The 72,089-nt window shown below is 45.1% G+C and overlaps 1 protein-coding gene across 1 annotated transcript; it reads left to right on the top strand.

Moving 5' to 3' along the window:
- Positions 1-50,006: 50,006 nt before the first annotated feature.
- Positions 50,007-55,486, top strand: LOC125508637 (protein trichome birefringence-like 11). Its single transcript, XM_048673395.2, has 4 exons — positions 50,007-50,897; positions 53,160-53,555; positions 54,057-54,215; positions 54,656-55,486. Exons 1-4 carry the CDS (start codon positions 50,434-50,436, stop codon positions 55,032-55,034), a joined length of 1,398 nt encoding a protein of 465 aa, XP_048529352.2. The 5' UTR covers positions 50,007-50,433; the 3' UTR covers positions 55,035-55,486.
- The last annotated feature ends 16,603 nt before the right edge of the window (positions 55,487-72,089 follow it).

The following is a 72,089-nucleotide window of genomic DNA, read 5'->3' as shown; positions in this document are numbered from 1 at the left end:
ACCGTGTTGCATGTTGGGTTGATCTTTTATTTTGGCATCGTAGTCGGACCATGAGTGTTTGATTGATGTAATGCTATTTGTGTACTTTGATTGACGTGGCGAGTGTAAGCCAACTATGTATCTCCCCTTTTATTATCATTATATTACATGGGAAGTTGTGAAGATTGCCTAACTTGCACATTGCTTTCAATGCGGTTATGCCTCTAAGTCGTGCCTCGACACGTAGGAGATATAGCCGCATCGAGGGCGTTACATAAGATAACTTCAAAGGGAAACTCAATCCATTACAAGAGAGTAGAGGGGTAGAAACATCATAAGATCCAACTATAATAGCAAAGCTCGTGATGCATCAAGATCGTATCACCTCAAGAACATGAGAGAGAGAGAGATCAAACACATAGCTACTGGTACAAACCCTCAACCCCGAGGGAGAACTACTCCCTCCTCGTCATGGAGAGCACCGGGATGATGAAGATGGCCACCGGAGAGGGATTGCCCCCTCCGACAGGGTGCCAGAACGGGTCTAGATTGGTTTTCGGTGGCTACGGAGGCTTCTGGCGGCGGAACTCCCGATCTATTGTGCTCCCCGATCGTTTTAGGGTATATGGATATATATAGGCGGAAGAAATACGTCAGGGGAGCCACGAGGGGCCCACGAGGGTGGAGGGCGCGCCCTAGGGGGGTGGGCGCCCCCTACCTCGTGGCTCCCTCGTTTCTTTCCTGACGTACACTTCAAGTCTATCAGGTTGCTTGCCTTCCAAAAATATCTTCTCCAGAAGGTTTCATTCCGTTTCGACTCTGTTTGATATTCCTTTTCTTTGAAACACTGAAACAAGGTGAAAAAAAGGAACTGACACTGGGCTCTGGGTCAATAGGTTAGTCCCAAAAATAATATAAAAGTGTTTAATAAATCCCATAAACATCCAAAATAGATATATAATAGCATTGGAACAATCAAAAATTATAGATACGTTGGAGACGTATCAGCATCCCCAAGCTTAATTCATGCTCGTCCTCGAGTAGGTAAATGATAAAAATAGAATTTTTTATGTGTAATGCTACCTAACATATTTATCCATGTAATCTTGTTTATTGTAGCAAGAATATTCAGATCCATAAGATTCAAGACAAAAGTTTCATATTGACATAAAAACAATAATACTTCAAGCATACTAACTAAGCAATCATGTCTTCTCAAAATAACATGGCCAAAGAAAGTTCATCCCTACAAAATCATATAGTTTGGTCATGCTCCATTTTCGTCACACAAGAATGCTCTCATAATGCACAACCCCGATGACAAGCCAAGCAATTGTTTCACACTTTAGTAATCTCAAACATTTTTCAACTTTCACGCAATACATGAGCGTGATCCCTGGATATAGCACTATGGGTGGAATAGAATATAATGAGGGGGTTATGTGGAGAAGACAAAAAGGAGAAAGTCTCACATCGATGCAGCTAATCAATGGGCTAAGGAGATGCCCATCAATTGATGTCAATGCAAGGAGTAGGGATTGCCACGCAACGGATGCACTAGAGCTATAAATGTATGAAAGCTCAACAAAAGAACTAAGTGGGTGTGCATCCAACTTGCTTGCTCACGAAGACCTAGGGCACTTGAGGAGGCCCATTGTTGGAATATACAAGCCAAGTTCTATAATGAAAAATTCCCACTAGTATATGAAAGTGACAAAACAAGAGACTCTCTATCATAAAGATCATGGTGCTAATTTGAAGCACAAGTGTGGAAAAGGATAGTAGCATTGCCCCTTTTTATTTATTTTTATTATTTTTGGGGGGGGCTTCCTTTTTTTTATTTGGCCTTTCTCTTTTTTGGGCCTTCCCTTTTTTTATTTGGCCTTTCTCCTCTTTTTTTTGGGACAATGCTCTATTAATGATGATCATCACACTTCTATTTATTTACAACTCAAAGATTACAACTCGATACTAGAACAAGATATGACTCTATATGAATGCCTCCGGTGGTGTACCGACATTGCGATGAATCAAGAGTGACATGTATGAAAAATTATGAATGGAGGCTTTGCCACAAATACGATGTCAACTACATGATCATGCAAAGCAATATGACAATGATGATACGTATCATAATAAACGGAACAGTGGAAAGTTGCATGGCAATATATCTCGGAATGGCTATGGAAATGCCATAATAAGTAGGTATGGTGGCTGTTTTGAGGAAGATATAAGGAGGTTTATGTGTGACAGAGCGTATCGTATCACGGGGTTTGGATGCACCGGCGAAGTTTGCACCAACTCTCAATGTGAGAAAGGGCAATACACGGTACCGAAGAGGCTAGCAATGATGGAAGGGTAAGAGTGCATATAATCCATGGACTCAACATTAGTCATAAAGAACTCACATACTTATTGCAAAAATCTACAAGTCATCAAAAACCAAGTACTACGCGCATGCTCCTAGGGGGGATAGATTGGCAGGAAAAGACCATCGCTCGTCCCCGACCGCCACTCATAAGGAAGACAATCAAATAACACCTCATGTTTCAAATTTGTTACACAACATTTACCATAGGTGCATGCTACGGGACTTGCAAACTTCAACACAAGTATTCCTCAAATTCACAACTACTCAACTAGCACAACTTTGATATCACTATCTCCATATCTCAAAACAATAATCAAGTATCAAATTTCTCTTAGTATTCAATGCACTCTATATGAAAGTTTTTATTATATCCCTCTTGGATGCCCATCATATTAGGACTAGTTTCATAACCAAAGCAAACTACCATGCTGTTCTAAAGGACTCTCAAAATAATATAAGTGAAGCATGAGAGTTCATCTATTTCTATAAAATAAAACCACCAGCGTGCTCTAAAAGATATAAGTGAAGCACTAGAGCAAACAACAAACTACTCCAAAAGATATAAGTGAAGATCAATAAGTAGTCAAATAATTATGCAACCATGTGAAGACTCTCTAACATTTAATAATTTCAGATCTTGGTATTTTATTCAAGCAGCAAGCAAAACTAAATAAAATGACATCTAAGAATAGCAAACATCATGTGAAGAAGCAAAAACTTAGGATCAACCGATACTAACCAATAGTTGTCGAAGAAAAAAGGTGGGATGCCAACCGGGGCATCCCCAAGCTTAGACGCTTGAGGCTTTCTTGAAATATTATCTTGGGATGCCTTGAGCATCCCCAAGCTTGAGCTTTTGTGTCTCCTTAATTCCTCTCATATCACGGTCTCCCTAAATCTCAAAAGCTTCATCCACACAAAACTCAACAAGGACTCATGAGATAAGTTAGTATAAACCATTGCAAAAACCTTTTCATACTCTACTGTAGCAAATCACTAAAATTATTATTCAAAATTGCATACTAGATGCCTCTGCATATTTAATAGTCATATCCTCAAACAGAATCATTAAAGAAGCAAACATATGCAAACAATGCAAACATAACAGCAATCTGCCTAAACAGGACAGTCTGTAAAGAGTGCAGCAAGATCCATACTTCCCTAGCTCCAAAAATTATGAAAGAAAATTCCCACTATAGTAAATTTATCAGAGCTTAATATGCAAAAGGTTTCAATATTTTATCACATTCTGAATTTTCTAGGGAATTATTTCAACAGCGGTAAACTTTCTGTTTTCAAACAGCAACATGAAGACTTGTAAAATAGGCATAGTAAAGGCTATCAATGCCACTTTTATTGAAATAAAAGATGCAAAAAATTGTTCTAAATAACAGCAAGAAAATACTAACAAAATAAATTGATGCTCCAAGCAAAACACATATCATGTGGTGAATAAAAATATAGCTCCAAGTAAAGTTACCGATGAACGAACACGAAAGAGGGGATGCCTTCTGGGGCATCCCCAAGCTTAGGCTCTTGGTTTTCCTTGAATATTACCTTGGGGTGCCTTGGTCATCCCCAAGCTTAGGATCTTGCCACTCCTTATTCCATAGTCCATCGAATCTTTACCCAAACCTTGAAAACTTCACAACACAAAACTTAACAGAAAACTCGTAAGCTCCGTTAGTATAAGAAAGCAAATCACCATCATAAGGTACTGTAATGAACTCATTCTCAATTCATATTGGTGTAATATCTATTGTATTCCAACCTCTCTATGGTTCATACCCTCCGGTACTACTCATAGGTTCATCAAAATAAGCAAACAACACATAGAAAACAGAATCTGTCAAAAACAGAACAGTCTGTAGTAATCTGAATCAAACGTATACTTATGGAACTCATAAAATTCTCAAATAAATTGATGGACTTGAGGAATTTATCTATTAATAATCTTCAAAAAGAATTAACTAAATATCACTCTCCAATAAAAACTGGCAGCAATTCTCGTGAGTGCTAAAGTTTCTATTTTTTACAGCATGATCGCAAAGACTTTCCCCAAGTCTTCCCAAAGGTTCTACTTGGAACAAACACTAATTAAACACATAAAACCACATATAAACAGAGGATAGATGATTAATTTATTACGAAACAGGAACAAAAATAAAGTTGGGTTGCCTCCCAACAAGCGCTATCGTTTAACTCCCCTAGCTAGGCATGATGATTTCAATGATGCTCGTATAGAAGATAAGAATTGTAACATAAAGAGAGAATCATGAAGAATATGACTAGAAAATTTAAGTCTAACCCACTTCCTATGCATAGGGATTTTGTGAGCAAACAATTTATGGGAGCAATAATCAACTAGCATAGGGAGGCAAAACAAGCATAACTTCAAGATTTTCAACACATAGAGAGGAAACTTGATATTATTGCAAGTCCTACAAGCATATGTTCCTCCCTCATAATAATTTCAGTAGCATCATGAATGAATTCAACAATATAACCAGCACCCAAAACATTCTTTTCATGATCTACAAGCATAGAATTTTTATTACTCTCCACATAAGCAAATTTCTTCTCATGAATAATAGTGGGAGCAAACTCAACAAAATAACTATCATGTGATTGAAAATTAAGATCAAGATGAAAAGTTTCATGGTTATCGTTGTTCTTTAAAGCATACATGTCATCACAATAATCATCATAATAGGAGGCATGCTTTCATCATAATAAATTTGCTCATTAAAACTTGGGGGACAAAAAATATCATCTTCATCAAACATAGCTTCCCCAAGCTTGTGGCTTTGCATATCATTAGCATCATAGATATTCAAGGAATTCATACTAACAACATTGCAATCATGCTCATCATTCAAATATTTAGTGCCAAACATTCTAATGCATTCTTCTTCTAACACCTTGGCACAGTTTTCCTTTCCATCATACTCACGAAAGATATTAAAAAGATGAAGCGTATCAGACAAACTCAATTCCATTTTTTTGTAGTTTTCTTTTATAGACTAAACTAGTGATAAAACAAGAAACTAAAAGACTCGATTGCAAGATCTAAAGATATACCTTCAAGCGCTAACCTCCCCGGCAACAGCGCCAGAAAAGATCTTGATGTCTACTACACAACCTTCTTCTTGTAGATGTTGTTGGGCCTCCAAGTGCAGAGGTTTGTAGGACAGTAGCAAATTTCCCTCAAGTGGATGACCTAAGGTTTATCAATCCATAGGAGGCGTAGGATGAAGATGGTCTCTCTCAAGCAACCCTGCAACCAAATAACAAATAGTCTCTTGTGTCCCCAACACACCCAATACAATGGTAAATTGTATAGGCGCACTAGTTCGGCGAAGAGATAGTGATACAAGTGGTATATGGATGGTAGATAAAGGTTTTTGTAATCTGAAAATATAAAAACAGCAAGGTAACTAATGGTAAAAGTGAGCACAAACGGTATTGCAATGTGTTGAAACAAGGCCTAGGGTTGATACTTTCACTAGTGCAAGTTCTCTCAACAATAATAACATAATTGGATCACATAACTATCCCTCAACATGAAACAAAGAGTCACTCCAAAGCCACTAATAGCGGAGAACAAACGAAGAGATTATGGTAGGGTACGAAACCACCTCAAAGTTATCCTTTCTGATTGATCTATTCAAGAGTCCGTAGTAAAATAACATGAAGCTATTCTTTCCGTTCAATCTATCATAGAGTTCGTACTAGAATAACACCTTAAGACACAAATCAACCAAAACCCTAATGTCACCTAGATACTCCAATGTCACCTCAAGTATCCTGGGTATGATTATATGATATGCATCACACAATCTCAGATTCATCTATTCAAACCAACACAAAGTACTTCAAAGAGTGCCCCAAAGATTCTACCGGAGAGTCAAGATGAAAACGTGTGCCAACCCCTATGCATAGGTTCATGCGCGGAACCCGCAAGTTGATCACCAAAACATACATCAAGTGGATCAATAGAATACCCCATTGTCACCACGGGTATCCCACACAAGACATACATCAAGTGTTCTCAAATCCTTAAAGACTCAATCCGATAAGATAACTTCAAAGGGAAAACTCAATCCATTACAAGAGAGTAGAGGGGGAGAAACATCATAAGATCCAACTATAATAGCAAAGCTCGCGATACATCAAGATCGTATCACCTCAAGAACACGAGAGAGAGAGAGAGAGAGAGATCAAACACATAGCTACCGGTACATACCCTCAGCCCCGAGGGAGAACTACTCCCTCCTCGTCATGGCGAGTGTCGGTGTCAAAACCGGAGAATCTCGGGTAGGGGGTCCCGAACTGTGCGTCTAGGCGGATGGTAACAGGAGGCAGGGGATACGATGTTTACCCAGGTTCGGGCACTCTTGATGGAGGTAAAACCCTACGTCCTGCTTGATTGTTCTTGATGATATGAGTATTACAAGAGTTGATCTACCACGAGATCAGAGAGGCTAAACCCTAGAAGCTAGCCTATGGTATGATTGTATGTTGTCCTACGAACTAAAACCCTCCAGTTTATATAGCCACGGAAGGGGCTAGGGTTACACAGAGTCGGTTACAAGGAAGGAGATCTACATATCCGTATTGTCAAGCTTGCCTTCCACGCCAAGGAGAGTCCCATCCGGACACGGGACGAAGTCTTCAATCTTGTATCTTCATAGTCCAAAAGTCCGGCCAAAGGATATAGTCCGGCTATCCGGATACCCCCTAATCCAGGACTACCTTAGTAGCCCCTGAACCAGGCTTCAATGATGATGAGTCCGGCGCGCAGATTGTTTTCGACATTGCAAGGCGGGTTCCTCCTCCGAATACTTCATAGAAGATTTTGAACACGAGGATCGTGTCCGGCTCTGCAAAACAAGTTTCACATACCACCGTAGAGAGAATAATATTTCCACAAATCTAATCTGTTGACGTGCCCCGTAGCGTGAAATCACACCACAACCAGGTCTCTATTCGAATCGTTTTTCATAACCTATCTCAGCGTGTTTCGCAAGGCGGTTTCCTTGGCACGTCTTGTCGAAGCAGAGATCGTGTCCCCTTATTACGAGATTCCCATCAATACGGACGTGGGTAACCCAACCGCCACATCAATTACGGCGCTTGGGGGATAAGCGAGTTTTACTAGGCTGGTGGGGGCGCATAGTTTCGTCTGCCCTTATAAAGGGATAAGGTTTCACCTTTTTCTACCCACGCCTTCTTCCTCCTTGTTCATCCATTCTCACGCACTCGAGCTCCAGCACCCAAGTCCACATCCTTCTCCTCAACTCTCTCCAAACATGTCTGGAGCGGGAGGCAAGTGGATGGTTTCCTCCGTCACGGAGGGACACATCAAAAAACTACGTGGGGCCAGATACTTAGCCGCATATATCACGCACCGGCTGCCAGCCGCGGGGCAAATCGTCCCTACCCCGGAACCTCACGAAAGGGTGGTTTTCCTCCCCCACTTCGTCCGCGGACTGGGGTTTCCCCTCCATCCATTCGTCCGTGGCCTTATGTTCTATTACGGGCTGGACTTTCATGATCTGGCCCCGAATTTCATCCTCAACATCTCGGCGTTCATCGTCATGTGCGAGGCTTTCCTCCGCATCCCTCCCCACTTCGGCCTATGGCTGAAGACCTTCAATATCAAGCCGAAGGTAGTAAGCGGCCAACAAGTGGAATGCGGCGGAGCCATGGTGGGAAAAATGCCCAACGTTACATGGCTCGAGGGCTCCTTCATGGAGACCATAAAGGGGTGGCAATCGGGGTGGTTCTACATCACTGAGCCATGCGACACCAACTGGGTGGCGGCCCCCGAGTTTTGATCCGGAATCCCCACGCGGCTCACTTCCTGGAAGGAGAAGGGCCTATCCTGGGGTTCATCGGTGGAGCTAGACGGACTCTAGAAGTGTATCCGGAACATGATAAGCAAGAAACTTAAGCTTGTCAACATAGTCCAGGTCATGCTCTTCCGCCGGATCCTCTCGTGTCAACAACGGGCTTTCAACTTATAGGAGTTCGACCCGGCCTAGCAACAGACTCTATGCGAGCTCTTTGACACGATGCATAAGGACGTCTGGAAGGTGCTGTTCAAGGGAACCGAGGTCCCTCCTTCTCTTACCGAGGACCGCGGGCTAAGCGCGAAGCGCCCTGCGAATCCGGTAAGTTCTGTACATCTGGTAGGGTATTTATTCCCCATAGCTTAACCATGTGCGGGGTCTGAGCTCCCATGCCTTTGACAGGACTGGGTGGAGACATCGGAGTAGATTAACTGTCCGGCCCCTTTGCTCGAAGACCCTGCAGACGCTCTCCTGACGGAGATGCAGACTCCAGCTCCTTATGAGGTGTCGGAGAAGACCAAGAAGAAGGCCAATGGAACCCAAAAGAGTTCCCGGCGCCAGGTGGTATCGGACTCATCGTCCGATAACTCCGAGACGCACTCCTCCCATGAAAATGAGGAGGAGGAAGATGAAGACTCTCCCCCTCCAGCCGGGGGAGACAAGAAAAGGAAGGCCGCCCCAACCGGGGAGGCCGAAGGGTCCAAGAAGGGAAGGACTCTCCTTCCGGACTGTTTCACCACCGCCGCCGACGGCGAAGACGAGTGGTTACTCAGGGCCAAGCCCCTGGCAAAGTCGTAAGTATTCGGATACCAGAGTAACTCATAGCATACTTTTATTGCACTGCTTCTCCTAATGTCGAATATGATCATGCAGTCCGCCCCGAGCCCATATCGACGTATCCTCGTCGGACGATTCCTTGGACTCATCGGATATGGATAGTGATACACTTCCAACCGGCTCCTCTCCTTGCCCTACGGACAATGTCGAGGTATTGTCTCAAGGGGCACTGAGCCGGGGGGAGATAGTCCCGGAGGTGCCTCAAGGCGACCTTCCGGACTCCAGGCGCGAAGGGAACGAGACTCCCAAGGGCTCCAAGTTCGGCCCTCAGCCGAACACCGCGCCGGAACCTCCAGTGGTTCCGGACTCAGGCAGGTGGCCCCCTTCCAAGAGGGGCAAGCCGCCCGTGCCGGTGACCTATGTCCATCCAGAGGCACCGGACAACCTGCTGGGAGCGCTTCGCGGTGCTTCCATCGACGAAGAGCACCGCACTATTATGAGTGCGGTGATCAAGAAAGTTCAGTCCGCCAAGAGCGGACTGATTGAAGCTTGTGCCAGCCTGCTAACAAGCTTTGAGGTAAGTGTTTAAAATATAGGAAAATATTACCGCATAGACAGTAGCCCCTGATGCTTTGTTCCGTGTTCACAAAGAAAAGCCGAATAGAGGATCAAATAATATCTACAGGAGTCTAATGTAAAGTATGTCTGTATGCGTATGCAGGCTTCATTGCTGACCTCTGCCGCACTGACTGCGGAGGTCGCCGCACTGAGGCAGAACCTCGAGTGGTTCGAGAAAGAGCTTGGCCTTGCCAAGAGGCAGCTCGAGGAGAACAAAGGTAAGTAATGCCTTGTCTATATATATATAAAGATGCGGTTGCAAAATGATAGGATCATCATGGATGTGCCAGGGGCCACGACCAAAGTGGCGACGCTGAAGAAAGCGATGTCCGAGGCCGAAAACAAAGTGGCCAAGGAGCGCACCGAGCGGGAAAAACAAGAGGCACGGGTGGGCGAGGTGCAGCAAGAGCTCCAGGCTCTCATGAAGAAGCACGAGAATTTGGAGCTTGACTCGAAGATGCTAGAGTCCGAGCTTGCCACGGCCCTCGAAAGCACAAAGCATGCCAAGGCTGAAACCCAAGAGGCCCTCTAGGAAATTAAGGCGATGAGGAAGATAGCGGCGGGTAAGGCATTCAATATGCAAAGCAAGCATGTGAAAGTAAATTACTTGTTACTTACCCGAGTCCGGAGCTCTCCAGGAGCATTCGCAGATTTGCCCCGCAGCGTGTCGGATGCCGCGAAGTATTACCAGGCCGAGGAGGGAAGCTTGACGGAGAAATTGTTCTGGTCTCAGTATACTGGGACCGAACACCCGATGCCTGTGAGCGACCAGTTGAAGCAACTGGTCGAGCTGCACAAGGCGGCCGAACAGGCCATGAGGGGCCTTATAGTCCGGATATGGCCTGGTGACTCCCTTCCCAACAGCTACTTCGGCCTGGTGAGGCGGTTTGTGGATGCCTGCCCACGACTGGAAGTCATTAAGGGGTTCGTCTGCATCGAAGGTGCACGCCGGGCTTTTGCCCGTGCGAAGGTGCACCGGGCCAAGATGGACGCCGAGAAGCTGGTGAAGGAGGGGCCGCTATAGGGCAAGGAGCATCGCCTCTCCAAAATGTATTATGAGGGTGTTCTGAAGGGTGCCCGTCTTGTGGTGGATGAGTTTGCGAAGGATGTAATTTTTGAATGAACTTGCTCATGTGATCCTGTATTATGAAAACTTGTTCATATGCGCTATGCAACGCTTGTTTGAATTTAAAATATTACCTTCTGTGCGGCTGTTTATTAAATCTGAGAGATGGCCAGTCGTCGACTTCTGCCCCCATGCCACGAGTGCTAGGGTGTTCGGGACAAATCTGAGCACTCTTTTTCCCATTGTTGGGTCCTTCGAGGGAGGTGCTCAGCACAACGAACCAGGCAATCGGACTATAATGCTTTATCACTCTCACTTAGCCATAGAAGTCTACAATTTTAAATTTTGGCGAAGACCCTAGTATTCGGAAGGCCGAATTCGGGGCGCTATACATGCCTTAAGCCGGACAAAGCTGACTCCTCGCTCTAAGCGGCATAAGTCTTTAGGGACTCGAGACCTCTCGAACAGCGACCAGCTCTCGCCTTATCATGACAGTCAGTTTTAGCTTTCTCTACTGAGGTGCTTTCCCAGATGAACCGGGGCATAATCGTAGTAGTTCTCCCAGTGCTACCTTAGCCGATATAGCGGAACGTAAGGTACCAAAACATGGGAGTCGGGCAAACCCAACTATTGACCCAAGACATGATTCGGAGCTGATGCATATAATGCTATAAGTTCGGGGTGCCGCACTGTGGAAAGTGTTCGGACTTCTCACGCCGTATTATGGGGTACGCTTAAGCCCCTGGAGTATTGGCCGTACCAGAGTGTACGGGTGCTGAATGTCATGAATGAACATATATATATACATATATATATAAAGGAAGAATAGAGAATGCTATAATAGACTAGTGCTATGCATTGTTTATTCAAAAAGGTGCGTCAAAGCAGAATGATACAAGTAGTGCGATAAGCAAAAAGTAGGAATATTTGACATGTCCCCTCCAAGGGCAAGCTGAGGAATGGTATTTAAAGCAAGTATTTCACTCGTTATCAAAGACCACCTGGGAGTTCCATGGTGCGACGTAGCTTTCTGACTCCTTGCTTGTTGTATCGTGTGTCCGGCAATCGTACTGCCGGACGGGGTTTCCAGAGAGTAAAGTCCTGAAAGAGAGAAAAAATAATAAGGCTGGAAGCCCCTAGTGCGGTTGAGCCACGTTTTGGGGCATGTCATACTCGTGCCCCCCTCCCCCACCTATGCCCATGGTATTTTTAATGCGTAATTATGTACGCGTGGCACGGATTTCGCCATTTGGCTGGGACTGGGGTGGGGGCCGCATTGCTATGCGAGCTCGGAGCGTGCCAGGCAGTCTTGTTGCAGATTACTCCGGGCACGCTTGACGGTGTCCGGGCGTTTAATCACCGAACTGGTGGATTGCTTGAAGAGGTTGCTTTGTGCTTCTGCTGCGAGGGCCGCAGTGTGCTCCTCCGTGCGGAGAGAGAGCTCTGTGTTTCCATTGACTGTGATGACCCCCAAGGTCCTGGAATCTTGAGCTTGAGGTATGCATAATGCGGTACCGCATTGAATCTCGCAAATGCGGTTCGCCCGAGCAGTGCATGATAGCCATTGCAGAACGGGACTATATCGAAGATTAACTCCTCGCTTCGGAAGTTATCCAGGAATCCGAAGACCACTTCCAGTGTGACTGAGCTTGTGCAATGGGCCTCTACGGCTGGTATGCCGCTTTTGAAGGTCGTTTTTGTGGGTTTGATCCTTGAGGGGTCTATACCCATTTTGCACACTGTGTCCTGATAAAGCAGGTTCAGGCTGCTGCCGCCGTCCATAAGGACTCGAGTGAGGTGAAATCCGTCATTGATTGGGTCTAGGACCAGTGCGCCGAATCCGCCATGACGGATACTAGTGGGATGGTCCCTGCGATCGAAGGTGATCGGACAGGAGGACCATGGGTTGAACTTTGGGGCGACTGGTTCCAACGCATATACGTCCCTTAACGCACGCTTCCGCTCCCTCTTGGGGATGTGGGTTGCGTATATCATGTTCACCGTCCGCACTTGTGGGGGAACCTCTTCTGTCCTCCGGTGTTCGGCGGCCGGGGCTCCTCCTCGTCGTTGCTATGTGGCCCCTTATCTTTGTTTTCGGCATTTAACTTGCCGGCCTGCTTGAACACCCAACATTCCCTGTTGGTGTGGTTGGCTGGCTTGTCGGAGGTGCCGTGTATTTGACACGAGCGATCGAGTATACTGTCCAAACTAGACGGGCCCGGGGTGCTTCTTTTGAATGGCTTTTTCCGCTGACCGAGTTTAGAGCCTCTGAATCCGGCATTGACTGTCGTATCCTCGGTATTGTCGTTGTTGATGCGGCACTTGTGTTTGTTGCGACGTGACCTGCCATTGCTATCCTTGGTATCCAAAGTACCATGGTTCTTTGATATGTTATTGCTTCGAGCCAGCCATCTGTCCTCTCCCGTGCAACAGCGAGTCATGAGTGTCGTGAGGGCTGCCATAGATTTCGGCTTTTCCTGGCCAAGGTGCCGGGCGAGCCACTCGTCGTGGATGTTGTGCTTAAAAGCTGCTAGGGCCTCTGCATCCGGACAGTCGATGATTTGATTTTTCTTTGTCAGGAACCATGTCCAGAATTGCCTGGCCGATTCCTCTGGCTGCTGAATTATGTGGCTCAAGTCATCGGCATCTTGTGGTCGCACATAAGTGCCCTGGAAGTGGTCGAGGAATGCGTCTTCCAGATCCTCCCAACAGCCAATGGATTCTGCTGGCAGGCTGTTGAGCCAATGCCGAGCTGGTCCTTTAAGTTTGAGTGGAAGGTATTTGATGGCGTGTAGATCGTCACCGCGGGCCATGTGGATGTGCAGGAGGAAGTCCTCGATCCATACCGCAGGATCTGTTGTACCATCGTATGATTCGATATTTATGGGTTTGAATCCCTCTGGGATTTGGTGATCCATTACTTCGTCTGTGAAGCATAGGGGGTGTGTGGCGCCTCTGTACTGGGCTATGTCGCGACGCAGCTCAAATGAGTCTTGTCCGCTGTGTTCGGCCCTTTCGGATTTACTTTTACTGTGTCCGGCGTGACGGTTATCGTCTCGCGTAGTGGCGCGCCCTCGTGATCCATAGATCGATCTTGTGTGTTTTGCTTTGTCCTCCAGTATGTCTCGCAGGTCTAGCATGTTTCCCCATGCCTTGACATTTTTATTTGAGTGGCATCGGGGTGCGGGCTGAGCTTTTGGCTGAAATGCCTCTCTGTCGCGGCCACGAGGTGGCCGATCAGCCGCGTCATACACTGGAGATGTAGGTTTTAATGCTTCCTCCTCCAGTCGGGGTAGCAACCTGCGCTTTGGGTAACTCTTGGAGCGGCGTTCGAGTTCATATTCCTCGGCCGCAAGGACTTCAGTCCATCTGTCAGCTAGCAAATCTTGATCATCTTGAAGCTATTGTTGCTTTTTCTTAAGGCTATTTGCCATGGCAATAAGCCGACGCTTGAAGTGCTCTTGCTCGATGGGATCCTCAGGCACGACAAATTCGTCATCGTCGAGGCTTACCTCGTCTTCGGAGGAAGGCATGTAATTATCATCCTCCGCCTCTCCATCTGCCGCTCTCTCGGGAGGGCTGGCTTCTCCATCCTCCTGCTCTAAATCTTGCTGGAGGGGATTGTTGTGCTATTATCTCCTGTGCTGGTATCACCGCTTTTGCTTTGGCGAGACTTAGAGCGGCGCCGCTGACGTTGGCGCTTGGGTTGCTTCTTGGAGGGGTCATCCTCCGCTGTCCCATCGTCATTGCCTTCTTTGGGTGTGTCCACCATGTATATATCATATGATGAGGTGGCTGTCCAGTGCCCTGTGGGAAGTGGTTCCTGTTCGTCTCCCGCATCGTCGTCCATACCATCGATGTCTTCGGAGTCGAAGTCGAGCGTGTTGGTTAAATCGTCGACAGTGGCTACTAAGTGGGTGGTGGGTGGGTGGCGAATTTCTTCGTCATCCGCATCCCAATCTTGCCGGACATAGTTCGGCCAGGACTCTCCTGACAAGGAGAGAGACCTTAATGAGTTCAGTATGTCGCCGAAGGGCGAGTGCTGAAAGATATCCGCAGAGGTGAACTCCATGATCGGCGCCGAGTCGGATTCGATAGGCACAGGCGCAGGCGGTTCGGAGTCCGTGGCCGGGGAAGAATCCGGCAGTTCGGCGTCACGGCTCCCGTGAAGGGTAAGGTTGATACTCGGCTCGATCGCCGCTGAGGATACGGCCTCCGTGGCGGGGTCTATCCACCCGTCCATGGGTGGCGCAATTGGCTCCGAATTAAGGGTCGCAGCGGTTGCCGGTGCGCTCTCCTGAACACTGTCCGATGGTAGAGCTATATCATGCTCACCGTGACCGTGCGGGGCACTCGGCAGGGGCTCGAATCCGTCGAAGATCAAGTCTCCGTGGATGTCGTCCGTGTAGTTTAAGCTTCCAAACCTGACTTGGTGGCCAGGGGCGTAACTCTCGATCTGCTCCAGATGGCCAAGCAAGTTGGCCCGCAGTGTGAAGCCGCCGAATACAAAGATCTATCCGGGGAGAAAAGTCTCACCCTGGACTGCATCGCTATTGATGATTGAAGGAGCCATCAAGCCTAACGATGACTACACAGAGGAACTCTCAATGAAAGCACCAATGTCGGTGTCAAAACCGGCGGATCTCGGGTAGGGGGTCCCGAACTGTGCGTCTAGGCGGATGGTAACAGGAGGCAGGGGACACAATGTTTACCCAGGTTCGGGCCCTCTTGATGGAGGTAAAACCCTACGTCCTGCTTTATTGTTCTTGATGATATGAGTATTACAAGAGTTGATCTACCACGAGATCATAGAGGCTAAACCCTAGAAGCTAGCCTATGGTATGATTGTATGTTGTCCTACGGACTAAAACCCTCCGGTTTATATAGACACCGGAGGGGGCTAGGGTTACACAGAGTCGGTTACAAGGAAGGAGATCTACATATCCGTATTGCCAAGCTTGCCTTCCACGCCAAGGAGAGTCCCATCCGAACATAGGACGAAGTCTTCAATCTTGTATCTTCATAGTCCAATAGTCCGGCCAAAGGATATAGTCCGGCTATCCGGATACCCCCTAATCCAGGACTCCCTCAGAGAGCACCGGGATGATGAAGATGGCCACCGAAGAAGGATTGCCCCCTCCGGCAGGGTGCTGGAACGGGTCTAGATTGGTTTTCGGTGGCTACGGAGGCTTCTGGCGGCGGAACTCCCGATCTATTGTGCTCCCCGATCGTTTTAGGGTATATGGATATATATATAGGCAGAAGAAATACGCCAGGGGAGCCACGAGGGGCCCACGAGGGTGGAGGGCGCGCCCTAGGGGGGTGGGCGCTCCCCCTACCTCGTGGCTCCCTTGTTTCTTTCCTGACGTGCACTCCAAGTCTATCAGGTTGCTTTCCTTCCAAAAATAACTTCTCCAGAAGGTTTCATTCCATTTTGACTCCGTTTGATATTCCTTTTCTTCGAAACACTGAAACAAGGGAAAAACAGGAACTGGCACTGGGCTCTGGGTCAATAGGTTAGTCCCAAAAATAATATAGAAGTGTTTAATAAAGCCCATAAACATCCAAAACAGATAATATAATAGCATGGAACAATCAAAAAATATAGGTACGTTGGAGACATATCAATGTGTTGTCATTTGATGAACGGGATCACATCATTAGAGAATGATGTGATGAACTAGACCCATCCGTTAGCTTAGCACTATGATCGTTTAGTTTATTGCTAATGCTTTCTTCATGACTTATACATGTTCCTATGACTATGAGATTATGCAACTCCCGAATACCGTAGGAACACCTTGTGTGCTATCAAACATCACAACGTAACTGGGTGATTATAAAGATACTCTATAGGTGTCTCCGATGGTGTTTGTTGAGTTGGCATAGATCGAGATTAGGATTTGTCACTCCGTGTATCGAGAGGTATCTCTGGGCCCTCTCGGTAATGCACAACACTATGAGCCTTGCAAGCAATGTGACTAATGAGTTAGTCACAGGATGATGCATTATGGAACGAGTAAAGAGACTTGCCGGTGACGAGATTGAACTAAGTATAATGATACCGACGATCGAATCTCGGGCAAGTAACATACCGATGACAAAGAGAACAAAGTATGTTGTTATGCAGTGTGACCGATAAAGATCTTCATAGAATATGTAGGAACAAATATGAGCATCTAGGTTCTGCTATTAGTTATTGACCGAATATGAGTCTCGGTCATGTCTACATAGTTCTCGAACCCGTAGGGTCCGCACGCTTAACGTTCGATGACGATATGTATTATGAGTTATGTGATTTGATGTACCGAAGATTGTTCGGAGTCCCGGATGATATCACGGACATGACGAGGAGTCTCGAAATGGTCGACACATAAAGATTGATATATTGGAAGGTTATGTTTGGACACCGGAAAGGTTTCGGATAAGTTTGGGCATTTTTCGGAGTACCGGGGGGTTACCGGAACCCCCGGGGGGTTAATGGTCTTCGTGGGACCTAGTGGAAGAGAGGAGGCGGCGACCAGGTGGAGGCGCGCCCCCCTTTCCTTCTCTCCCTCTTCCTCTTCCTTCTTCTCCTACTTGGACTAGGAAAGGGGGAAACCTACTCCTACTAGGAGTAAGAATCCCCCCCTTGGGCGCGCACCTTGTGGCCGGCCCTCCTCCCCCCCCCCCTCCTTTATATACGTGGGTGGGGGCACCCCATAGACACACAAGTTGATCTTTAGCCGTCTGCGGTGCCCCCTCCACAGTTTTCCACCTCGGTCATATTGTCGTAGTGCTTACGCGAAGCCCTACATCGGTAACTTCATCATCACCGTCAACAAGCCATCGTGCTGACGGAACTCGCCCTCGGCCTCAGCTGGATCAAGAGTACGAGGGACATCGCTGAGCTGAACATGTGCAGATCGTGGAGGTGTCGTGCATTCAGTACTTGATCAGTTGGATCGCGAAGACGTTCGACTACATCAACCGCGTTACTTAATGCTTTCGCTTTCGGTATGCGAGGGTACGTAGATACATTCTCCCCTCTCGTTGATATGCATCTCCTAGATAGATCTTGCACGATCGTAGGAAAGTTTTTGAAATACTGCGTTCCCCAACAAAAACACTTGCTAAAATTGCAACAGAACAACAAAATGCTATTGAAAGTGTAACTATCCCTAGGTGGTTTTGGTAATTCATAACAACATATAGCTCATTGAGCTAATGCTATTCCAAGATGATTATTTCAAGAAAGCTCAATGATTGGCATGGCATGGATGTGAAAGTGGAACCCTCAAAATGCTAAGGAAAAAGGATTGGCTCAAGCTCAAAAGCTCAAGACTCTTCATTTTATATTTTAGTGATCCAAGATCACATTGAGTCTTTAGGAAAAGTCAATACTATCAAGGAGGGATGAGGTGTTGCTTAATGAGCCTCTTGCTTCATGTGCTTAGTGATATGCTCCAAAACCCTCAACTACTTTCCCATATCCACATATGACCTAAACCCTAAGCCAAACTCGGTCCTACCGATTCTTCCTATCCAGCGCCACCGAGTTTCACTTGTCATTAGCCACTGCCAAACCCTAGCAATTCGGTTCTACCGATAGGGATCTCGGTCTCACCGAGATGGGATTGCAAACTCTCTGTTTCCCTTTCGTAACTTTTCGGTCTCACCGAAAGAGCGAATCGGTCCCACCGAGATTGCAATGTAAATTCAGTGTTTCCCCTTTGTAACTTTTCGGTCTCACCGAAAGAGCAAATCAGTCCCACCGAGTTTGCCTGACCAACTCTCTGGTTAGCTAATTACCAAATTCGGTCTCACCGAGTTTGTGTAATCGGTCTCACCGAGATTACGTTATGCCCAAACCCTAGCCATATCGGTCCTACCGAGTTGCATGTCCGTCCCACCGAAAATCTCTAATGGTCACTAGGTTTACATTTTCGGTCCGACCGAGTTTGTTGATTCGGTCCCACCGAGATTGGAAAACTGTGTAACGGTTGGATTTTGTGTGGAGGCTATATATACCCCTCCACCTCCTCTTCATTCGAGGAGAGAGCCATCAGAACACATACACCACTCCAACTCGTATGTTCTAAGAGAGAACCACCTACTCATGTGTTGAGACCAAGATACTCCATTCCTACCATATGAATCTTGATCTCTAGCCTTTCCCAAGTTGCTTTCCACTCAAATATTCTTTCCACCAAATCCAAATCCTATGAGAGAGAGTTGAGTGTTGGGGAGACTATCATTTGAAGCACAAGAGCAAGGAGTTCATTACCTACACACCATTTGTTACTTCTTGGAGAGTGGTGTCTCCTAGATTGGCTAGGTGTCACTTGGGAGCCTCCGACAAGATTGTGGAGTTGAACCAAGGAGTTTCTAAGGGCAAGGAGATCGCCTACTTCGTGAAGATCTACCGCTAGTGAGGAAAGTCCTGTGTGGGCGATGGCCATGGTGGGATAGACAAGGTTGCTTCTTCGTGGACCCTTTGTGGGTGGTTGCATCTTCGTGGACCCTTCGTGGGTGGAGCCCTGTGTGGACTCGCGCAACCGTGACCCTTCGTGGGTGGAGCCCTGTGTGGACTCTCGCAACTGTTACCCTTCGTGGGTTGAAGTCTCCATCAACGTGGATGTAGGATAGCACCACCTATCCGAACCACGGGAAAAACATCCGTGTCTCCAATTGCGTTTGAATTCTCCAAACCCTTCCCTTTACATTCATGCAAGTTGCATGCTTTACTTTCCGCTGCCAATATACTCTTTGCATGCTTGCTTGAATTATGTGATGATTGCTTAACTTGTCCTAAATTAGCTAAAATCTGCCAAGAACTAAAATTGGGAAAAGGTTAAGTTTTTATTTGGTCAAGTAGTCTAATCACCCCCCCTCTAGACATACTTCGATCCTACAAGTGGTACTAGAGCCAGGTTTCCATTTGCTTTGATCTCCATAGCTTTGGTGGTCATAGCCTTGGTTTCACAACCTAGGAGAGTATGGCGTCTAGCGAGGGAAATTATCACCGTAGAGGTCCCTACTTTGATGGTACTAATTTTGCTAGTTGGAAGCATAAAATGAAAATGCATATTCTTGGACATAACCCCGCCGTTTGGGCTATTGTGTGTGTTGGTTTGCAAGGTGACTTCTTTGATGGGAGAGAACCAAACCGTGAAGCTACCGCGGATGAGTTGAAGATGTTGCAATACAATGCTCAAGCTTGTGACATTCTCTTCAACGGATTGTGCCCCGAAGAATTCAACAAAATCAGCCGTCTTGAGAATGCGAAGGAAATTTGGGACACTTTGATTGATATGCACGAAGGTACCAACTCCGTCAAGGAATCCAAGTTGGATGTGCTTCAAAGCCAACTTGACAAGTTCAAGATGAAGGATGGTGAAGGTGTCGCTGAAATGTACTCTAGGCTTGCTCTCATCACAAATGAGATTGCCGGCTTAGGAAGTGAAGAGATGACCGATAGATTCATCATCAAGAAGATTCTAAGAGCCTTGGATGGAAAATATGATACCGTGTGCACATTGATCCAAATGATGCCCAATTACAAAGATCTCAAGCCAACGGAGGTGATTGGAAGAATTGTTGCTCATGAGATGTCACTCAAGGATAAAGAGGAACTTCACAACAAATCAAGTGGTGCCTATAAAGCCTCATGTGAAGCCCCTACATCATCAAGTGAGAAACAAGACTTCAATGAAGAATTGAGATTAATGGTGAAGAACTTCAACAAGTTCTACAAGAGTAGAAGCAAAGATAGAAGCTTCAAGTCAAGGTCCTACAATGAAAAAAGATCTTCTAGTCGAGAGCGAAACTACTACAATTGTGGAAGACCCGGACACTATTCCAATGAGTGTACGGCTCCCTACAAGAGAAGAGAAGATTCCCCAAAAAGAAGAAGCAAAGAATCACCACCAAGAGAGAGAAGGAGTAGAGATGATCGTTATGAACGAAGATACTCACGGAGAAGCAAGGATTCGGAAAGGAAGGAAAAATCATCAAGGAGCTACACAAGACGAAGACATCAAGCTCATGTTGGTGAATGGGTATCCGGCTCCGACTCCGACAGCCACTCCGAGAGAAGTTATCACTCCGACTCCGAAGATACTCAAGATGAAGGTGTTGCCGGTCTAGCACTTGTGTCAACCAACTCCTACGACATATTTGACTCACCAAATGAAGGAATTGGAAGATGCTTCATGGCCAAAGGTCCTAAGGTAACACACCCCGAGTATGTTGATTTCAATAGTGATGAAGATGACTTGTTAGGTGATGATTTGCTTGTTGACAACTCTAGTGATTAATACTATGATGAAAAGTCAATTAATCATGCTAATCAAGATAAAACGAATGACAATGATAAGGAGAAGATTGAGGCTCTAACTAAAGAACTAAACATTCTTAAGTTAGCTCATGAAACTATCTTCGAAGATCATCGAGAACTTTTAAGAGCTCATGAGAAACTACGCTTTGAAAAGCTCAATCTTGAGCAAGAGCATGAGTTCTTAAAGGCAATCAATGATGATCTCCGCAAGAAAAGTTCTTCTTACATTGCCAAGCATTTACTCTTATCCACTTACATGCCTCAAGTCAAGTCTAGTAACAAGAACAAGAAAGATTCTTTCTCTAGCAGTAACAATGATCATGCTAAATCTAATATTGTTGCTTCTAGTAGTTCTCTTGATTCCACTAATGATTCTCTTAGCCAAGTTACACTTGAGCAAGAAAATAGCTTATTGAAGGGAATTATAGAGAAAGGAGTGTACAAAAGCCTTGCCGGGAGCAAGCAATTCGAGGAAATTGTGCGCAAGCAAGGAATGCACCGGAAGAATCAAGGTGTTGGTTTTAAACGAAAGTTCAATGCCAATGGAGTTGAGTGGGAAGAAAATCAATACCCCAAGACAAAGTTTGTTCCTCAACAAGAGAAGTATGATACTTCTTTCAAGGGGACAAAAGCTCAAGATGATCTTCCACCACAAGACTACAAGCAAAAAGGCAAGGACAAGCTTCAAGAGGAAATTGACGCATTTGAAGAAGCTCCTAAGACCTTAGTCAAGTGGATCCCCAAGACTACTCCAAGTTCCACTTCATCAAGTACGACTACAACCCCAAGGATTCCCATCAAGATGATGTGGATCCAAAAGAAGAAGAACTAGAGAGTTCTTGAGGGTGACTCCGCCAACATACTTCACTCTTATCATTTTGGCAAGAACAAGTGCAATCAACTTCCACATCTTGCACTAGTTCAAGGAGTCACAAACCCTCTTGTTGGTAAGACAAGGGACAAGGTAACCTAAAAGTTTTCATGGACATCATCTTTTGTGTGCATCACTCTATGTCTATGGATATCCTTGTTTGTTCGTTGTGGGACTAACCCATGTAGGTATTGAAAGTGCAAATTCACTCAAATAGATAGCTCCAAGTGATCTACATCAACATTGAGCATCCACATCTTCAACATCTACATGAAGTCATCATCGACAAAACCTAAGGTTAGTTCATCCCTCTTAGGGGAGATATCATATCTAGGGGGAGCTTTACTCTAAGACTTGAGCTAAAGCAACTCTAAAGATGTGAACACAACAATGCTTTATGTAAAAGTGGTAACCCCACTTGAGCTTAAACGATGAGTATGACCTATGATCAAGTGTTCTCACTTGACTCCTAAGTCAATATACTCATATATAGATGACCTAGTCATCGCAAATTGCTTGATAGATGCTAGAATTGGTTGTGCATGCCTTGTCACATATTTCATTTGCCATCTTATTGTGTGAGCATGCTGGTTGCATCTTTTACTCATTCGAGGACATCCACTTGTTATTTTGATTGTTTGGTTTTATCTTCTTCTCCCAAGTGGATGGACAAGAATGCCTAAGAACCTCCTCTAGCTATCTATGCTTTTCTCGTCTCAAACTCTATTCATGCTGCATCACAAAATTTGATCAAGTCAGATTCTAACCACTCTGTGTGAGGAGCGCTCGGAGTCCCCGATTAGTCATAGACTTAAACTTCCAAAACCTCTTTATGATTCTCGGTCTGACCGATACCCCACTTTCGGTCCTACCGAGATCATTAAGTTGATCTAGGTTTTCGATCTCGGTGCAACCGATTTGAACCTTTCGGTCACACCGAGTTTCAGTAACTGCCTGCAGTTATGAATCTCAGTGCCACCGAGTTGTTCCACTCGGTCACACCGACAGGGTCGGGCTATATATATCACGGGCAAAATTTTGGAAATTTCTCCGAACCCCTTCGCCCGCGCGATAGCCTGCTCTGCCCTCGTGGTCTCCGGATCGTCTTCTCGCCGCCAGCCGCCTCCAGTCGCTGGTCTCCGTCGCCGTCAACGAGAATTCTGCCCCGCCGTTGCCGCCGTAGCGAGTCTCCGCCGAACTAGGGTATGGACTCGATCTTTGTGCTATTCCCCAATCTGATTCCTAGCACATTGTGATCATATTGATTCTAGCCACGTTTGATAAACTTCTATCCAGTCAATGAGCTCATAGATAGGTTTGATTCAAAAATTCTAGGTTTAGGTTTCCGCCGAAACCATCTCGGACCCACCGAGTTGAAAAACTCGGTCCCACCGATTTGGCTTATGCCATTGCACAAGTGAGACTCGGTCTGACCGAGAATTACTTATCGGTGTGACCGATTTTGTAACTCTGTGAAACCCTAGCAGTCTCGGTGCCACCGAACTGTGACTCGGTCTGACCGAGTTCACCAGTTCAGGTGCCAAAACTGCTTCGGTATCACCGAGTTTAAAAATCGGTAGATCCGAGATGATTTCAGTGGGAAACTAAAACTAAGTTTTTTGGATCATTCTTTTGCAAAAATCTCTGCATTTTGTGATGCTCATCCACTCTATCTCATCTATAACCTATTCACAGGGTCAGCAGTCAGAGTTTGCAGCATGTCTGATCAAAGTGATAGCCAGAACATGTCAGAGCAGCAGGTGCACATGAGTGAGGGCACTAGTCCCTCAAGTTCTTCAGATGAGGGCAGCAGGAGCACCCCTAGCAACTTGCCAAAGGCTGCCACGAGACAGAGGAAGAAGAGAACTTCAGACTCCGAAGATGAAGACTATGTGGCAGAGGAAGAGGCCACTTCCAAGAGACTTGAGCCAGCTCAAGGCACAAAGCCAGGGCTGAAAATCAAAAGGCCAGCAAGCAGGCAGCCCATGTCAAAGGCAAGAGCCTCAACCGAGAAGCCCACTCCCAAGGAGCCAGTTGCTGCAGAGAGCAAAAAGGGAAGGAAAGGGTTAAGAAGACCGTAGCCAGAGTGCTAGGAAAGGCTTCCATCATGGAAGAGGAAGAGGAAGAAGAGGTAGCTGCACCAGCACCCAAGGCACCCAAGATGATGGGTGATGCCATAAGATCAGGGGCTACTGCATCTAAGCCCAAATCTGCCTCCAAGCCCAAGTCTGCACCCAAGAGGAATACAAGGAGCATTCCTGCAGCTGAGAAGAACAAGGCCCCAGTGCCTGAGACTGTTGCTGAAGAAGAGGAAGAGAATGTTCTGAGAAAGCTCAAGCCCAAGATCTCAGACCACAACGATGCTCATCCTGTGGCTGAGGACATGAAGCTCAGGAGAGATTCAGGGCTGAGGAAGTGGAGAGAAGCAGATCCGTATGCTTCAAGGAGAAGGACTGTCGTGGACTACAGATTTCACACCAAGGAACAGCAGGACTTCTATGAGACAGTGCTGCTAGATAAGAAGCCCATTGTCTATGACATGAGATGGGTCGACTGGACCTACATGAGGGAGAAGGAGGAACACTACCCGGGAGTATATGACAGCTTTAGTGCTTGTGGAGTTGCTAACTTTGTTGGGCAGAAGCTCACAAAGTGGAACGAGGAACTGATCATGCAATTCTACTCCACGGCACACTTTTACCCAGATGGAAAGATCACATGGATGTCTGAGGGTACAAGGTACCAATCTACAGTGGCTGAGTGGGCACAGATCATTAATGCCCCAAAGGAGCATGATGATGACTTGGACATATATGCCAAGAAGAAAATGGACCACAATTCCATGTCCAATATGTATAAGGAAATTCCAAATGAGGCACTTGACACTTTCAAATTTGGCTCAGTGCACTATCTTCTGTCAGGACTGCCAACCATCAATTGGATCTTGAGGCACACCTTGTTGCCCAAGCCAGGTGATCACAAGATGATCAGAGGCCATGCGATCAACTTGCTACATGTATTTGATGTGCCTCAGAAGTTCAAGGTGATGAGCCTCATAGTGGAAACTATTAAAAGGACTGCAGCAGATCAGAAGAGGAGTTGCGGATATGCCCCTCAGATCCAGGAGCTCATCAACTCTAAGATGGGCACAGGCATATACTTATTGGATAAGGAACACCTGCCCATCCGTCCAGATTTTGAGGATAACCAAGTGGTCATGACTGAGAATGATCCATCATCAGTTCAAGCACAAGCAAAGAAGGAGAAGGCAAGAAAGGAGAAAGCTGCCAAGATGCCAACTCAAGAGGAGGCATCTGAGTATTTCTTGAAGACTAAACAAGAGCAGCTTGGTTACTTGATTGCATCCACGCTGAGGATTGAGCAAAGTCTGGCCACCCTCACTCAGAATCAGCAGAGCCTAGAGAGAATCATGGAACAGAAGTTCTATGACTTGGATGTCAAAGTAACGGAAGTTCAGTCTGCAGTGGAGCAGCTCCAGGAGGACATGCAGGAGAGGAGAGGCAGGACTACCACTCATGCCTTTGCCAGAGTGCCACGAGGCCCGAGGTCATCTGCCATGCCAGTTGCTGACACCAGAGCCACCACTTCAGCACCAGCTACAGCCTCAGTTCCACCAGCTCCAGCATCTACTTCAGCTCCAACTCCAGCGTCTACTTCAGCATCTACCGAAGCCTTCGTCCTTGGAGTGATCCGGACTCCACCACCACCAGAAGATCAAGCCTGAGTGTCGATCTAGTACTATGCATTTTCTAGGAACTTTTTGGTAACTTGTTGCCAAAGGGGGAGAAGATGTATAGATCATAGGCTCTGAGAGAGAGTGTTGCTTTTCTCTCTTGCTTTATTTGGTGTTTTTTTCAAACTTAATGCTTTTGAGTGCTTGAGATACTACGTCATTATTTGTGAGACATTGATGATCATGTGTTTGATCATAAGCTACACTTAATGCTTGCTTAATGTTATTATCTTATCTATCTTATGTGATCTTTCACTATTCTTGGTGATGAGTGCATGTATTTCATTCTAGCGCTCCACCAAGATGTATGTGACATGGAAGAGTAACCAATGACTCTAACTCCTTGTGCATTTGCAGTCCAAAGCAAATTTTAAATATGCACAAATTTAGGGGGAGCTCTTACTTATCACATACTTCTCAAAGCGACGATATATTTCATGCTTATTATCATTTGTCGAAGCTTTGATCTATATGTTGTCATCAATTACCAAAAAGGGGGAGATTGAAAGTGCAACTATCCCTAGGTGGTTTTGGTAATTCATAACAACATATAGCTCATTGAGCTAATGCTATTCCAAGATGATTATTTCAGGAAAGCTCAATGATTGGCATGGCATGGATGTGAAAGTGGAACCCTCAAAATGCTAAGGAAAAAGGATTGGCTCAAGCTCAAAAGCTCAAGACTCTTCATTTTATATTTTAGTGATCCAAGATCGCATTGAGTCTTTAGGAAAAGCCAATACTATCAAGGAGGGATGAGGTGTTGCTTAATGAGCCTCTTGCTTCATGTGCTTAGTGATATGCTCCAAAACCCTCAACTACTTTCCCATATCCACATATGACCTAAACCCTAAGCCAAACTCGGTCCTACCGATTCTTCCTATCCGGCGCCACCGAGTTTCACTTGTCATTAGCCACTGCCAAACCCTAGCAATTCGGTTCTACCGATAGGGATCTCGATCTCACCGAGATGGGATTGCAAACTCTCTGTTTCCCTTTTGTAACTTTTCGGTCTCACCGAAAGAGCGAATCGGTCCCACCGAGATTGCAATGTAAATTCAGTGTTTCCCCTTTGTAACTTTTCGGTCTCACCGAAAGAGAAAATCGGTCCCACCGAGTTTGCCTGACCAACTCTCTGGTTAGCTAATTACCAAATTCGGTCTCACCGAGTTTGTGTAATCGGTCTCACCGAGATTACGTTATGCCCAAACCCTAACCATATCGGTCCTACCGAGTTGCATGTCCGTCCCACCGAAAATCTCTAACGGTCACTAGGTTTACATTTTCGGTCCGATCGAGTTTGTTGATTCGGTCCCACCAAGATTGGAAAACTGTGTAACGGTTGGATTTTGTGTGGAGGCTATATATACCCCTCCACCTCCTCTTCATTCGAGGAGAGAGCCATCAGAACACATACACCACTCCAACTCGTATGTTCTGAGAGAGAACCACCTACTCATGTGTTGAGACCAAGATACTCCATTCCTACCATATGAAGCTTGATCTCTAGCCTTTCCCAAGTTGCTTTCCACTCAAATCTTCTTTCCACCAAATCCAAATCCTATGAGAGAGAGTTGAGTGTTGGGGAGACTATCATTTGAAGCACAAGAGCAAGGATTTCATTACCTACACACCATTTGTTACTTCTTGGAGAGTGGTGTCTCCTAGATTGGCTAGGTGTCACTTGGGAGCCTCCGACAAGATTGTGGAGTTGAACCAAGGAGTTTGTAAGGGCAAGGAGATCGCCTACTTCGTGAAGATCTACCGCTAGTGAGGCAAGTCCTGTGTGGGCGATGGCCATGGTGGGATAGACAAGGTTGCTTCTTCGTGGACCCTTTGTGGGTGGTTGCTTCTTCGTGGACCCTTCGTGGGTGGAGCCCTGTGTGGACTCGCGCAACCGTGACCCTTCGTGGGTGGAGCCCTATGTGGACTCTCGCAACTGTTACCCTTCGTGGGTTGAAGTCTCCATCAACGTGGATGTAGGATAGCACCACCTATCCGAACCACGGGAAAAACATCCGTGTCTCCAATTGCGTTTGAATTCTCCAAACCCTTCCCTTTACATTCTTGCAAGTTGCATGCTTTACTTTCCGCTGCCAATATACTCTTTGCATGCTTGCTTGAATTATGTGATGATTGCTTGACTTGTCCTAAATTAGCTAAAATCTGCCAAGAACTAAAATTGGGAAAAGGTTAAGTTTTTATTTGGTCAAGTAGTCTAATCACCCCCCCTCTAGACATACTTCGATCCTACAGCTATGGAACACATTTAAAAGTTTCTATACAAAAGCGATGACCTGTTGGACACAGAAATGACTCGAACTTAGTCCTTAATTGAAGACATTAAAAATCTTCATGTTAAGTACGAAGAACTTGAAAGTCATCATGAAACACTCTCAGCTACTCATGAGAAGCTTTCCTATGATTATCTTCAGAGGAAGCAAGAACTTGAGAACCTGAGAGCGTCTCATCAAGATCTTCAAAAGGAGAATGAGTCACTTCGCACTCAATAGATCATTACCGCTATGGAAGACTTTGAGCCACCATGTTTAAAATGTCTTGAGCGTGATAATGCTATCTCTATTGCTGAATGTTCTACTGCTGCTACTGTTGCTATGTCTTCAACTGTTGATGTGGAAACTAACCCCTCTTCTGAGGATACCACTACTATTGCTGATGAGAATGCTAGGTTGAAGACATTTCTTGAAACAGGGATGTACAAAAGCCTCAAAGGGCATCAGACTCTTTGTGATGTCCTAAGAAACAGATTCTGAATCGAAACCCTAGGAAAGAGGGTGTTGGGTTCGAGAGGAAAATGAACGTTGATGGTTCATACTGAAAGCCTGGGCAGTACCCCAAAACCACATGGGTTGTTGCAAAGGGTCTTTCAGTGGATCCGTCTACCTTATATGGCTTCACTTGTGCTAACCCGATTATCATTGATGAATCCTTTGATGCAAACTATAAACTGTTTCAGAATCAGAATGGTGAAGTGTTTGCCAGGTATATTAGTACTAACTGCAGGAATGGGCCACCTCTGAAGAAGATCTAGGTGCCCAAAAGTTGTCTTGAGAAGCTTCCTGTGAATGTCATCATGACCCCACCTGGGAAGAAGACAAACCCTAGACCAAAGGTTTCATATGGTCCAAAGGCTTCATACAGAAAGTGGACTCATCAGAGTCACCCTAACGCCAATGTTTCGCAGGGAAACCATACTCAGACGTATGAATATGAGTGTGTTTCATCAAACCGCTATGTTCACAAGACCAAGAACTATTTTGCTTATTCTTATGAGTATTATTCACCTCCTGCAAGGCTATTTGCTAGTTCTCCAAAGCCTAAATTCTCAGATGCTGCACTTAGACTCATTGCTTCTAAGCCACCCCTTAAGATGTGGGTGGTTAAGAAGAATTAACTCTCTTTTGCAGGGGATGGTCTCCAGCCGAAAATCAAAAGCTTCTGATGCTTATGCTGGGGACCTAAAACATCTTGTGGGATGCAAGATAAAATGTTGAAATGGTATTACTATGTATTTTGCCCCATGATTTCTTGACAAACATCCTATCTACCCTAACCAGGATCTGAACTCTGATAATATACTTGTTCATCAAATGTTTATGCTTCACACTTCTCTTGGTGAAGCCTATCCCCCAACTGCACTGTAGGATACGACACCGAAGGCTTCTGAGTGGACCATGGACAGTGGATGCACTAACTACATGACTGGTGATCGAAGTCTTCTTATGGATTCAACCCTATGTCCATCTGACAAGAGTCACATCACATTTGCTGACACTAGTAAAATCAAGGTATTGGGCCTAGGTAGAGTTGCAACCTCAAGGGATCAGCACATGGATAAAGTCATGCTTGTTGAATCCCTTGGTTTCAACTTAATGTCTGTCTCAATGCTTTGTGACCTGAACATAATTGTGATATTTGGAAAAATATCGTTGCCTTGTGCTTATGGAATCTGACAAATCTCTAGTCTTCGAAGGATATCGAAAGGATGATCTGTACATGGTAGATTTCTCCGCAGGACCACAGCTGGACGTATGTCTTCTAGCAAAAGCTTCAGAGTGCTGGCTCTGGCATCGGAGGCTAGGGCATGCTGGCATGAGGAACTTGCACACTCCCCGCGAAGAATAAGCATGTCATAGGCATCGAGGGCGTCAAGTTCAAGAAGGATCATCTATGCGGTGCCTGCGAAGCTAGAAAGATGACTAGGGCCAAGCATCCCTCGAAGACAATCATGACGACACGTCCCTTCGAGCTGCTTCACATGGACTTATTCGGCCCTACTCACTACTCTACCCTTACCACTACTGCTTGCCTCTATGGTTTCATCATAGTTGATGATTACTCAAGATATACATGGGTGCACATAATTCTCTATAAGACTAAAGTGCAGGATGTCTTCAGATGATTCGCCAATCGCACCATGACCAACTATGGCATCAAGATCAAGCACATCAGAAGTGACAACGGCACTGAATTCAAGAACACCGGCCTTGAAACTTATCTTGATACATTAGGCATCACACATGAGTTCTCAGCTCCATACACACCTCAATAGAATGGCATCGTGGAGCGCAAGAACAGAACCCTCATTGAGATGACACGGACGATGCTTGATGAGTACAAGACCCCAAGGAAGTTCTGGCCTGAAGCTATTGATACTGCATGCCACGTCATCAACCGTGTTTATCTTCACAAGTTCCTATAGAAGACATCATATGAGCTCCTGACTGGTAAGAAGCCAAACGTCAGCTATTTCAGAGTATTCGGTGCTAGATGTTGGATCAAGGATCCACATCACACTTCAAAATTTGCACCGAAAGCGCATGAAGGTTTTATGCTTGGCTACCGAAAGGATTCGCACCCCTACAGAGTCTTCAACCTCTTTCACTATAAAGTGGTTGAAACTATGGATGTGCGGTTCGATGAGACTAACGGCTCACAAAGAGAGCACCTGCCAAATGTGCTAGCTGAAGCTACACGAAGTGCTTATGGGTACTAGAGAAATCATACCGTCAGAGGCACAAGCTGAAGAGGAAATCATCATTTCTGCACCTAATCAGCCTAAAGACACTACTCAGCCTGAAGCCAATGCTGAAGATGAAGACAATGATCAGCAAGAACAAAATTTTCGCCCAGTTCATCCTTGTGTTGCAAATGAAGTACAAATTGAGAAGATTATTGATAGCATCAATGCACCTGGACCACTCACTCGTTCAAGAGCAACACAACTTGCAAATTTCTGTGGGCACTTTGCATTTGTCTCAATATCTGAACCCAAGAAAGTTGATGAAGCCTTCATGGAACTTGAATGGATTCAAGCTATGCAAGAAGAGCTTCAACAGTTCGAGCTGAACAATGTATGAGAGCTAGTGAAGCTTCATGATCCTCGCAAGCACAATATCATAGGCACAAAATGGATCTATCACAATAAACAAGATGAGCATGGTCAAGTTGTCAGAAACAAGGCTCGTCTCGTTGCTCAAGGTTATACACAAGTTGAAGGGATTGACTTTGATGAAACCTTCGCTCCTTTCTCTAGGCTTGAAGCCATTCGCATACTGCTAGCCTATGCCAACCACAACAACATTCTTATGTATCAAATGGATGTCAAAAGTGCTTTCCTCAATGGCAAAATTGAAGAAGTGTATGTTGCTCAACCACCTAGCTTTGAAGACCCAAAGTGTCCTGACATGGTATACAAGCTCAACAAGTCACTGTATGGCCTCAAACAAGCACCTTGAGCTTGGTATGACACACTCAAAGACTTCTTGAAGAGCAAAGGCTTCAAACCTGGTTCCCTAGATCCTACACTCTTCACGAAGACATATGATGGTGAACTGTTTGTATGCCAAATCTATGTGGATGGCATTATCTTCGGCTGCACTAAGAAGTGATACAGTGATGAATTTGGGAACATGATGCAAGAGCAATATCAGATGTCAATGATGGGTGAGCTGAAGTTCTTCCTTGGTCTTCAAATCCGTCAGCAAAGTAATGGCATCTTCATATCACAATAAAAATACCTCAAAGATTGCCTGAAGAAGATTGGAATGCAAGACTGCAAAGGGTACACGACGCCAATGCCAACCAAAAGTCATCTGGGCCCCAACGACAATGGTAAAGAGTTCGACCAAAAGGTATACCGCTCCATGATTGGTTCTTTACTCTACTTATGGGCATCTAGGCCAGATATAATGCTTAGTGTTTGCATGTGTGCCCGATTCCAAGCGGCACCAAAGGAATTGCATCACTTAGCTGTGAAGCGGATTCTTCGGTATTTGGCTTACACCCCAATGCTAGGATTATGGTATCCAAAGGGCTTAGAGTTTGATCTAGTTTGATTCTCAGATGTTGATTATGCTAGTGACAAGGTTGATCGCAAGTCCACATCAGGCATATGTCACTTTCTTGGACGATCTCTTGTCTGTTGGTCTTCAAAGAAGCATAACTGTGTATCTCTCCACTGCTGAATCCGAATACATTGCTGCTGGATCTTGCTGCGCTCAACCTCTATGGATGAAGCAAACCCTCAAGGACTACGCCATCCACCTGAAGCATGTGCCACTCTACTGTGACAACGAAAGCGCCATCAAGATTGCCAACAACCTAGTTCAGCACTCGAAGACAAAGCACATTCAGATCTGTCATCACTTTCTCAGAGATCATGTCATGAAGGAAGATATTGATATCATTCACGTTAACACTGAAGAGCAATTGGCAGATATCTTCACAAAGGCCTTGGATGAGAAAAGGTTTTGCAAGTTGCGGTGTGAGCTAAATATCTTAGAATCCTCAAATGTCATGTGATTGGACACACATCCTAACGTTTATGCATGTTGATGAATTAGATGTGTAACACACGAAGTAACATATATCTTCAATCAATGAAGACATACATTCTAAGTGTGAATACAACGTAGAATTTGACTTCGGAGCGCCACGAAAATTGTGCGCCGTGTCTGGGTCTAATACTTCCTATACGGTGGGTAACGCCACCACCAAAACTTTCTCGACGACTTTCATTTGGCGTCATGATTGCATTATCTTCGCATTTGGTTTATCTTCAACATTGATTGGTCTTCAAGGTTTGTCGTCGCAATGCTGATTTGGTCCTTTTGATATATATATGGTGTTTTGTCCTCTATAGCATTCACTTATAGCTATGTCTTCAACCTTGCAATTTTCTAAACTAAGTGAATGTGATCGAACCCTAACCCCTTCTGTGCTTCTTCCTCAAACTCTATTTATCTAGTCATAAGCATTATGTTGAAACGTGTCAAATGTCTTCACTGCGTCCTTGTCAGCTGAAGATACAGAGACACACATTTAAACCTGTTTTCAATGCTATATCTCATTTGCCTGAATACCGGAGAAGCCGGAACGACCTCCCGACAAACCAGGCGTGCGTGGGAACATGGAACAACTTTCAATGAGTTGCATGCATGCCACGTGTCCATCAGATGTGAACCGCCAGGGGCACCTGTGTAATTGCGTTGTGCAACCCTTTACCTTATAAATACTCACCCCACGCGGTCATTATTTCCCCTTCCACCTCGCTCAAACCCTAGCGCCACCGCTAGCTCACGTCGACACCAAAGACGAAGCGCTTAGCTGTCGCGACTTCTTCGACGCCGTCCTCACGCCGGCTGCGGACCTCGTTCTCTCCGCTGCCGCTGTAGGTGTCTTCTGCCGCCAAGTTAGAGCACGGGAGATTAGACTGCTTGGCTTCCTTCTCTACCTCGTCTAGCAGTTCGTCAGTGGTAATTAAATCTCACTTTTTACAGTCTTTTTGATCCGTGAAATCCATCCACTTCAATCAAAAGTGGTTTCTACACTTCCAACTCTGGATCTGTCCCTTTCTGCATCTCATATCATGCCAAAGGTATTCACTTATGCTTCATAACTAGTTAGATTCCTCACTTGTACCTATTCATGGATTCATACAAATCTGGAACCAACTCTCTTCAAATAAGTGAATGTCTTCGCACTATGAGGTCAATGTCTTCAAACTGATTTATCTTCAAAATCTTCTGAGGATGCATATGACCTCTTCCCTTCCCTCGCATATCTAATGCTATCACAGGTACATGTCCGTGGGACAATCCCTAGGTTCTCATAGTCCGCATTCATTTGCAGAGTTCTTGCAGCATCATATTCACTCTCCCGAAGCCAGCTCTTGTCTAAACAGTAGACAGAAGCCTTTCACCATTCTGAAGCCTATCTGCTTGAATATCATGGCCACTGAGAAGTCGGCTAGGAAAGGTGGCAGGCAGCACTGTGGCAATACAACTCTAGATCTGCCTCCAGATCTGTATGAACTATACAAGACAGATCCCGAGGAGAACTACAACCAGCGCAAAGACCCGGATCCAATGGATCCGAAGATATTGGGCAGAACAGTGGTTCAAGTACAACTTTCTCACTGCCGAATACATAGAGAAGAATGCCATCAAGCGCCCGTGGGGCGATATTCTCTACAGGAATATGCAGCCAAAGTCGAAGCCTGAAGCTATTGCTCAAGGTTTCTATCCTTGCATGGTCAGAGGACCGCAACCTGAAAATGCCGACCCATCATATTTGCTATGGTGTCGTGACGACAATCTCTTCAAGCGCAACTATCAGTTTGCCAAGGAGTCAGCTACGAAGAACAGGAAGGAACTCAGACTTAACTTCAACCCTGGTCCATCTGCTCCAAGGCCGGATGGCACACATGATGCAAATCCCAATGTCATCGGCCCCTTCACAAGCTTCGATGGGCTCCTCTCCCACATTGCTGCTCAAAGGGCCACCATGGATCAATCTACTGATGACGCTGACTCTAAAGAAGCGCCAGCACCACCAAAGCAGAAGAAGAAACCAAAGGCTTCAGAGCCCTCTATTGCACCAACCGCTTCAACTGTGAAGCCATTGGCCACTGCACCTCATGAACCCAGTGTGCAGTCTGAGGACCAGTCTCGTGTGTCCAAGAGGACCAAGAAGATCAAAAAAGTTTCTGGGCGTGGCTTGACTCCTGCTGTCGTTCTGCGCAACGAGGAAGACACCATTGATCTGTCCAGCGATGAAGATCTTGGTGATGAAGCCCTAGAAATGCTAATCAAGAGGAAGCAAGAGGCGGAGATCTTCAATAATCTGCCCCTCTTTGATGTTGATATCTTGAACAACTTCATCGATGAATGGTTTGACAACCAGAGCATCAGTATTGATGACCTTCAGCTGCCCGTGGACATCAGTGTCACATTCCATGGAGCCATTGCCAATGAATTGGCCTTGGCTCAAAAAATCATCGAGCTCAAGAACAAGATTGATCGTGAGAAGGCGCATCTCTAGAAGCACATGGCCAAGCTCAATGTGGATGATGTGCAAATCTTCAAGAAGATGTTGCATGATCTCAAGGCAGAGTTCCACAAGAAGCGTGAAGAAGCCAAAGGCTCTCGAGAGTGCATGAAGTATTATGCACAGAAATGTGTCCAAACACACAATGGAGCTGAAAAGAGAAAGGCTCTTGGGTGTCCTGGCATCGACCCCAGGATGGCTGCCAAGCAAAAGAAGAAGTCTGTTGCGACCCAATCCGAAGCTCAAAGGTAGGAAGAATCTCGTATTGTCTTCCCTGCTAGTATAACTGGCTCGAAGCCAAAGGTCCCCTCAGCAGCTTCAGAAATGAAGAAGACATGGCAGGCTGATGCCGAAGACAGGAAGAGGAAGCACAAGGATACATCTGATGATGCTCCCTCCAAGAAGAAATTGAAGTTAAAGGCTTCAGAGTCTTCAAAGAAAGAGTGTGCTGCTACCTCAGAGCCCCTCATCATTGAACCTATCTCCGTCGCTCTTCCTGCTTCAACCAACCAAGAGCGTCGACTTGTGATCCATGAGCCTGCTTCCACAGAGGCTCATGCAAGTGAAGAAGTTCCAGCTGTTGACCCCAACACAGCTGAAGACATTGGTCATGAAGACAATGTAGATGATGATGTAGTCCTTCCTCAGCTCCAGCCCCAGTCGGTATCATCGTCTGCCCTCACGAGCAGTGAACTCATTAGCATTGGTCGTCCACTAATGCCAATTGCTCAAGATGACTCATGGGCGGAGCGACAACAACAATAAACCCCTCTGCAAGATGAGACACCAAGAACACCACCACCTCAAGTCACCACTCCGGTGCTTGACGACGACAATTACATGGAATAGACCACTCCATCTCCAAAGGTGTCGCCAGCATTTTGCAGGCTTTGCAAGGGCCTCCGGCCACAGGTCTCCATGTCCACCATTCCATAAGGAGAAGTGCAACACACTAGCTCAGTAGCACGTCAAGTGCTTCCTGAAGCTACTCCTTCTGCGACTGCCTCAGAGTCTGAAGCCAAGACTGTTGAAGACATTCCGGCTGCATCAGCCGAAGAAGAAAGAGAAGCCACACCCCCAGCAAGTGATCAAGTCATTCTCGAGGAGAATGTGATTGTGCCTGATCCTCCAGTCATTGAACAGATGGAGGTTGAAAACCCTAAGGCTTCCACCAAAAATGCCACTGAAGCCAATGACTCTGTCATGGCTGAACACAATGTGGAGCCTAAAGCTACTGTGAATGTTGAAGCCACCATGACGCCAATCAACTCTGATGGTGTCGTTCCTCTAAGGCCCCATACCATGGAACGCGCGTTCAATCGCGAAGGTGAGATCGTCACAGTCAGATGGCCTGTTATGGCTCCACCCACTGCTCCTGGACCACAGTATGATTATCATGTGGAGCAAAGGCCTCAAGTTCATAAGCCCAAGCTACGTCTGCCGAGGCTTACCAGTGATGTCACTACTCAGGGCTCTTTCAGTGTTCTCAGCTTCAGGGAGCACAACACTTTCTCTGACAGCGCCAAGAATCCATACTCGAAGCCCAAAATCTCCTCTGATAGATTTTGGAGCCATCAGCAGCGAAGCTACTACTCATGCATCTTGTACAATCAAGACCAGATCTTTCCACACATGTGTCTAGATTGTGAAGCTATTGATGGGCTGCCATGTCTTGAGGAAGCTCCTGACTGCTTTAGGGACATTGGACTTCTTCCCTTTGTAACGGACAAGGAACATTGGAATGAAGAGCTTCTGCTGCAGTTCTATGCCACACTCCATATTCGAGGCTACAACAGGGATCCAAAGACTTGGATCCTTGAGTGGATGACAGGTGATGTACATCACGAAGCCAAAGCTCAAGAAATCATCGAGCTTACTACCCTGCCCACTCCAGGTGAGTTATATGAACCTGGTTGTCAGCGTCATATAGATGAGTTGCAGAGCATTTTTTAGAGGCCTGAGCCAAACATGAGCCAGATGCTTAGCATGATGAAGCCATTGCCTCAAGACGCCGAATACCCAAAGGAGTTCTTTGTGAAGGACCTCGAGTACTTGCCACACACAGTGTACCATATTCTGAGGCGTACTCTATGGTCCATCAAGGGACATTCTTCTGAAGCTAAACTTGAAGGCGCCATGAAGACTTCGGTTTTCTATATCATCAATGGCATCAGGTTCAACACACAGGATTTCTACATCAGACAACTTGCTGCTTCTGGAATCGATCTGTTTGGTCTGAAGTTCTACGCACCATGGGTGATGCGCTTGATTAAGCTTCATTCCACCATTGACTATCAACCCTCAGCGCGGAACCATCTTGTATTTCTGCTTGAGGTTGATCTGTCTGTTGAAGCCATCTACCCCGAGCCTGCAAAGCAGCCACTTCATCTTCAGAATGTTGAGTTTCAAAGCTTCACACAACCAATTGAAGGAATCCTTGTGCCTAATGCCGCAACCCCTGCATATCCTCTTGCCAGTATCATGCGCTTTCCTCACCGAGCCAACACCGAAGCCACTACAAGTACTATTGCCCAAAGGCCTCAGAAGCGATCTCGTGTACTCAATGACCGAGAGCTTCTGGTGGCATTGCATCAGAAGCAGGATACACATCATGACTGGCCGAAGCGTCATATGCAGAGCCTCTTGGTGGATGTCAATAGCATCCATAACTTGGCCACCAAGAACACATTTGTAGCCCATGAAGCCTGTCAGCGGTCCTGGAAGAGCCTCACGCTGCTATGTTCTAAAGATGATCTGCGTGCAGATGGCTTCACCGAAGGCTTCAAGTTTGATTCCAGCCCTCCTCAGAATGCAAGCTGGCGTCGCACTCCCTCCATTAAAGATTCAGAGCATTCATATTCAGCTGCAACTGTTGTTGCGAGAGTCATCGATGAGGAAGATGATGCCACTTCACCAACCATGGCTGCACTGCATCACGATACTGCGTCAGGCCCGTCTGCACCACCAAACTCCAATGACGACCTTGCTCCATCCTCTACCCCAACTAGGAACAAGTAGATCCTTTATGTCTTCAAACATTTTTGGTCCTTACTGACAAAAGGGGGATAAGCATATGAGGTTGATAGTCTTCAAGCGGGTCCATATGGGTAGTCGCATTATTTTGCTAAGTTCTTACAACTCTCGTTTTGAAACATTTGGTTCTTCGAGTTGTAACACTTAAACTTGATGGCCGTCTGCTTCGTTTTTGCTGCCACTTTGTGATGCGGTGATAAATTCCGCATGAAGACATTTTGCAGACGTCCATTTATCATTGTGCATGTCATTTATCTTCATTATACTTATATGCATGATGAATTGTCTTCGTAAGTTGAAGAGGATCTCCACAAAGTAAAACCTGCAATGTGCATTTGCATTCAAAAGCAAACTACTTATATGCACATCTTCAAGGGAGCCTTCTGCAACTTATGAAGACAATGCTTTTATCCTTAACTCTCACATATTTTTTATCCCCGTTGAAAACTTCAACCGGTTTGTTATCAATCACCAAAAAGGGGGAGATTGTAAGTGCATCTAGTGCACCCTCTAGTTGGTTTTGGAGTATTGACGACAAACTTGGTCGAGGGACTAATGTGTTTGTGAGAATTGTAGGATAACACAGGTAGTAGTCCCATATTGATTCGGTATACCTACTAGAGATGACCCCTAAAAATGTGTGAAGACATTGAAGACAATGGCGGTTCGTGAAGACATTCACGATGAAGATTATGACATGAGAAGACATATTCATATGAATACGACTGTGAAGACATAGTTGTTTCGTAGATTCCTTTTCTTCTTTGTTGAGTCATAGGAACCACCGTACTATTAAGTGGGGTCCAAGTGAACAAAGTCAAAGTGACTGAAGTGATACTCAAAAAAATCCTATGTCTTTGAGCGAAGATAATGAGAGCAAATCATATCCAGAGCTGGATGAGTTAGCTTTACTTGTAGCCCAAGTCAAGCTACCGCGTGTGTTTGAAATCCGACCGTTGGACACGTGTCGGTTCCTTAGTGACCCGGGGTCATTTCGGACAAATCAAGTCGGGTTGCCTCCTGGCTATAAATAGCCCACCCCCTACACCATACATTGGTGGCTGCTCAGAGTTAGTAAACGGCTTTTGTCGTTTGAGAGCAACCCACCTCTGAAGCATTTGAGAGAGAGATCCTTGCGAGGACAAAGCCCTAAACACCCAGAGCCAAAGAGTGTTAGGCATTGATGTCGCTTGAAGCTACGTCGGTATTTCCCCAAAGAGGAAGGGATGATGCAGCACAGTGGCGGTAGGTATTTCCCTAGATATAAAACCAAGGTTATCGAATCAGTAGGAGAACCAAGCAACACAACGTAAACAACCCCTGCACACAGATAACAAATCCTCGCAACCCGACATGTTAAAGGGGTTGTCAATCCCTTTCGGGTAACGGCGCCAGAAATGGTGCGCGGACGGGAGAAAGTTGTAATAGATTAAATAAATAGATCGCAAATAAAATAAAGTGCAGCAAGGTATTTCTGGGTTTTTGGATTAATAGATCTGAAAATAAATGCAAGAGAAAAGTAGATCGCAAAGGCAAATATATGAGAAAGAAGACCCGGGGGCCGTAGGTTTCACTAGTGGCTTCTCTCGAGAAAAATAGCAAATAGTGGGTGAACAAATTACTGTTGGGCAATTGACAAAACTTCAAATACTCATGATGATATCCATGCAATGATCATTATATAGGCATCACATCCAAGATTAGTAGACCGACTCCTACCTGCATCTGCTACTATTACTCCACACATCAACCACTATCCAGCATGCATCTAGCATATTAAGTTCATGGAGAAACGGAGTAATGCAATAAGAACGGTGACATGATGTAGAAAAGATCTATCTATGTAGAGATAGACCCCATCGTTTTATCCTTAGTAGCAACGATACATACGTGTCGTTTCCCTTTGTCACTGGGATCAAGCACCGTAAGATCGAACCCACTACAAAGCACCTCTTCCCATTGCAAGATAAATAGATCAAGTTGGCCAAACAAAACCCAAATATTGGAGAAGAAATACGAGGCTATAAGAGATCATGCATAAAAGAGATCAAAGAAACTCAAATACTTTCATGGATATAAAAAGATAGATCTGATCATAAACTCAAAGTTCATCGATCCCAACAAACACACCGCAAAAGAGTTATATCATATGGATCTCCAAGAGACCATTGTATTGAGAATAAAGAGAGAGAGAGATGAAGCCATCGCTAATAACTACGGATCCGAAGGTCTACAAAGAACTACTCACGCATCATCGGAGAGGCCCCAATGGAGGTGGTGAACCCCATCCTAGATGGTGTCTATATTGGATCTGGTGGTTCTGGACTCTGCGGTGGCTAGATCAATATTTCGTCGACTCCCCTAGGGTTCTGGGATTTTTGGGGTATTTATAGAGCAAAGAGGCGGTCCGGGGGCACCTGAGGTGGGCACAACCCACCAGGGCGTGCCTGGTCCTCCTGGCGCGCCCTTGTGGGTTGTGCCCCCCTCGGGGCACCCCCAGGCGCAGCCAGGGCCCATTGTGTTCCTTCTGGCGCATAAAAATTCTCCGTAAAGTTTCATGGCATTTGGACTCCGTTTGATATTGATTTTCTGCAATGTAAAAAATATGGAAAAACAGCAACTGGCACTTGGCACTATGTCAATAGGTTAGTACCAAAAAATGATATAAAATGATTATAAAACATCCAAGATTGATAATATAACAACATGGAACAAATCAAAAATTATAGATACGTTGGAGACGTATTAGCATCCCCAAGCTTAACTCCTGCTCGTCCTCAAGTAGGTAAGTGATAAAAACAGAATTTTTGACGTGGAATGCTGCCTAACATGTCATATCATATTTCTTTCTTTATAGCATGGACATTTGGACTTTTATATTGTTCAAAGCAATAGTCTAGTTTTGACATGATAATTTAGATACTCTAGCATATCAATAAGCAACCATGTCTTTCAAAATATCAACGCTAAAATGAGTTATCCCTAGCCCATCATGCTCAACCATTGATCCATTCATGAAACACACTCAAATATTAGCTACACCCAATACTTAAGTACGATCATATTGCCTCCTAGTTGGTGCTTTTATAAGAGAAGATGGAGACTCAAATTCAAAAATAAAAATTGCATAAAGTAAAATAAAGGCCCTTCGCAGAGGGAAGTAGGGATTTGTAGAGGTGCTAGAGCTCAAAGCAAAAAACTTAGAGAGAAAAACATTTTGGGAGGTGTATCCATCCCACCAACGAAAACGACTTAGAGTTCCCAATACTTTCCATGCTTAGATATATCATAGGCGGTTCCCAAACAGAAAATAAAGTTTATTCCTTTTTCCACCATACTTTCACTTTTCATGGCTAACCGTATCCACGGGTGCTCTCCATACCAACACTTTCCAAGGAATTTATTATTTGAAAACATAAAATAAATTCATTTTTTTTATTTTGGGACTGGGCATCCCTAATACCTTTGCCTTACTCTCGTGCAATGACAAGTGAATAAACACTCATCGTGAGAATAACACATCTAGCATGGAAAATATTAGCCACCCCTCACCTCTCCGCGAGCGAAATAAACACACAAAAGAGAAGTTTATTTTGAAAATTAGAGATGGCACATGCAAATTTGCTTAGAACGACAAAAGAATACCGCATATAGGTAGATATAGTGGACTCATGTGGCAAAACTGGTTTAAAGGATTTTGGATGCACAAGTAGTGATCATACTTGGTGCAAAATGAAGGCTAGCAAAAGATTGAGAAGCGACCAACCGAGAAACGGATAATCTCATAAGAAAGCATTAAGCATAAATATCACCAAACAATGCACCACAAGTAGGATATAATTTCATTGCATGACTATTGACCTTCGTACTTGCATAGGGAATCACAAATCTTAACACCAATATTCTTACTAAAGCATAATTACTCATCAACATAACTCACATATCACATCATCATATCTCAAAACTATTACTAAGAATAAAGTTTGTTTTGTCCAATGATCTTCATGAAAGTTTTTATTATATCCTTCTTGGATATCTATCACTTTGGGACTAATTTTCATATGTTACTTTTGACAAGCTCAAACAAATACAAGTGAAGATCATCAGCATAATATTTCTTTCTCTCAAAATAATTTAAGTGAAGCAAGAGAGGATTCTTGAAAATTTTACTAACTCTCAAATAAATCTAAGTGAAGCAAGAGAGTATTTCTTCAAAAATACTAAGCACACCGTGCTAAAAAAGATATAAGTGAAGCACTAGAGCAAGTCCATTGCTCACAAAAATTTAAGTGAAGCATAGAGAGCAATTTTAACAAGGCATGACATAATTTTGGCTCTCCCAAATAGGTGTGTCCAGCAAGGATTGATGACTTAAAACACAAAATAAAACAAGCAAAGATTCATATCATACAAGACGCTCCAAGCAAAACACATATCATGTGACAAATAAAAATATAGTTTCGAGTAAAATACCGATGATCGTTGGAAGAAAGCGGGGATGCCACTCGGGGGCATCCACAAGCTTAGTTGGTTGCTCATTTTTGGATAATAGCTTAGGATGCCGGGGCATCCCCAAGCTTAGGCTCTTCCATCCTTCCTTCATCCATCGTAAGATAACCCAAAACTTGAAAACTTCAATCACACAAAACTCAACAAAACCTTCGTGAGATCCGTTAGTATAAGAAAGCAAACCACTACTATAAGTATTGTATCAAACCAATTCATATTTTGTTTTTATATTATATCTACTGTATTCCAACTTTTCTATGGCAAAAACTCATCAAAGAAAACCATAGAGCCATCAAAATAAGCACACAACACAAAGAAAACAGAATCTGTCAAAACAGAACAGTCTGTAGCAATCTGACTATTTAGAATACTTATGTAACTTCAAAAATTCTGAAAAATTAGGACGACCTGAGAAATTTGTATATTTATCTAATGCAAGTGGAATGGGTATTTTATCACTCTCTGTTAAAAAAATGATAATTAATTTTGTGAGCGTAAAAGTTTCTATTTTTTCAGCAAGATCAGACAACTATCTCCTAAGAAGATCCTAAAGGCTTTACTTGGCACGAACACTAATTAAAACATAAAAAACACAATCATAAAAGTATCATATTTGTGCTAACACTCAAAAACAGGAAGCAAAAAGCAAAAATAAATTTTATTCATTGGGTTGCCTCCCAACAAGCGCTATAGTTTTACGCCCTTAGCTAGGCATAAAGAAAGAATCTAAGTTTTGTCATATTTGGTTTGAGATCCATAAGATGCCCTCATGATTGATTCACATGGTGTCCTAATTCCTGTTCTAGGAAAGTGTTCCATACTCTTCCTCAAAGGAAATTGGAACTTAATATTGCTTTCTTTCATATCAATCACGGCACCGATAGTGTGTAAAAACGATCTACCAAGAATAATTGGACAAGACAGATTGCAATCAATATCAAGAACAATAAAATCTATGGGCACATAATTCCTATTTGCAAAAATAAGAACATCACTAATTCTTCCCATAGGATTTTTAATAGTAGAATCCGCCAAGTGCAAATTCAAAGAACACGATTCAATATTGGTAAGACCAAGCACATCACATAAAAATTTCGGAATTGTAGAAACACTAGCACCAAAGTCACACAAAGCAAAACACTCATAATTTTTAATCTTGACTTTGATAGTAGGTTCCTGTTCATCATGCAATTTTCTAGGAATTGAAACTTCTAATTCCAATTTTTCTTCAAAAGCTTTCATCATAGCATCAACAATATGTTTAGTAAAAGCTTTATTTTCTTCATAAGCATGGGGTGAATTTATCATGGATTGCAACAAAGAAATACAATCAATCAAAGAGCAACTATCATAATTAAAGTCTTTGTAATCCAAAAGAGTGGGCACATCACTAGTTAAAGTTTTGACCTCTCCAAACCCACTTTCATCAATTTTCTCAACAAGAATTTCACCCTCCGAAATATTGGGACGCCTTCTACCTAAAGTTCACTCTTCTCCAGCCCCCTTTTTATCAATATTAACTTGACTAAACAAGGAATCAATAGATAAACACCAATCATTTTAAGATCTTCATCACTTTTACGAAAGAAATCACTAGAAAACGTTTTTTTCTTCTAAAAATTCTCTTTTAGCTCTAAGCATAGCGGTTCTTTTCTTACTTTCATCCATAGAAACATAAAGAGCTTTAATTGATTCATCTACTTTAGGCACAAAAATTTTCATCTTGAGATTTTCCACATCATGAGCAATTCTATCAACACTTCTAGACAAATAATCAATCTTACTCAACTTTTCTTCTATGGAAGTGTTGAAAACTTTTTGTGTGTTGATAAATTCTTTAATATTATTATCAAGATCAAAGGTGTTCCTATTATTATTATAAGATTGATTTCCATAGGAATTACCATAATTGTTAGAGGAATTATTAGGAAAAGGCCTTGGATTAAAATTACCTCTATAAGCATTGTTGTTGAAATTATTTTGAGAGATAAAATTCACATCTATGGCATCACTATTTTGCTCGATCAAAGTAGACAAAGGCATATCATTAAAATCAATAGGAGCACTTCTATTAGCAACCAATTTCATAAGAGCATCAACTTTTTCACTCAAAGAAGAAATTTCTTCAATAGAATTAACTTTTTTACTAGTAGGAGCCCTTTCGATATGCCATTGCGAATAATTTACCATAATATTATCAAGCAATTTGGTGGCTTCACCCAAAGTAATTTCCATAAAAGTACCACCCGTGGCGGAATCTAAAATATTACGAGAAACAAAATTCAACCCCACATAATTTTTTTGTATGATCATACAAATATTTAACCCATGAGTTGGGAAATTCCTTAGCATCATTTTCATCCTTTCCCAAGATTGTGCAACATGCTCATGTTCAAGTTTCTTGAAATTCATGATATGGGTTCTAAGGGAAATAATTTTTGCGGGAGGAAAATACTTAGTGATAAAAGCATCTTTGCACTTATTCCAATAATTGATACTATTGCGAGGCAAAGAACAGAACCAAATTTTTGCAGAATCACGCAAGGAAAACGGAAATAATTTAATCTTTACCACATCATTGTCCACATCTTTTTTCTTTTGCATATCACATAATTCCATGAAGGTATTAAGATGGGACGCGGCATCCTCATTAGGAGTATCAGAAATTTGGTCTTTCATAACAAGATTCAGCAAAACAGTATTAATATCACAAGTCTCCGCACTAGTGGCAGGAGGAGCAAGAGGAGTTCCAATAGAATCATTGTTTTTGGTATTTGAGAAATCACATAGCTTGGTGTTCTCTTGAGTCGTGATGACCACACAACAAGATTGCACTCAAAAACAGATCCGGCAAGAAAACGACGAATAGAAAAGAGAGGCGAATAAAACGGCAAATTTTTGTGAAGTGGGGGAGAGGAAAACGAGAGGCAAATGACAAATAATGTAAATTGCAAGGAGATGAGATTTGTGATTAGGAACCTGTTATATGTTGAAGATCCTCCCCGGCAACGGCGCCAGAAAATCCTTTTGATGTCGCTTGAAGCTACGTCGGTATTTTCCCAAAGAGGAAGGGATGATGCAGCACAACGGTGGTAGGATTTCCCTCAGATATGAAACCAAGGTTATCGAACCAGTAGGAGAACCAAGCAACACAACATAAACAACTCCTGCACACAGATAACAAATCCTCGCATCCCGACGTGTTAAAGGGGTTGTCAATCCCTTTCGGGTAACGGCGCCAAAAACAGTGCACAGACGGGGGAAAGTTGTAATAGATTAAATAAATAGATCGCAAATAAAATAAAGTGCAACAAGGTATTTTTGGGTTTTTTGATTAATAGATCTGAAAATAAATGCAAGATAAATGTAGATCGCAAAGGCAAATATATGAGAAAGAAGACCTGGGGGCTGTAGGTTTCACTAGTGGCTTCTCTCGAGAAAAATAGCAAATGGTGAGTGAACAAATTACTGTTGGGCAATTGACAAAACTTCAAATACTCATGACAATATCTAGGCAATGATCATTATATAGGCATCATGTCCAAGATTAGTAGACCGACTCCTGCTTGCATCTACTACTATTACTCCACACATCGACCACTATCCAGCATGCATCTAGTGTATTAAGTTCGTGGAGAAACAGAGTAATGCAATAAGAACGATGACATGATGTAGACAAGATCTATCTATGTAGAGATAGACCCCATTGTTTTATCCTTAGTAGTAATGATACATACGTGTTGTTTCCCTTTCTGTCATTGGGATCAAGCACCGTAAGATCGAACCCACTACAAAGCACATCTTCCCATTGCAAGATAAATAGATCAAGTTGGCCAAACAAAATCCAAATATCGGAGAAGAAATACGAGGCTATAAGCGATCATGCATAAAAGAGATAAGAAACTCAAATACTTTCATGGATATAAAAAGATAGATCTGATCATAAACTCAAAGTTCATCGATCCCAACAAACACACCGCAAAAGAGTTACATTATATGGATCTCCAAGAGACCATTGTATTGAGAATAAATAGAGAGAGATGAAGCCATCTAGCTACTAACTACGGACCCGAAGGTCTACAAAGAACTACTCACACATCATCGGAGAGGCCCCAATGGAGGTGGTGAACCCCATCCTAGATGGTGTCTAGATTAGATCTGGTGGTTCTGGACTCTGCGGCTGGATGAATATTTCGTCGACTCCCCTAGGGTTCTGGGATTTTTGGGGTATTTATAGAGCAAAGAGGCGGTCCGGGGGCACTCGAGGTGAGCACAACCCCCCAGGGCGCGCTTGGGCCTGCTGGCACGCCCTTGTGGGTTGTGCCCCCCTCGGGGCACCCCTAGGTGTAGCCAGGGCCCGTTGTGTTCCTTCTGGCCCATAAAAATTCTTCGTAAAGTTCCGTGGCATTTGGACTCTGTTTGATATTGATTTTCTGCAATGTAAAAAACATGGAAAAAACAGCAACTGGCACTTAGCACTATGTCAATAGGTTAGTATCAAAAAATGATATAAAATGATTATAAAACATCCAAGATTGATAACATAACAACATGGAACAATCAAAAATTATAGATACATTGGAGAGATATCAGGCATCACTGAAGTCTTTCTGTCCGCGTGGCCTGAAGACTTGTTACACTTGAGGATTGTGAATGCTACAACTGGTTAGGCGTCGCGTTCTGATCATCCAAGAGTCATTGTGGATCGCCGGTGAACGAAGTCTCTGAAGGTTTGTAAGTCTACCTTGAAGACTTACCAGAGTGATTGGGCGAGGACTGTGTGTCCTTAGCTCAAGGGGGATAAGGTGAAGATGCGGTCTTCTGAGTTAAATCTCAGCCCCCCTAACTAGACGTACAGTTATCACAGCAACTGGAACTGCTCTACCAAATCCTTGTCTTCACCAAGCAACTGGTTCTATCCTTCACTTCCCTTTACTTTACAGTTTGTCTTCGTGAAGTCATTGCCTGTATGATCTGATTGACTTCACTGAGTGAAGACTGTTTATTGTTTGGTTTCATACTGTCTTCCATCCCGATCCATACTACATAGCTGCTGATAGTCTTCGTGCTTTCACCTCATTGCACACTTGACTATGGCTTGTCTAGTGTAGTCTACCTTCTGCTCCATATCAATAGGTTCATTTCTATTGTTTGTCTTCAAAGACCTCGTGGTTTGAAGACTTGCATAAAAATCGCCTATTCACCCCCCTCTAGTCGATAACTATCACTTTCACTTTTGGTCGTCACATATGTCTTTTGTTTTTACCAGATATTATTTGTATTCCCGAAGTTTTCCTAATTAGATAAAGTTTTGTTGCCCCTCAAAAAATTAGATCATCCATACATTATATCGTAAGAGCAATCATACATTCGTGCCTGGAAGGCTCATCATCGACAATATCATTTCTTGGTATGAGTGCTTACACTTCATGAAATGGAACAAAGCTTAAAAGAACAGACTTTGTGCTAAAAGCCTGATATGACGAAAGCCTGTGATTGAGCGGATTGGGCTTTTCTTCGAGCTGTCATGGCAAAGCTAGGATTTTGTTCACCATGGATTGACATTATCATGGGTATGCTCAGTTCAGTATCCTTTTTAGTGTTGTTCAATGGTAAAAAATGGAGTCTTTTAAACCTAGGAGAGGTATCATCAAGGTGATCCAATATCACCATATCTCTTCTTGTTGGCAGCAGAGGGCCTTTCATGTCTTTTGAAATCTAGTGTTCAGTCGTCAAACCTTGCAAGCATCAAAGTCGTCAGTTAATCACATTTTGTTTGTAGACGACAACCTGTTGCTCGTCAAGGCACTGGGAGATGGGATGAGGTGTCTCTTTTGTTGGATAATTATTGTCGGGCTTATGGACAACGTATCAATCATGATAAATTATTATGTTTTTAGTAAGGGTTGCCCCAATGGTACCCGTCCATTGATTAAGAATATCCTTCATGTGCCTAATGAATCCTTGAGTGAAAGGTACCTAGGATTTTCTTAAGATGTTGGCTCTTCAAGGAATGTCTCTTTTAACTACCTCAAAGATAAGACTCTGAAAAAGGTTATTGGTTTGATCGAGAAGACCATGTCGGCTACAGGTAAAGAAGTTTTGATAAAGGTTGTGGCTAAAGTTGTTCTAGTATATTTCATGTCATGGTTCAAACTTCCAAGAGGCCTATGTAAACATTTGACTTCACTTATCTAAAAGTTATGACGGGGCAGTAAAGATGGCAACCGCAAGCCCGCATGAGTATCATGGGATTCTATGACACAACTTCAGTTCATGGGTAGCCTCAGTTTTTCCTGATTTTGAGCTTTTCAATCTTGCTTTGCTAGCTCACCAAGCTTGAAGAATTATGCAATACCCGGACCCCCTTAGTGCCATAATTGTTAAATTGCCTTATTTTCCATCACGCTCAATTCTTTTCTTTTTTATGTAACTTCCTATTTTGATGGCTCCCCTCTTGGCAAATCTCTTTTTCTTTGGCAAATTCCGAAAATTCATGTGTGGATATTTTAGAAAATATATATGTTGTTGGCTTCCTCCTCCTTCAAATCTTATTTCCTCAGGCAGCATCGACGTCCCTGCCTCCTACAAGGTCTTGGTGAGCCCTTGTTGGCGACTACGCAGCTCCATGTCTCGAGCTTGACTAGGTGCCTAATATGGGTGGCGATCAAAACTAAAAGCCTTCCCCATGCACACTGGTCAATTTGCTTCCTTGTCTTCGTTAGCGATGTCGTAGCCAGCCACGTTATCCCCGTATCCGACGAGGTCACGGAGAGCCCTCGCCGGTGGGCACACGACCACTATCTACCTGCATGTGCATGATGTCAATCCAACTTGTGCCCCAACATAGACTCACCTAGGACTGGTTGTGTGGTTTTGCGTGTGTCGCTGCATGCTCCAACTATTTCATCTAAAAGTCCGAACTGGTGGAGGGACGCTGACAATATATTTTCAACAATTCCTCGCACGTGCAGACTCCTTTAGACCCTAGACGTGGAGTCGATGTAGACGTGGAGTATTGATCTTCAACTCGAGACCTCCTTGCACTGATACAATATTGAATTTATGTTTCAGTCCCAATAATGCCAAGGAGCCATTTCGACTAACATGTTTTCCTCACAAGAAACAACAATCTTCTTTCCTACATTCGAACGTAAATCTAATAATATGTCGTTGGTGACATATAGCACATGCTTCGTTAATCAAATTAAGGAGTAAACAAGCCACACATGCCCTATAAAGTATAAACCAGATATGGTGAGCAAATGAATTAAAAATAAATAAAAAAAAGATATGGTGAGCAAATGACAAGGATTAGAAGTTGCATGCTGTAACTTGATGACAATTGGAGTACTGGTACTTCCAATCATACTAGTACTAGTACTAGCATAAAATTTGATCGTGGATCACCAACTCATTACTCCTGCCTATCCTAGCCGGCACGTCCGGATCTGCAGGCTTCCCATCCAGCGTTCTCCCCCGCCTCCACTTCTACCTTACCCATCTTTCCACGGCCCCTCACCCACACCAACACATAACCCGTAATGCCGTAATGGCTCATGATGGCGAACGAACGGGGTACTTGGAACTAGCCGTCGTAGTACATGCCAAATACTCCCCACACGCATCGCTTTCCCCCAAATCAAAACGCAGATGATTCGCTTGCTGCTTCCTTCCCCCGCTCGTCCACATCCCCGTCTCGTCTCATAAACTTCGGCCTCTCTGCAACTCCCCTCTCCTCCTCCTCCCCCACTCCCTCCAACTTCCCACTCCTTTATGTCAGGCACGCACAAGCCGCGGGTGCTCGTGATTAGCTAGCCTGCTGCTCGCGCTCGGCCGGCCAAGGAGGAGGAGGAGATCTCTTGTCTGTGCTGTTGGTCTCTTCTCTCCTTGCTTCACGAGGGAGGGGAGGGGAGGGGAAGGGAGGGGCGATGGTGGGGTCGCCCACGAAGCGGCTGGCGCGGCGGGTGATGAGGAGGCCGCTGGAGAAGGCCGGGATGGTGGGGCTCGCCGTGGTGGCCACGGCCACCGCCGCGCTGCTGCTGCTCGTCTGTGCCGCCTCGCTCCGCTGCTCCGCCGCCGTCGACTACGCGCTCGCGGCGCCCAGGAGGCTCTGGAGCGGCGGGGTCTCCATCGCGGCCGAGGCGTCGCCGTCGCCGTCGGCGGAGAGGGGGAGCGGCGCCGTTAAGAAGGCGGCGGCGGCGGCGGCGGCGATGGTGGTAGGGGAGGAGTGCGACCTGTTCGACGGGAGTTGGGTGTGGGATGACACCTACCCGCTCTACGAGTCCAAGGACTGCCCCTTCTTAGACGTCGGGTTCCGGTGCTCGGAGAACGGCCGGCCGGACGCTTCCTATGTCAAATGGCGGTGGCAGCCGTCGCGCTGCGATCTACCCAGGTTGGTTGGACTTCACTACTTCTTGCTTGTGCCGTTGCTACTAGTACCCCCTCCGTGTTTTTTTTAAAGAATCGACTTGAATCTGTTGTTTTCCCAAGCTTGTTGTGTAAGTAAGAGAAATCTCTAGTCACTAGTAGAACCTTAAATTCATTGTCAATCATGAATTTCGACGTGGCGCTCTCTGGTGAGGTGAATGCACAATTCGCATTTCTATTCACAAGTTCCAATCCATTACGGGTCCTTGGTCACGTGGATAGGTTGGCTTTGCAGTTTATAGTTTCCAGTTGGGATTTTCTAGCACTTTCTTCGGCGAACTTGTCAAAAAGAAGAGATTAGGATGGCGATGGCTTGTTAAATAAACGTGATGCAATCTAGCGATCGACATGTTGCATTTTGTACATATTGGGGATTAAAATTGCAGCAGCAGTTCTGACTTGTGAGATGGGTGCGCATTTTATAATCTGAACCCTACTAAACATTAGATTATTCGAACATGGTGCTGCGGACGACCGATTCACCTTAGGAATTGGTACTGCACAGTACGATTGGGAACTCACCTTTTCACACTTTGCTCTGATTGAATTAACGATGCCCAGAGTTAGCAATCAACATGGTGCATTTTCTATATAACGGGAATTAAAATTGCAGCAGTAGTTCTGACTTGTGAGATGTGGATCCATGGGTGTGCATTTTATAATCTTAACCCTACTTAATACTCGCTCCATCCCAAAATAAGTGCCGCTGATATAGTACAAAGTTGTACTACATCAGCGACACTTATTTTGGGACGGAGGGAGTATTAGATTATCCGAACACGGTGCCGCAGGTGACCGTCTCACCTTTGGAGTCGGCACTGCACAGTATGATTGTGAATACCCTTTAACTCTTTGCTCTGATTGACTTAGAAAATAATGTTATGCACTCAGTTAGTCTTCGGGTAAATATATTACTTATTTCGGGAAAATAATGTTATGCATGAGTTAGCCTTCGGGAAAATAATGATATTGTTCAATTATTTGGGTCTGACATGATGTTGCCATCTTTCTTACCACATGTGATTGGAAGTGGTCTCTTCCTGTAATTTGCCAAGTCCTCTGGTATTTCTGTTGTTAGTGTTATGTTCAGCTGCACGGTGAAATGTGGGATATGTTGTTGGTTAGCTTTCTTAGTTAAATTTCTTGTTTTCATGCATGTGAATATCCTTTAATTGAAGTTATTTCGTTGTCCTTCATAACTACTCCCTCCGTTCGGAATTACTTGTCTTGGAAATGGATGTATCTGGAACTAAAATACGTCTAGATACATCCATTTCTGCGACAAGTAATTCCGAATGGAGGGAGTACAATTATAGGCTATCTCACAGAGCTATTCTTTCTCGAACACAACTTACATAGCTATGCTGGAATATTGCTATGTTAGGGTAGTTAATTTGATGGGAATCCTCATGCAATTGTAGAATGTTGAATGTTTGCAGATTTCTTTTTCTTTGGGTAACCCAACCCAATTTAGGTGAAGTTAATACGTAAATTTAATTTTCTAAAAAATGATGTCTCAGTAGGCAATACAAGTCTCACCCCAAATTAATTTTATGAAATAAATCGCCATCTAATACCATCAGCAGCATTATGTCGTATAGTTTTACTACCAAACAATTAGGGATGATGATGTTAGTTACATGGGGCTAGTGCTGACTGTAGCCATGCTTTACCATGGGTCACCATCATTTCATGAGTAGCTAAATAACAACACATTGTGCCGCTATTTGCTGCCATTTAATTTGTGTCAATGATGGTGTAATTTAGGAAATCCGCATGTTTGCAACATGTAAGAGGACGGGTGCATGTGTTGGATCTTATAATGTGTATGACTGTGACTGCAGCAAATAGTTTACTGTGCTTAGCACATCACTAATGGACAGACAAATCATGAGCCTTTATGGTGAAACTCAAGAGCAGTGCATTGTAATGAACTTTGAACTCTGACATATGGTGCTTGTGAATTGTGATATAGTCCACCTTTACTTAGAATAATCACAGTAATGATATTACTGAGTGCCGTGCCATTGAGAAACTTGAAACTCTTTGCAAATTGAAATCCTCGAAATAACAGCTGATTATCAATTCCTTTGTATTATGTAAGTTCATGATTTTGCTTACTGCTAATCATGTTTGTGAGCGGAACAACCTGAACAATATGCTTTTCTCCTCTAAGCATAATTTATCTCAGCTTCTAACTTAAATCTTTTTTCCTCCCATTTCCTAGATTCGATGCCAAATTTATGCTCGAGAAGCTACGGAATAGAAGGGTGGTATTTGTTGGTGATTCAATTGGAAGGAACCAATGGGAGTCTCTGCTTTGTATGCTCTCTAGTGCTGTTCCTAACAAGAAGTCCATCTATGAAATTAATGGGAGTCCCATCACAAAGCACATGGGTTTCTTGATTTTCAAGTTTAGCGACTACAATTGCACTGTGGAGTATTACAGGTCTCCTTTTATAGTCCTTCAAGGCCGTGCACCAGCTGGAGCCCCTAAGGTTGTTAAGTACACAGTTAGGGTGGACGCCATGGATTGGATGTCGGGCCGCGGTAAGTGGAGCAGTGCTGATATTTTGATCTTTAACACTGGGCATTGGTGGAACTACGAGAAAACTATCCGAGGGTAAGCAACTAAGAATATACATTATATTGACTTAATAACTTGTCCTGTCTCAGTTTAAATGTTTCTTGTAGACGTCGTCCTTTTTTTTTACCATCACCTTCTTCGTGTTCACGAATTCACCTTTCATATTCGAAATTAACATCTACTGGTGATTAGTATACGCACCAGCAGAGTAGCATTTGATTAGTATACACACTCTTGTAATTTGTTCACATGTATACTTTTCTGATAGTTGTTTAACAGAATTGTGATAGCATGATTCATGAAACTACTGAGGGTATGGGATGTTAAGATGTGGTTACAGCTAAATACACTAAAAAATAGGCCTATGAATTCTTTTGTTCTTTAATAAAACATACATAGAACTTAATAGTATGCGATTTCTGGCCCCCAACCTGATCTATGTGATGATATCTTTACCTGTGGTTCATTTCTTGTGGAACCACCACAATTGCATCTGCCGTAATCGACTTAAAACTAGGGTTACTTTGTCTGTACCAGGGGTGCCTATTTCCAAGAAGGAAGTGAGGTCAAGATGGAGATGACTATTACTGATGCGTACCAAAAATCAATACGGACACTATTCAATTGGCTTCACAAAGAAGTTAACACAAGCAAGACCCACGTCATCTTCCGTACTTATGCTCCTGTGCACTTCAGGTCTGTACAATGAACGACTTATGAACGCTACGTCTTCCTTTTTATGTTTCCTTGCTAAAGCATTTTCATTGAGAGTGCTTATGTTTCAAGGCCCCAAACAATCATCACAGGCTGCTTGGTTTGACACAATAAATTTTGGAGTCAGAATTTACTCATTATATTTTTTATTCAAAGCTTTATGAATTTCACTTCACCAAAACATATTGTTCAATATATGATCCATCTTTCACCAGCCGTTTTGCAATTTTACCAAATACAATATATGACAGTATGGGTTATATAGGCACTTAAAAGGCAAATAAATGTTGGCTTCCTGATTTCTATGCTATCAAACATTGCATCAATTTCTCTTGTTCTTGATTTTTTTAAATCTATTTAACTATTTAAATACATGAGTAAATTGACTGATCTTTAACTAGAGTAATCCATGTTTTCCTCAGAGGTGGTGACTGGAGGAGTGGAGGGAGTTGCCACTTGGAAACTCTTCCTGATGCGACACCAGTTAAATCACTGGAGCAATGGGCTGACATGCTTCAACCTGTGCATAATTTTCTTGGGAGCAGCATCAGACCCAAGCTACCTGGGTTAGCTATATTGAACGTGACACAGATGACATCACAGCGAAAAGATGGTCACCTCTCAGTATACCTCAGCCCTTCAGGGCCTGTCCCTCTGCACAGGCAGGATTGCAGCCATTGGTGCTTGCCTGGAGTTCCTGATACCTGGAACGAGCTTCTGTATGCTGTCTTCATGAAAAGGCAAACGGTGATGGACCAAAATGTTTCTCTTGCTGGCTCAACAACACTGAACACAGGCTGACTAAAATCCTGGGGTAGGCTACCTGATGCTCGCCCGGTGAAAGCTTGGTATCTAGGGTTCGTGAGTCTCCTGCAACGATGATGCTGTCGATATGCTTCCCACTTAGGTAGCCTAATGGTGAAATGCATTTTTGTCAGAAGATGGGAGCTGGCTTGCAGGAAGCTGCACCACTCTGCTCTGCTGTACTGAGAGGTTAGTGAGTATAAGAGCAAAATTGAAGAAAGTCATACATATAGCTGAATGTGATAGTCTGTGTTTCACAGAGGCGGCACAAGTGTTAGCCGATGTGATCATAGATTAGAGGGGGCGCAGTCGGTGATGTAGGTAGTATATTGGCTGCTGTCATATTGGGGATGTTGCCGTGGTGATTGTATGTAATTCATCAATTTTATCCTTAACGGTATATTCTCAGTGGCTACAGCAGTTGATTTGCATAGTTCGGCGTTTCTATCCCTTCCCGAGCACTATGATTAACTAGAGGATAACTTGCGTGTTGCTGCAGGAATTAGTTGATGAAAATTTGGATTGATAACATGGCAACTAAAATTTAAAATACATATGATTTACTATACTTGATATATATTGTTATAACAATATTTATTGAATTAAATATCGGCCGATATTTAAGTTAATCGGCTAGTTAATCCTGAATCTGTAGATCACGGATGCCATTACACCTTATCCATCGTGTTAACTAAATAAAGGGAAAGGGAAAGGGAAATTTGGGCTCCAAAATTTTGGCCCATTCCCTCCTTTACCCCAAAATTGGGTGTTTTAGGTCAGCATGTTCCCTCACTTCTGACTCTCCCCTCCCCTCCCATAGTAACCCTCTTTGAAGGAGGCTAGGAGCCGCCGCCAACCTGAGCAGGTGCCGGTGCCATCCCCCAGATGATGGAAATATGCCCTAGAGGCAATAATAAAATGGTTATTATTATATTTCCTAAATCATGATAAAGGTTTATTATTCATGCTAGAATTATATTGACCAGAAACTTAAATACATGTGTGGGTACATAAACAAATACCACTCTCTAGTAAACTCTACTAGACTAGCTCGTTGATCAAAGATGGTTAAGGTTTTCTAACCATAGACATGAATTGTCATTTGATAACGGGATCACATCATTAGGAGAATGATGTGATGAACATGACTCATCCGTTAGCTTAGCATATGATCGTTCAGTTTATTGCTACTGCTTTCTTAATGTCAAATACATGTTCCTTCGACCATGAGATCATGCAACTCCCGGATACCGAAGGAATACCTTGTGTGCTATCAAACGTCACAACGTAACTGAGTGATCATAAAGATGCTCTACAGGTATCTCCGAAGGTGTCTGTTGAGTTCGTGAACCGAGATTGAGATTTGTCACTCCGTGTATCAGAGAGGTATCTCTGGGCCCTCTCGGTAATACACATCACAAGAAGCTTGCAAGCGAAGTGACTAAGGAGTTAGTTGCAAGATGATGTATTACAGAACGAGTAAAGAGACTTGCCAGTGACGAGATTGAACTAGGTATAGAGATACCGAAGATCGAATCTCATGCAAATAACATACCAACAGACAAAGGGAATTATGTATGTTGTCATAAAGGTTCAACTGATAAAAGATCTTCGTGGAATATGTAGGAATCAATATGGGCATCTAGGTCCCGCTATTGGTTATTGACCGGAGAGGTGTCTTGGTCATAACTACATAATTCCTGAACCGGCAGGGTCACACGCTTAACGTTCGCTGACGCTAGAGTAGTATTGGGATATTTCATGAGTGGTAACCAAATGTTGTTCGGAGTCCCGGATGAGATCACGGACGTCACGAGGAGTCTCGGAATGGTCTAGAGATAAAGATTTATATATGGTAAGTCATATTTTGGGTTCCAGAAAAAGTGAAGTTTTTTCAGTATTGTACCGGGAAGCTTCTAGAAGGTTCCGGAGGATTCCGAAGGGGTCCGGAAGTCCACAATTGGGTCCACCATGACCCAAGGACTTGTATGGGCTGCGGGGAGGTGCCCTAGCCTTATTGGGCCAGGTGCACTAAGTCCTCAAAAGCCCATGTAACTAGGGAAGGCAAAAAGGAAGGAGTCCTAGTAGGAATAGGATCGGACTTGGAGTCCAAGTCCTCTCCCCCTTAGCTGCGCCCTAGGGTTTGGAGGGTGTCGGTGTCAAAACCGGCGGATCTCGGGTAGGGGGTCCCGAACTGTGCGTCTAAGGTGGATGGTAACAGGAGGCAGGGGACACAATGTTTTACCCAGGTTCGGGCCCTCTTGATGGAGATAAAACCCTACGTCCTGCTTGATTTATATTGATGATATGGGTAGTACAAGAGTAGATCTACCACGAGATCGGAGAGGCTAAACCCTAGAAGCTAGCCAATGGTATGATTGTATGTTGTAGTTGTTGTTGTCCTATGGACTAAAACCCTCCGGTTTATATAGACACCGGAGAGGGTTAGGGTTACACAAGGTCGGTTACAAAGGAGGAGATACACATATCCGCATTGCCTAGCTTGCCTTCCATGCCAAGTAGAGTCCCATCCGGACACGAGACGAAGTCTTCAATCTTGTATCTTCATAGTCTAACAGTCCGGCCAATGGAGATAGTCCGGCTGTCCGGAGACCCCCTAATCCAGGACTCCCATAGTAGCCCCTGAACCAGGCTTCAATGACGATGAGTCCGGCGCGCAGTATTGTCTTCGGCATTGCAAGGCGGGTTCCTCCTCCGAATATACCACGGAAGAATTTGAATATAAGGATAGTGTCCGACCCTGCAAAATAAGTTCCACATACCACCATAGAGAGAATAATATTTTCACAAATCTAATTTGCTGACTTGTTTTGGCAACACGACATTATGCCATGGCCCGGTGATTATTCGAACCGTTTCCTTTGACTAGCCCCGCACATAACGCGAGGCAGTTTTTCGACACGTCTTGTCAAAGCAAAGGTCGTGTCCCCTTATTACGGGATTCTCATCAAATACGGGCGTGGGTAACCCAACCGTGTCTAGGACTCCTAGATTATAGGCAAGTCCCAAATGGCTACGGAGAGGACGCTTGATATTCACCCTCTTTATAAAGGGACAAGGCTTTTACTTTTTTCCCTCCCGTGCTCAATCGAATCCTTCCCCCGCCTCGAGTTCTAACACCCAAAGCCCAGGTCAGGTGCTCCGGATCTTCAATCATGTCCGGATCTAGCCTTCAAGGCCGGTGGATGCCCTCCTCTATTACGAAAGAAGACATCAAGAAGTTGAGGGAGGCCAGATACCTGACCGCCGAGGTTTCGCATCGGCTGCCTGCCCGAGGGCAGGTCGTCCCTACTCCTGAACCCAACGAAGACGTCGTGTTCATCTCCCACTTCCTTCGAGGACTAGGCCTCACTCTGGATCCCTTCGTTAGGGGGTTGATGTTTTATTACGGGCTAGATTTCCACTTTAATGTGCAGGTAGTGGGAGCTCCGGTGGTTAGCCGGACTCAAGAATTTGCCAAACTGAAGCGGCAACTGGATGCGGCGGATGCCGACATCGAGCTTGTTAACAAGAGGCTTGACGAGGCACAGGGTAAGTGTTATTTTCTGGTGAATGCCACATAGTAAGAGCAGCATGATGCCAGTATCTTTAATATGTTGTGACTGCAGATGGAGCTGCCACCGTGGAAACCTTGCGGGCGGAACTTGCCCGAGCCAAAGAACAAGCAAGGATTAGTAATGCGGCTGCTTTGAAGGCGGCCGAAGAGTTGAAAGCCGAGAAGGCCGCGCATTGCGAGAGCAAAGAGAAGATGGCCAAGATGGCCGTAGAATTAAAAGACACCGCCGACCGTTGCCAGGTCCTTGAAAAAGAGAACCGATTGAAGGCTGCGGACCTTGAAAAGGCCACGATGGCGAACAAAGACACCCGCTCTGCTATGAGAGCGAAGGAGGAGCTGCGTGAAGCCGGGGATATTGCGGCTGGGAAGCCGTTCATGCTACGGAGAAAGTTCGGAGATCCATGGTATGCCCCTCTAGATCGGCTGTGGAGTTCGGCAGACGCATATATGGACTTGGCGGAGAGCGCTGCCGATGCAGCCAAATACTTCCAAGGTCAAACTGATCATGAAGTGGACAAGCTGTTCTGGTCGCAATTCAACGTTCCAGAGCGTCCACTTCCATTGACTGATCAGCTAGCCGAATGGGCCGAACTGAATAGGTTGTCCGGACTCACCATGAGGTCTGTCGTGGATCAGCTGTGGCCGGAAAAGCCGAAACCGAACAGCTATTTCAGCTTAGTGCAGCAGTTCCTTGGTGCGGTGCCGCACATCAATGCGATGAAGAGGTCGGCATGCATAGAAGGCTCGCGGATGTCCCTTGCCCGTGTTAAAGCATACTGGGCGGAGATGGATGCTACCACTGTTGCGGCGCAGGGTTTGGCCATAGGCCGAGTGGCTGCCGAGCACTATTTCGAAGAGGTTCTCGAGGGTGCTCGTTTGATAGAGGCCCAGTGCTCGAAGAATATTATGTTTGAGTGACATGTATTCCCATTGTAAACACAATGTTTTTATGAAATTTACTAAGGCTGTGTTTATACTTTTGCCTGAAAGTAATATGATGCCTCCTGTGCAGCCGTTTATGTATACATGTGTATAACCTGAAAGATTGCAGTCGTCGGCTTCAGCCCCCACACATATAATGCGGAGGTGTTCGCAGAAGACGCGTATTCACACTTAACCCAACGTCTTGGTCCTATTAAGGAGGTGATAGCGCAGTGAACAAGGCAACCGTACTATAATGCTTTAACACTTTCACTTAGCCATGGGAGTTTGATGGTGGGGCTACTATATAGCCCCTGTTGGCTCCGCACTCTCCCAAATTCGGGGTGCGTACATGCCTGGCCGGGAAACGACCCTTCGTTAAGGCGGAGGAATTCTAACATTCTGATAGGTCATCGAGTGGTTGAGCAGTCTCACGCTATATCATGACAGACATTTTTCGGCTTTCTCTACTGAGGTGCTCGTCCGGATGACCCGGGGCACAATTGCAGTAGTTCTCCTAGTGCTACCTTAGACGATAGAGCGGAATGTAAGGTACCAAAACATAGGAGCTGGGCAAACCCAACATTTGACCAAATACATGATTCGGAGCTGATGCATATAAGGCCAAACTCGCGATGCCGAACACTCCCTAAGGTATTCGGTCTTTATGGTATAAACCGGGCCTAAATAGTGCCCTTTGTAAGAAGCCCCTGGTGTCCAGGTACATGCATTATTTTGACGTGGCCACATGCCAAGACGCCAGAATCCTTCTCAATTGTACTGAGAATCCGAGGGATGTGTATCAACAAGAGACAGTAAAAAAGGTTGACGCAGGGTCTTAATCTAAAAAGAATCCTTGGGGCGAGTCCCTGCTGCACGTCTGCGCCTGTGTCTCCGTTGTGCCGTATCCTGGATGGGTGTAGCACGATGGTCATCTGTAAAAGAGAGAAACTTAGGTGAAAAGTTGTCGTGCAAAAAGGTAGGTTTGAAGAAACCATGTATAATTCAAGATGAGTAAAAATTGCCACTTGTCTGCGTGCGCTGCACCCCTTGTATTTGTAATAGGGGTGTGGCTTATCAAACCTGTGTGAGTTACATATGGCTGCGCCAGACTCGTCTAACCGTGTCCATGGTCTTGACGACCTATCAAATGCTTTAGCTGGTGAGGCCCTTTTTAGTGTGCGGCTGCCAAGGCAGTCGCACTCTCTTCGGCGCGCAGGGATCGCTTAATATTTCCATTTACTGTAATGATGCCACGTGGACCGGGCATCTTAAGCGTAAGGGAAGCGTAGTGCGGTATTACATTGAAGCGAGCAAAAGCTTCACGTCCAAGTAGTGCTTGATAGCCACTTTGGAACGGAGCAATGTGGAATGTTAAATGTTCGCTACGGAAGTTATCGGGGAAGCCGAATATAACCTCTAGTAGAAGGGAGCCCGTGCAATGAGCCCCTGGGCCTGGCGTTACTCCTTTAAGGGTAGTATTTCTTAGGAAAATTTTCGTTGGGTCTATCCCCATTTTGCGGATTGTATCGTGGTATATCAGGTTTAAACTGCTGCCACCGTCCATCAGGACTCGTGTAAAGTGGTATTCGTCAATTATTGGGTCTAATACCAGGGCAGCCCATCCTGCACGCCGGATACTTGTTGAGTAATCCCGATGGTCAAAAGTGATCGGTTGAAATGACCAGTGGCAGGACTCCGCGGTGATAGGCCCTTGGGCATATTTATCTGGGAGTGCCGCTTTGTTTCTCCCCTTTATCACGTGTAACACGTTTACTGTTTTGACTTCTGGTGGAAATTTTCTTTGTTCCCCAGTGTCTTGCTTGAGAGGCTCATCCTCGTCTTCGCTTGGTGTATCTCCCCCTTGTGTACGGCGTTGAGCTTGCCGGACTGCTTGAAGACCCAACATTCTCTGTGGGTATGATTAGCAGCTTTACCGGGGGTGCTATGGATCTGACATACTTGGTCCAAAATTTTGTTTAGGCTGGACAGTTCATCTCTGGCGCCTTTAGAGGGCGGCTTTTGCTGACTTGGCCGAGAGCTTTTGAATCCGGCGTTTACTGCCGTGCTCTTCGTGCTGTCTTCTTTATTCCGGCATTTATTATTGTTATTGTGCCGTGATTTCCCGTTTCCATCTCTAACTTCGGATGTACTGGGGTCGCTGGTGCTGCATCTGTCTAGCCAGCTATCCTCACCCGCGCAAAAGCGGGTCATGAGGCTTGTTAATGCTGCCATTGTTCTCGGCTTTTCTTGGCCGAGGTGTCTGGCAAGCCATTCGTCACGGACGCTATGCTTAAAAGCTGCCAAGGCTTCGGCGTCTGGACAGTCGACTATTTGGTTCTTTTTAGTAAGGAACCTGTTCCAAAGCTTTTGGGCCGACTCTCCGGGCTGTTGAGTTATATGACTCAAATCGTCCGCGTCCGGAGGTCGGACATAAGTCCCTTGAAAATTTTCCCGAAAAGCGTCTTCGAGCTCTTCCCAGCTTCCAATGGAGCTTTCGGGGAGGCTTTTAAGTCAGTGCCGAGCTGGCCCTTTGAGTTTGAGGGGTAAACACTTAATGGCGTGGAGATCATCTCCTCGAGCCATATGGATATGGAGGATATAGTCCTCAATCCAGACCCCAGGGTCTGTTGTTCCGTCGTATGCCTCTATGTTTACGGGTTTGAATCCCTCTGAAAATTCATGGTCCAGTACCTCGTCGGTGAAACATAGGGGGTGTGCGGCACCCCTGTATCTGGGTGTACCGTAGTGTTCGGATGTTTGTTGTGTTGCATCGTATGCTGGAGCGCGCCTGCGTGGTCCATAGATGGATTTGGTTGCGCCGTCCTTTTGATGCGAGCCCTCACATGGATCGCGTATTGGCTTATGTGCGGCATTGCTTGCCGCTCTATGTTGGCCGTGAGGTCGTCTATCTGGCCAGGTGGCCATTTTAATTTTTTGGTTGCGGGGGATCTAAGGCCTCCTCATCGAATTCGGGTAGCAACTTCCGCTTTGGGTAGCTCTTGGTGGGGCGATTACCGCCGTAATTCGCTGCTGCATTGAGTACTTTGCTCCATCTGATTCCGAGTGTGTCTTGTGCAGCCTTGAGTCTTTGCTTCTGCTTTTTTAGACTCCTCGCGGTGGCAACAAGCCTTTGACGGGCATTCTGTTGCTCCGGGTGTCTGTCTGGTGTGAAGTCGTCCGGACTATTATCTTTGACAGAGTTAGGTTGTTCGGCTTGATCCTTCGTGTTGCCGTGGTCCGGCAATGGTTCCCCCTGCTCTAACGCTGGGTCTGTATGATCGTTGTTTCTGTCGAGGCAGGATTTGGAGCGGCGCTTACGCCGCCGCTTTGACTGCTTCTCGAGGGGACAACCCTTTGTTGCGTCCTTCCGTTCCTCATCGTCGTTTTCTTTTGGTGTGTTCACCATGTATACGTCATGTGGTGAAGTGGGCGTCCAGTGCCCTGTGGGCAGTGGTTCCTCTGCGTCTCCCATATCGTCGTCCATACCGTCGATGTATTCGGAGTCGAAGTCGAGCATTTCGGTTAAGTCATCGACAGTGGCTACTAAGTGGGTGGTGGGTGGGCCGCGAATTTCTTCATCGTCCGCATCCCAGTCCTGCCGGACATAGTTCGGCCAGGATCCTCCTGACAAGGAGAGAGACCTTAATGAGTTCAGTATGTCGCCAAAGGGCGAGTGCTGAAAAATATCCGTGGAGGTAAACTCCATGATCGGCGCCCAATCGGATTCGATAGGAATGGGCGCAGGCGGTTCGGAGTCCGTGGCCGGAGAAGGATCCGGCAGTTTAACAACACGGCTCTCGTGCAAGGTAAGGTCGATGTTCGGCTCGATCTCCGCTAAGGGTAAGGCTTCCGTGGCGGGGTCCATCCAGCCATCCGCGGAAGGCGCACCTGGCTCCGAATTGAGGGTCGGAGCGGCTGCCTGTGCAATCTCTTGAACACTATCCGATGGTAGAGCTAAATCGTACTCATCGTGACCGCATGACACACAAGGCAGAGGCTCGAATCCGTCGAGGATCAAGTCTCCACGGATATCGGCCGTGTAGTTTAAGCTTCCAAACCTGACCTGATGGCCAGGGGCGTAACTTTCAATCTGCTCCAGATGGCCAAGCGAATTGACCCACAGTGCAAAGCCGCCGAACACGAAGATCTGTCCGGGGAGAAAAGTCTCACCCTGGACTGCATCGCCATCGATGATAGTAGCAGCCATCTTGCCTAACAGCGACGACATAGAGGAACTCTCAATGAAAGAACCAATGTCGGTGTCAAAATCGGCGGATCTCGGGTAGGGGGTCCCGAACTGTGCGTCTAAGGCGGATGGTAACAGGAGGCAGGGGACACAATGTTTTACCCAGGTTCGGGCCCTCTTGATGGAGGTAAAACCCTATGTCCTGCTTGATCAATATTGATGATATGGGTAGTACAAGAGTAGATCTACCACGAGATCGGAGAGGCTAAACCCTAGAAGCTAGCCTATGGTATGATTGTATGTTGTAGTTGTTGTTGTCCTACAGACTAAAACCCTCCGGTTTATATAGACACCCGAGAGGGTTAGGGTTACACAAGGTCGGTTACAAAGGAGGAGATACACATATCCGCATTGCCTAGCTTGCCTTCCACGCCAAGTAGAGTCCCATCTGGACACGAGACGAAGTCTTCAATCTTGTATCTTCATAGTCTAACAGTCCGGCCAATGGAGATAGTCCGGCTGTCCGGAGACCCCCTAATCCAGGACTCCCACAGAGGGGTTGTTTCCCACACCCCTTCACCTATATATAGAGGGGAGGGGCGCCCCAAGAGGATAAGGCCAAGCCCTTGGCACCCCTCTCTCTCCCGTTACTTCATAGTTCCGCCGCCTTGTCCCGGTGACGCTCAGCGAAGCGCTGTTGGTACTCCACCACCATCACCACCACTCCGTCGTGTTGGTTGTGATCCCATCTACTTCTCCTCTCTCACTTGCTGGATCAAGAAGGAGGAGACGTCATCGAGCCGCATGTGTGCTAAACTCGGAGGTGCCGTCCATTCGGCACTAGATCGGTTGGATCGTGATCGGATCACGAAGAGTATGACTACATCAACCACGTTGTTAAACGCTTCCGCTTACAGTCTAGGAGGGTACGTAGACACACTCTCCCCTCTCGTTGCTATGCATCTCCATGAATAGATCTTGCGTGTGCGTAGAATTTTTTTTTGTTTTCCTTGCAACATTTCCCAACACTGGCATCAGAGCCAGGTCTATGCGTAGATGATATGCATAACTAGAACACAAAGAGTTGTGGACGGTGATAGTCATACTGCTTACCACCAACGTCTTATTTTGATTCAGCGGTATTGTGGGATGAAGCGGCCCGGACCAACCTTATGTGTCCACGCACATGAGACCAGTTCCACTGACTGACAAGCAACTAGTTTTGCATAAAGGTGGCTGGCGGGTGTCTGTTTCTCCTACTTTAGTTGAATCGAATTTGACCACGGTCGGTCCTTGAAGAAGGTTAAAACAGCAAATTTGATGAAACACCATTGTGGTTTTGCGTAGATAAGAACGGTTCTTACTAGAAACCCATAGCAGCCACGTAAAACATGCAACAACAAAGTAGATGACGTCTAACTTGTTTTTGTAGGGCATGATGTGATATGGTCAAGATATGATGTGATATATGTTGATGTATGAGATGATCATGTTTTGTAATATCGACAAGCGGCAGGAGCCTTAGGGTCGTCTCTTTATTGTATGAAGTGCAAGCGCCATGTAATTACTTTACTTTATCACTATGCGTTAGCGATAGTTGTAGAAGCAATAGTTGGCGTGACGACCTCGACGCAATGATGCTACGATGGAGATCAAGGTGTCAAGCCGGTGACGATGGAGATCATGACGTTGCTTTGGAGATGGAGATCAAAAGCACAAGATGATGATGGCCATATCATGTCACATATTTTGATTGCATGTGATTTATCTTTTATGCATCTTATTTTGCTTAGAACGACGGCAGCATTATAAGATGACCCTTTCACTAAATTTTAAGGTAAAAGTGTTCTCCATGAGTATGCACCGTTGCGAAAGTTCGTTGTTTCGAGACACCACGTGATGATCGGGTGTGATAGACTCTACGTTCACATACAACGGGTGTAAGCCAGATGTGCACACAGAGAATACTTGGGTTAAACTTGACACGCCTATCATGTACAAACATGGTCTCGGAACACTGGAGACCTAAAGGCCGAACATGAGTCATATAGTAGATATGATCAACATGGAGATGTTCACCATTGATGACTACCCCATCTCACGTGATGATCGGACATGGGTTAGTTAATTTGGATCATGTATCACTTAGAAAACTTGAGGGATGTTGTAACACCCCGGATGTAACTTTCCCAATTTGTACTCCAACTCTTGCCGTTTCCGGCGTTAAGTTATATTTATTTCCTCGGGTTCGGGTTTTGTCTCCATGTGTTGTTGTCGTTGTCATGCATCTCATATCATGTCATCATGTGCATTGCATTTGCATACGTGTTCATCTCATGCATTCGAGCATTTTCCCCGTTGTCCGTTTTGCATTCCGGCGCTTCGTTCTCCTCCGGTGGTCATTTCTAGCTTTCTTTCGTGTGTGGGGATTAAACATTTCCGGATTGGACCGAGACTTGCCAAGCGGCCATGGTTTACTACCGGTAGACCGCCTGTCAAGTTTCATACCATTTGGACTTCGTTTGATACTCCAACGGTTAACCGAGGGACCAAAAAGGCCTCGTGTGTGTTGCAGCCCAACACCCCTCCAATTTGGCCCAAAACCCATCTAACTCTGCTCCATCATCTAGAGCGTTCGATCACGATCGCGTGGCTGAAAACCGCACCTCATTTGGACTCTCCTAGCTCCCTCTATGGCTATAAATAGACCCCTCTCGAAAAATCCGGATCCTCCCCCGTCCTAACCCTAAAAATCCACCGCGCCGCACCGGACTTTGTCCGCCCTGCGCCGGACACCGCCGCCGTCCTCTCCGCCGCCGCCATGTGTCCCGCGGGACCACTTCCCCGCCGCCTCGCCCGCGCGGCCCGGGAGGCCCAGGGAGGGCCCCCGTGGCCCGTTCGCCGCCCCGCGCCGCCTAGGCGCCCCGCTGCCCGAGCGCCGCCTCCCTCCTCGCGGCCGGCCACCCGGGGCCATCGGCGCCGCCGCCCGCCATCGTCGCCGGCCGGCGCCTCGCGCCGTGACCCCGCCGTCCGCCGGCGCGCCTGCCGCCGCCCGACCCCGCCGCGGCCACCGACGAGCGCCTCCCCCGTCGTCCCCGCCTCCTCGTCGTCCGGCCACTCCAGCGACCTCCTCCGACGTCATCCCCGCCGCCGGTCTACAGTGCTCCGGCCGCCTCGATTTCCGTGCGCGAGATCTAGATCCAAAAAACCCTAGGTCAAATTCGTCTAAGTCCCAGAAATTTCAGTACAAGTGCACATGTTCATGACCCCGTAACTTTGCATCTGTAGCTCCGATTCATGCATATAGCATATCAAAATGTTCATCTCAGAGAGTACATCATTTCATTACATTGCATCATTTTCATTTGAGTTCATCTTGATGCCCGAAATGCCGTTAGAAGAGGGCTACTTGAGTTATTTGTCAGATCTGCTACTCCATTTAGCTTTTTGTCATTTTTGCCATGATTAATGTGTGCATGCTATGCCCTGATGCTCTATATATGTTTTGTTAAGGGTTTTGTCATATTTCCAGAGGTGCAACCCATGTATTTTTGTAATGTGTGTGTGTACTAGTGCAAGCTTGCAAAGTGGTGCACTTGGTAAATCTGTTTTTCAGAGACTTAGTATTTTCACAAAGTCCTGGAGCTGTTTATCTCATATGCTCATATGTTCATGTTGTTTCCTAGTGATCCGTGCCTCTTTTGAGGATGATCAGTTAGGATGTTTTGTTAATCTTCTAGTGCTCTATCCATATATGTCTTTGTCTGCAATTATGGAGCACCCTAGCTTGAGTCAATCGAGCTCTACTTTTGCTACTTTGTGAGTCTGGGCAGATTGTCAACTTGTTTGCAATTTTGCCGGTGATGTTGTAGTTGATCCGTGCATGCTATGCTATTGTTCTTGCAATGTCTAGCTTGCATTTTGTGCCTTCTTGATTGATGTATGCTTGTATTGCCATGACTTGCACCGTAGTGAGTGCATCGAGCTTGTAAACATGCCTACTTAAGTTATATTTCAGCATGTGTCAGTGTTCACTAAGTCTGTGATCTGATTATGTTTTTGCTATGTTCACATGCTTGCAATTGTATTTTCTGATCCCTTTTGGCTCAAGGTCACTAACGGACTTTTGTTAAGCTCTTTGAGTAGCTCCATGCCATGCTTTACTTTTCCTTGTTCAGATCCTGTAGCATGTAGTTTTGTTGCTCCGAAGAGGGCTACCTGATCTGAAATTCCACACAAGTGTTAATTTCACTAAGTCTGAGATCTGTTTGTCATATGCATTTTTTCCATGCTTGTTTAAACCTGTTAATGGATGAATTGGCTGTAGCTCAGTGCTAGACTTTTGTTAAGCATCTTGCATGCATCCCTGCCATGTATTTTGTTGGCATGTTTGGTTGGTGTAGCATGTTCATTTCATTGCTTTTAGGTGGCTACTTGCTGTAAATCGCAGACCGGTGTCATATTTGAATCGCTTGCCATTTCCAAACCGTAACTCCGATTCTGGCGTTCTTTATATCGTTTTCAAGCGGTTTCATCTCATCTTTCCAGTGGCACACTTGGATTTCCAAGTTGAGGCTAGGTTCATGCATTTCCTGTCATATCTTGCATTTTGCATCCCGCATCGCATCCCGCATAGCATATCATCATTACATCATATTGCTTGATCCTTGCACGTGGTTGATTGTATCCTTGTTGCTTGTTTGTCTTGTTTGGGTAGATCCGGGAGATGAGTTCGCTAACGAGGAGCCCGTTGAGTTTGCTTTCGAGGATCCAGTCAACTCTGACAACTGTGCAGGCAAGATGATCATACCCTCAAAATCACTACTATCTTTGCTATGCTAGTTTGCTCGCTCTTTTGCTATGCCAATGCTACGATGCCTACCACTTGCTTGCAAGCCTCCCATATTGCCATGTCAAACCTCTAACCCACTATGTCCTAGCAAACCGTTGATTGGCTATGTTACCGCTTTGCTCAGCCCCTCTTATAGCGTTGCTAGTTGCAGGTGAAGATTGGAGGCCGTTCCTTGTTGGAACATTTATTTACTTGTTGGGATATCATTATGTTGCTATGTTATCTTAACGCATCTATATACTTGGTAAAGGGTGGAAGGCTTGGCCTCTCTCCTAGTGTTTTGTTGCACTCTTGCCGCCCTAGTTTCCGTCATATCGGTGTTATGTTTCCGGATTTTGCGTTCCTTACGCGGTTGGGTTATAATGGGAACCCCTTGATAGTTCGCCTTGATTAAAGCTTTTCCAGCAATGACCAACCTTGGTTTTACCATTTGCCACCTAGCCTTTTCTTTCCATTGGGTTCTGCAGACTCAAGGGTCATCTTTATTTTAACCCCCCCGGGCCAGTGCTCCCTCTGAGTGTTGGTCCGAACCGGGCAGCCTGCGGGGCCACCTCGGGGAAACTCGAGGGTTGGTTTTACTCGTAGCTTAACCTATCTGAGTGTGCCCTGAGAAAGAGATATGTGCAGCTCCTATCGGGATTTGTCGGCACATTCGGGCGGTGTTGCTGGACTTGTTTTAACCTGTCGAAGTGTCTTGAAGAACCGAGATACCGAGTCTGATCGGAACGTCTTGGGAGGAGGTCTATTCCTTCGTTGACCATGAGAGCTTGTCATGGGCTAAGTTGGGACTCCCCTGCAGGGATTTGAACTTTCGAAAGCCGTCCCCGCGGTTATGGGCAGATGGGAATTTGTTAATGTCCGGTTGTAGATAACTTGAACCTTAATTAATTAAAATGAATCAACTGAGTGTGTTACCATGATGGCCTCTTCTCGGCGGAGTCCGGGAAGTGGACACAGTGTTGGAGTAATGTTTGCGCAGGTTGCTCTCTAGTTTCACGCTCGCGCTTTGCCTCCTCTTCTCGCTCTCTTTTTGCGAATAAGTTAGCCACCATACTTGCTAGTCGCTTGCTGCAACTCCACATATATTTACCTTGCCTTACCTATAAGCTTAAATAGTCTTGATCGCGAGGGTGCGAGATTGCTGAGTCTCTGTGGCTCACAGATTACTATTACACCAGATGCAGGGCCTGATGATTCCGCTCCAGGAGACGCGTATGAGCTCAAGTGGGAGTTCGACGAAGACTCTCAACGTTACTATGTTTCCTTTCCCGATGATCAGTAGTGGTGCCCAGTTGGGGGTGAACGGGATTGTGTCACATGTTGGGTTATCTTTTATTTTGGCGCCGTAGTCGGGCCATGAGTGTTTGGATGATGTAATGTTATTTATGTACTTGATTGACGTGGCGAGTGTAAGACAACTATGTTATCTCCCCTTTATTATTCATATTACATGGGATGTTGTGAAGATTGCCTAACTTGCGACGTATGCCTTCAATGCGATTATGCCTCTAAGTCATGCCTCGGCACGTGGGAGATATAGTCGTATCGAGGGTGTTACAAGTTGGTATCAGAGCCTTCCCCGACCTTAGGAGCCCCATTGCTTGATCGTTTTTAGCGGCCGAGTTGTGTCTAGAAAAATATTTTGAGTCATTTAGGAATTATATATCGGAGAGTTTAGGAATTCTTTTTACTTCCCAGTCTCCTCATCGCTCTGGTAAGGCATCCTGACGTAGAGTTTTGACTCTTCTCTTCTCAAATTTCACTAAATTTTTTTTAGGATCACGCGGGTATCTTGGAATCGTTCCGATGGTTTTATGATGAGAACATTGTCTTGGTGCCTCCTGTCAGGGGTTTAGTGGAAGTGTCCCGGGGAGTTGAGCTCTGAGGTGTTGTCATCATAATTTGATCGTTGCAGTTCTGGAATACCTGAGTTTAGTACGCCGACATCGAAAACCTCTTTTATGCAGTTCGTTGGTGAGATAACCTCGACGCCACCCAGTACCGGGGCGGGAGTTCGGGAGTATCGCCATAACTTGTATAACGGATGCTTTTCGAAGGTTGAGGTAGATGGTTTCCGAAGTTTTTCTTGGTTATGTGTTGAAGGATGGATACAGCTGGACGTAGGATTTGCTAGATTTGGGTGAGATATTTTGCTTCCCCTGTATCCCCAACACCTGATTGCATAACCGGAAAGGTTCGGGAGTTTCATAGGTGGGAATTCTAGTAGCTCTAGTTCTTCTTCCACGGATATTGGTTTGAGATTGGGATTTCTTACCGATTATTCGTTCTTGATCCGTACCTTGTTGATTTATTTCTCTACCTTAATTCTACGTGGCTTCTCAATTTATGGATATGTGACCATTTCAAGAGGAATGCATTCGTTCATTTTGTTTGGATGTGAAGACTATATGTTGCAATTTTCATTCCGTTGGATTCAGCTTCAATATTTGTCTATCAATGTGCTAATGGTGGGCAACCTCTTCAGGATGGCTCCTCCAACGTGCACGACTCCGAATCCTGATCCGCCACCACCTCCACCTCCTCCGGAGGCATGGCAAGCTGTGATGGCCGCAACCAATGCAAACACACAGTTGATCATGCAAATTCTTCAAGAGCACAATCAAGGCAACCAAGGGAATCAAGGCAGTAATCAGAATCACTTTGCTTAACTCAACCAGTTTCTTGCTAACGGGCCAAAGACTTTCAGCAATTGTGTTGAGGCAACCGATACTGACGATTGGCTTGTGGATCTGTGTAAGCATTTCGAGTGCAGTAACGTCAGGCCTGAGGACTTTGTTAAGTTCGCTTCCTTCCAACTCAAAGATCAAGCGGCAGAATGGTTCCAGCAGTACAAGGACTCCAGAGGTGGACGTCTTATCACTTGGGATGATTTCCATCGAGATTTCAGAGCTCATCATATTCCTCAAAGCGTGGTTGAAAGCAAGCGTGAGGAATTCCGCAACCTGAAGCAAGGCTCTTTGTCTGTCTATGACTACAACAAGTTGTTCCAGAAGCTCGCCCGCTTTGCCAAGCAGGACGTCCCTGATGAGAAGAGCATGATATATCAGTTCAGGGGTGGTCTCAGAGAAGAAATTCAGCTAGTTCTTGTTCTCTTCGAGCCCTTGAGATACGATGAGTTCTAGAACATGGCATTGAAGCAAGAGGCTGCTCAGTTGAGGTGTGATGCTTCCAAGAAGCGAGCCAGAGATGTTACTCCTTCTTCCTCTACTCAAGTGGCCAAGCAGCAGAAGTTTTGGCTTCCTCCTCCTCCGTTCCGTCAGCCGTATCAACAGAAGAGCAAAGGTGACAGTGGTTCTTCCCACCCACCCAACCCTGGCTTTCAGAACAAGACTTCGTCTCAAGCACCAAGATCGAGTGCTCCGTACCACCGTCCGCTTTCAGAGGTCACGTGCAACAAGTGCCAACAGAAGGGCCACTATGCCAACAAATGCTTCAACCAGAGGCGCCTCCCTCCTCCTCCTCTAGTGAGATCGGCAAGTACAGCTATGGTCA

Source organism: Triticum urartu, chromosome 5A (genome assembly GCF_056163025.1).
Source record: "Triticum urartu cultivar PI428250 chromosome 5A, HENAU_Tu73, whole genome shotgun sequence".
Classification (NCBI taxonomy): Eukaryota; Viridiplantae; Streptophyta; class Magnoliopsida; order Poales; family Poaceae; genus Triticum; species Triticum urartu.
Note: the sequence above shows the minus strand (reverse complement) of the source record. Positions and strands in the feature narration are given on the sequence as shown.

Excerpts from the sequence above, each read along its gene's own strand:
- LOC125508637 (XM_048673395.2), top strand. The coding sequence starts at position 50,434 with ATGGTGGGGTCGCCCACGAAGCGGCTGGCGCGGCGGGTGATGAGGAGG. Across the intron at positions 50,898-53,159 it reads TCGCGCTGCGATCTACCCAG|ATTCGATGCCAAATTTATGC; the intron begins GTTGGTTGGACT and ends CCCATTTCCTAG. Across the intron at positions 54,216-54,655 it reads TATGCTCCTGTGCACTTCAG|AGGTGGTGACTGGAGGAGTG; the intron begins GTCTGTACAATG and ends TGTTTTCCTCAG.